Source organism: Ciconia boyciana, chromosome 3 (genome assembly GCF_034638445.1).
Source record: "Ciconia boyciana chromosome 3, ASM3463844v1, whole genome shotgun sequence".
In the NCBI taxonomy this organism is placed as follows: Eukaryota; Metazoa; Chordata; class Aves; order Ciconiiformes; family Ciconiidae; genus Ciconia; species Ciconia boyciana.
Window position 1 is genome coordinate 125916561 of NC_132936.1, and position 72089 is coordinate 125988649.

Here is a 72089-nt window from a genome sequence, read left to right on the forward strand (position 1 = left end):
CTTCCCCTCCCAGTCCTTAGCTTTTAGGATATCCTGCCTGGGGAAATAAATAGTGAAAGTGCTCCTGGTTTGTCCCAGAGAGGACTTTCTCAGCAACAGACCCAAGTTTATTGACATTTGATGGAAAAGATTGTCCCCCACACCTTCTCCTGGTGGATTTATCCAAGTCTGTGTTTGCCTCATCCATACAAGATCTGGGAGAAGCTAGACTGGGTGGACTTTCAGTATTTCTGATCTTTGTGTGATACAATCAGTTGTTTACCAGCGTTAACAAGAACCTAGCAAAAGCCAATACTAATTGCTTTTTCAGATTTTCAGGACCTTTATGATATTTCAGCCATTAAAAAGTGAAATGAGAGAAAGATCTTCGTCTCAAAAGCTGTTTCAGTTGCATCTAATAGATATATTTTACACAAGGCATTTATCAGCATTGCCATTGAAGCAGAACATACCCCTTTAAGGTACTGGTTAATCTGTTTTTGTTGTTTTTAATTTGGCAGCCAGACCAACTGTATTCACACTAACTCCTAGTTCTCCTGCACCAGCTGCTGCTCTTCCCTAATTCATTATTCAGAAGATAATTAGTGCTGTTTGTGGGAATTGACCTCAGAATGGCTCACCCTTCTCATACCCATCTTGTTTTGGGTATGTCTTTCAAATGGCATCTTAATTATCCTTTGGCCTTAAATACCCCGGCAGAGGCTTTAATGGGAGTACAGGGTGGTGTTGCTCACCCAATTAACAGATGGCTATAAAATTGTGCGGATAAAGATACTTGTCACCAGCAGAAAAGAGCAGGAGGCAGGACGTGGTCTGACACATGGATTAGTGCTGTGCTGGCAGGTGCTGCGTTGATGGCAAGGACTGATAAGCCAAGTCCAGGATTCCTCCTTTATGTGATCCTTCCCATTCCTCTTTCTTTTCCTGCTCCTTCAGTCACTGAAAGCCAAACTACCCCTGCAAGAAAGCCAGAATGGCTTTTCTTAGTAAGACTAAGATGGAAAAGGGTGAGTTTTCACTGAGGGGCATTTTAAAGAAAAAAAAATGTTTTGAAAATTTAGCTTCTTGATGACCCACAAGCTTATTTTGATTCCTTTAAAAGTATTAGTTCATTTGTTCATACTTGAAGAAGCAATCTTCTGCTATATTATGACTTTTGGTGGAGTTTAAACATCTGTAACACTCCTTTTCATGCTTTTCTCTGAAGAGAAGCAGTCACACAGAATTTTTGTCAAACGGTTGCCTTCCTTTTCTCACCTATTTGGCAAACGGTTTACTTTACTTTTTACAGTAGCAGTTGAAGATGTTAGTAGATTGAGATTAGCCAGGCTCCCAGTGCTGCTGGCACTGGGAAGGCGGTTCAGAGAGAACCATGCACTCGGCGCACAGGGAATAGTTCTTGCTCTTCTTGGTCTGACTGGCCTGAACCTTGCATAGACCATCAAATATTCTGCTGAGCCTTCATCTTTTTATTTCTCTGGAGGCAGTCAGCTTCATGATGTCATTCAAATTTGGAGTCAACATGACAACATAACACAGAGTAGATGATTGGCAGATGTTTTGAAAAATGTTTAGGGCAGTGTTTATTGTGTTTTTTTTCTCTCTAGTATTGCCTGTTGACCAAATCACAAATAGGAAATGGCTATGAAGGAAACAGCAACTACCTATAATGTTTTTTTCCTTTTCCCAAGTATGTGACTACCTGGTTTATCCAGTTTCTTCTTAGCAGGCTATTGTTTCTCAAGGCATTATAGATACAGTCTAAAAAAATATACTTTTTAAATATATATATACACACATACATGTCTACATACATTTTGATGTATATGATTTTACTTACAGCTATCTAATGCCTGTGGGGTTTTTTTTCCCTAGACACATCCTCTTGTTGGTATTTGGGCTGTATCTGTGATGCTATGGTCCAGATTAGGCTGCAGGCACACATAATAAAATGGGGCGGCAAAAAGCCACCCCTACAATGGTCTTTGGCATAAAATTCATGCCAGAAGCCTCAGATGGTCTCTCTTTTTCTTTCTCCGCCAGCTGCTTTATCAAGTGCCTTGCAGAAACTCAGAGGCCCAGTGTGAAGAACTCATGCCTCATAAGAGTAAAGAAATTGGAAGCAGAAACTCCCCTAGTACTTCCCCTGGGTGCAATAGAGCCTGTATTTTTAAAAAAAAAAAATCTTTCCGTGGAAGTCTTCCAAGGATAATTCTCTGTGCTTGCGTATTTTTCCCATTTTTACATATAATTGCATAGATGACATTTTGTATGCTACGTTAAATCATTTCAGGTTTTATAAGGCCAATTCTGGCAACGTGCTCCGTGTAGCATGAGATGTGAAAGGGTAGGATCAAGGGAGGGAAAGCACAAATAGAGAGGCAGCGTTAGGTCTTAGTGAATTCCTCCAGCGAGAACAAGTGTCCTGGGCGCTGCTGTTAACAAGCAGTCAGGCAAGAAAACAGATGTGGGAATCAAAGATCAAAAATCTGAATCAAAGTGTAAGATCAAAAGGCTGCAAGTACAGCTGAGCTGTGCAGAGCCATCATCCTGCTTCTGTTTCCATCTAACCAGGGGACAAAAAGAGAATTTAAAAATATTTATTCCATCTGAATAAAACTGAAGAGTTTGACAGCAGTGTGTTTCTAAACAGAAAAACAGCTAGGGGCAAAAGCATGTTTCAAATAGCATTGCCAGGATTCCTATTAAATATCAATTATGTATATCTCTTATTAATAGGAAGTGACCTGTAGGGTAGTCTTGATGATAAACAAGGTTTACAGTTGATTCTGCTCTGATGAAAGGTGTTTTTTTAAAATAAATTATTCTAGTTGAATTCTTTTTTCCTGTCAATGAATATTAACACTTCACACTGCTCTTGTATCATAGCACGTGTCAAAAGGCGGGCAGAGATCTGCATTTGGGTTTGGGCTTCAGATATTTAGAGATGCTTGGGGAAGTCCGACTGCTTTCTTGGCACCAACCTCACTGCAGCCAGGGTCAAGGCCATACTTGAAGGATAAATGAAGCAGCAAGGCAAAAGCATGCATTGTGTATTAATCCGTGGGTTAATATGGGCTGTGAAAACCCATACACGAGCCTTGCTAGAGAAGAGAGTAACCGTTATGGGGTGGTTTCTGCAAGCAAGGCCATTTTACTCTGCGTGGCCATTGTGGTGTAGTCAAGTAAAGTAACTGGTTTTATATGCTGTAACTCATATTTCCAAGGCATAATGAATAAAGGATAGTTTGAGGAGCAAAAACTCTGTCCTCTATTCTTCACAGATATGTATAACTTACAGTGATAAATACCAGAGGACATTTCTTAGATGTATTTGTTGCTACCTCTACCAAAGCTTGTTAAGCAGTAAGTAGTAAACAGGTCAGTTTGAAGGTCAGTTTTGTGGGAATGTCTGTATTTACCTAGTTTTTGGAAGATGTGCTCAGCTATCTGGAATAATTCTGACAACTGTTGAAGGTGGTAGCTACCACCCAAATGCATGATGTGAGCATTTAGCATTCAGCCCACTACTTCTTGTTAGTGCCATAAGGATTGGACCTTGAATACAGCATACTGGAGCCCATTTGCACGTAAAGTAAAACCACTGAATTTTTATTAGTGCCTCGTTAATTCAAATGTTCTATAAAACTCACTTTTATTGATTGAGTTTAAGGCATTTTGGTTGGGAGTTTTTCTGAGGCAGGTGAGGCTTTCACTTAGCAATAGAGGGATGATTATCAGCAAATAATGGAAAAATTAGGAAAGTGGAGAAATGAAGTTACACTGGAAATGAGAAAATATACTTAAATCTGTTAAAGAAATGTATAAAGATGTCTATAAGACCAAAATGCCTGGCTGAAGAGGGAGCTTTTGCTGGAACTCAGGAAAAAAAGGAGAATTTACCACTTTTGGAAGAAGGGGCGGGCAACTCAAGAAGAGTACAGGGGTCTCGTCAAGTCAAGCAGAGAGAAGATTAGAAAGGCAAAAGCCCAGCTAGAACTCAATCTGGCCACTGTTCTGAGAGATAATAAAAAATGTTTTTACAAATACATTAACAACAGAAAGAGAGCCAAGGAGAATCTCCCTCCTTTATTGGATGCGGGGGGGGAGAACGTTGCCACCAAGGATGAGGAAAAGGCTGAGGTACTAAATGCCTTCTTTGCCTCAGTCTTTAATAGTCAGACCAGTTATCCCCAGGGAATTCAGCCCCCTGAGCAGGAAGAGAGGGACAGGGAGCAGAATAAACCCCCCATAATCTAGGAGGAAGCAGTTAATGACCTGCTACACCACCTGGACACTCACAAGTCTATGGCACTGGATGGGATCCACCCAAGAGTACTGAGGGAGCTGGCGGAGGAGCTTGCCAAGCCATTCTCCATCATTTATCAGCAGTCCTGCTTAACAGGGGAGGTCCCAGACAACTGGAGGCTTGCCAATGTGACACCCATCTACAAGAAGGGCCGGAAAGAGGAGCCGGGGAACTACAGACCTGTCAGTCTGACCTCTGTACCAGGGAAGATTATGGAGCAGCTCATCTTAAGTGTGCTCAACAGGCATGTGCAGGCCAACTAGGGGATCAGGCCCAGCCAGCATGGGTTCATGAAAGGCAGGTCCTGCTTGACCAATCTGATCTCCTTCTACGACCAGGTGAGCCGCCTAGTGGATGAGGGAAAGGCTGTAGATGTTACCTACCTGGACTTCAGTAAAGCCTTTGACACTGTCTCCCACAGCATTCTCCTGGAGAAGCTGGCACCTCATGGCTTAGGCGGGTGTACTCTTTGCTCAGTAAAAAACTGGCTGGATGGCTGAGCCCAGAGAGTTGTGGTGAGTTAAATCCAGTTGGTGGCCGGTCACAAGCAGTGTCCCCCAGGGCTCAGTTTTGGGGCCAGTCTTGTTTAATATCTCTATCAATGATCTGAACGAGGGGATTGAGTGCGCCCTCAGTATGTTTATAGATGATACTAAATTGGGCAGGAGTGTCGATCTGCTTGAGGGTAGGCAGGCTCTACAGAGGGACCTGGACAGGCTGGATCGATGGGCCGAGGTCAACTGTATGAGGTTTAACAAGGCCAAGTGTTGGGTTCTGCACTTGGGTCAACCCCATGCAACGCTACAGGCTTGGGGAAGAGTGGCTGGAAAGCTGCCCGGCAGAAAAGGACCTGGGGGTGTTGGTCGACAGCTGGCTGAATATGAGCCAGCAGTGTGCCCAGGTGGCCAAGAAAGCCAACAGCACCCTGGCTTGTATCAGGAATAGTGTGGCCAGCAGGACTAGGGCAGTGATCGTCCCCCTGTACTTGGCACTGGTGAAGCCGCACCTCGAATACTGTGTTCCGTTTTGGGCCCCTTCCTACAAGAGAGACATTGAGGTGCTGGATTGTGTCCAGAGAAGGGCAATGAAGCTGGTGAAGGGTCTGGAGCACAAGGCTGATGAGGAGCGGCTGAGGGATCTGGGGTTGTTTAGTCTGGAGGAGCAGAGGCTGAGGGGAGACCTCATCGCTCTCTACAACTACCTGAAAGGAGGTTGTAGCGAGGTGGGTGTTGTTGGTCTCTTCTCCCAAGTAACCAATGATAAGGTGAGAGGAAATGGCCTCAAGTTGCACCAGGAGAGGTTTAGATTGGGTATTAGGAAAAATTTCTTTACTGAAGGGGTTATCAAGCATTGGAACAGGCTGCCCAGAGAGGTGGTGGAGTCACCATCCCTGGAGGAGTTCAAAAAACGTGTAGATGTGGCACTTCAGGACATGGTTTAGTGGGCATGGAGGTGTTGGGTTGATGGTTGGACTAGGTGATCCTAGAGGTCTTTTCCAACCTTAATGATTCTATGAAAATCATAGATTTCTCTTCTGTGCTTTTTGACTAATTGTAACAGGCAATCATTAGATGACTTGCCTTGCGCTTCTGCCATAAATATAATTTCTCTGTGTGTGTGTTCTTTATCAGGTTAAATGCAAATTACTTGCTGACTTGTGTAAAAGCAGAATGGAGCATATTTTCATGTTAAACTGGGGGGGCTTTAGTACAACTCAGGTGCCCCAGGGGAGAGGTGGGAGATCCAGAAGCCCCAGCCGAGATACCGATATGATACTTTACATGCAGGGTCTTCACTGGTTCTACTTGTGCTTATAGATAGGGTTTGAGCCTACCTTGGTTTTCAAAGATAGTATTGCGAGGTTTCACATTTGATAGATTTACAGTTTCCATATCACGTAAATTTAGTTTGAGATTAAAAAAAATAAAAAATATTACGTTAGTGATGGTCTGGACAGAAGCAAACTACGTAACAACTTTGAACCCTCTTTGTCCCTGTGTAACCAGGCAGCATTGAGGTCTGCCCAATACCAAATTGCTCAGAAATACAGATTTTGTCCAGTAGCTTGCCTCCTGTTTGTTCTACCTTTAACAGCTGTGTTAGCATGTGCAACCCCATTCCTTTTAGAGCTGGGGTTGCACCAGAGCTCCTATGAGCATCTAAGCAAATTGTTTTCATATCCAAGGGGAGCCAGGACAGCATTTTTATGGCAAGGAAGTTTAACCTGACTGTGTTAGTGGAGGATGAATAGGAATGTCTACTGGCCTTCAGTGTGCCCATTTTGTGACTCTGGAGTTGGAAAAAGGGAAAAACTGGATGGGTTTCTCCCTCACAGAACCCATAAAAGGACAATCCAGGGACATAGGAGTGTCATCAAAGCAAGTGATGGGATTCCATCAGCATCTGAATGACTGTTCATGGCTGATTTACATAGATACCGAAAAATTGCATGTCATCCCAGCCCCCTTTCTCTGTAAGTCTTCGAGTTAAGCGTGCTTTTTCTAAACGATATTGGAATTGTCTGTGTTCTCTTGGGGTGAAGTTAGGCTTAGATGGTAACGATACTAAGTTTTTTGCAATTGCAAGCACAGTTCAGCGGAATGATAAATAATAAAATATAGTTAATTTGTGTAATGATGTCTCATCAAATAATTAGGGTAAATGTGCAATCCAATTTTCTTATGTACTACAGCATGCTTATCATGTACAGCGACGTATTTATAATGTGTAATGATGTTATTAAGTTTTTGTGCACACAGAGTTAAAGATGAATAGGTGTTTGCATCCTAAATGCATCTACATTTAAAAGTTTAATATACTGACTGCTTTTAGTTAAAATGCCTAAACATAAGTAATTAAAAAATTATATATTAGTAAACACCACTAAGTGACAACACTTAGTTCACACACTACCTTCATAGAGGTCCATCATCATCACTTGGATATGATCATTTTGACCTCTATGAATCAGGAATAAAATACCACCATTCTGGTGTGATGGAGGTTTAAGTTAACCAATGTATTTTAGCTTATATATTCAGGGACACGTTTCTTCATGTTGCAAATAATGCCAGTTGTCTATCTGCTCACGTGGGCAGCCAGGGAGGATGAGGGTGAAACAATTGTCAGTGGGTCTGACTGATACCAGATTATCTGGAAATAAAAATAAGAGAGAAATGGGGTGTGACTCAAAATATTTAATGGATTTCTGATCTGTAAAACAGCCAAAAATGTTAGAAATCCAGCTTTTTTTCTGAGATCATATGCACTTACCCATTTTTATAAAGCATGCATTTCCATATCAGTGGAGACCTTTAAGTTATGCAGTTGGTTTTTTCTCATTGATTTTTCTCTTTCAATGTAATACACGTTTATTTCATGAACCTAATTTTCTGTGAAGGTAGTCACAAATACTTCTCCACGAAAACATGTGAAGAAACCATTAGTCTGAAGACCTAAAGAGCCATTAGTTAAAGTACATAGAACTGCACTAATAAATAGATACCAGATCAATCTTTAGTGTAAACCACAAGAGCATTCATAATGTAGGCTCAGTTTCAAAATTAATGGGTCTTGCATTGCTTTGTAAAAAAGCAATTAATGATCTGACTTTGATCAGCTTACCCTAGGCATAAAATGAACTCGCACTGAAAAGATGGAGAGCAGTAAAATCAGAACTTTTGTTGGTAAGCTCTAAATGTTTTAAGGATGAAAAATGACCCAAATGTGAAATCATAGTCACAATGAAATTAATGCTAAAACTTGCTTTGCATTCAGGGGAGCAGAGTTTAACAGTATTGTGGTGTTGGTAAACATGTCATTCCATAAAGCCCTATTAGGAAGATTATATGACAACCTTTTCCAATGAAATCAAACACAGAAAAACTGGATTTGTATGTATGCAGAGAGAAATTATTGTCTTGTAATATCCATTCTATTTAAGTCTACTCAGACAGAGCTATTCCATTTTTAGCCCTTAGTTCTGTGCAATGTAAAATGCTGGTGCTTTTGCTAACCTTATCTAAACTTCTTGTACCTAGACAGACTAGACTAGAAATCCAGACTAGAAGTTGTTAGCAGCTAACCTGTTCATGTGGCGTTCCCATACTTTGTGCTTTTGTGCAGGTCATACACAGTGTGCAAACAACTGGAGTGGTGGTTCTTTATTTGCAGTATCTCTGAGATAGGAACCGTAAAGTTCTGAGCACAGCAGCTCTGCTTGGCCCTCTTGAAACGTAAGAGCAAGCAGAAGGGAGCAAGGAATGAAGTCCACAGTGTCTGTTTCTATTTTGGGAGGCTTCATTTTTCCAAAGCATATGCCAGGCATGCTGTAATTAATCTTTTCTCTCCCCGACTCTCTGTAAAACAGTAGTTGCACACAGGCAATAAAAGATACTTATTTGAGCGCAACAAGAAGACAGTTATTTCTTTGAAAAAGATACTTGTAGACAGATTTAGTCGTTCCTTCAAGAAACACTTTCAGGGAGCAAGCCAGCTGAGCCCTTGATTGACAGTGGTCTGTTTTCTCTCATCCTGATGAGTCTGGGTCAGTGGGTAGTCTGACCATCAGGTTAAATATGTATTAAGGGTGAAAACTGACGAAGAATATGCTAGAAAAAGTGATTTACCAGCTGTGCGCAGTCATTTTAAGCACCCTGGCTTGATTGTTATTTGTGTCTAATGGTATAGCTGTGGACAGCAGGGCTGGGAAAACTGAGGGTCAGATTTGCTGTGCTGGTAAAACACCGGAACTATATTGAACAGGAGGAGTTGCCTCTCTTGGTTATTGTAGTGTTTTGTTTCACTCTATTTTATTTTTGGCCAGACAAATATCTAGTGCTATCTAACAACTTCTGAGTCTGATTCAGCTCTTTATCTTCCTTCCCCACTGTTAATAATTCTTGAAATCCCCATGGAGATCACATCCGCAGCCTTACCACGGCATCTCCTTAATAGCAGAGGCTATGAACCAATGTCTTAAAATCAGTTTATAGTAATATGGTTTCTTTTCATTCACTACCATTTGCTATTTCTTTTTGAGTGATTTTGGTACAACAGAAAGACATGATAAATGGGTAACTTTAACGTACTTCAGGAGGTGCTTCTTGGGCCATTGCAACCCTTCTTGTGAGGCACAGCTAAGGGATTCTGACTTCATGTCTAATAAAGTATCCAACATATGTCTTTAAATATATGGCCCCATTCTGATATCCCTTGTGAATCCTAATGCTTGTGAAGCATAAAGCAGTCTTCTGCGGAAATGGTTTGCTAAGTCTAAGTTTACCTTTTCCTTGCCAGCTTCATAGAGGAGGGCCTGGCCTGACATAAGTTTGCTTTGAAACTGAACATTGATGTTGGGAGGCTTTAAAGTACATGCATAACTCTGTGCAGCTTCACTTTCTCTCTTAACTCCAGTCTTATATTTCTATCAGAGGCTTTACAACAGACCAGTATGAGTAGTACCCTGCATAAACCACCGTTCCTTTGATGGCATGCACAGAATTAGCCAAAGATGGAGGGGATTACAGATTTCTTTGAAGACAAAATGCACCACTACTTAGACAAACAGTGCAATTTCAGCGAAAACAACACAATGTTTCATTTTTCATTCGTCCCAAATAACATTGCTGCTACTTGAAGTATTCCAGAAATCTTTCTCTCTACACTAAACCTTAGAAAGTTTTTCTATGTGCCACCAGCCAGCCTTAGCTTTTTTTTTTTGACAATTTGCAGATATCTGTTTTTCTTTTATCTTTTTGGTTCTTTAACATTCCTAACTCTGCCTTTTAGAGATGAAGTGGGACACTTTGTATAGCTATTACTTAAGAAAAAGTCTCTCTAGTGGTATAATTTAATATTATTTGAGATTAGTTATAAATAAAGACTAACATGTTAGCGAGAAGAAGAGTCACTGAAGCAAAGTCACAAGAGCTCCTGGTTGTTATCTCTAATGGGGTGTTTTCTTTACTTCTTGCAAGGGAGTAGCTGGAATCTATTAGCAACTGGGAGCACATGAGATATATTCAGGTAACATGCACCTTGGATAACTATTATCCTGTTTAAAGTAGAAATATGTTTTCAAATAGCCTGTGCAGAGTAAGGGGGTAAAGGCAGGAGCTATTGAACTAAAAGAAAGCTGTTGAGAGAAATAAAATAAAAAGGCTGTGTCTGAGATGGGAGACAGAGTGGCACTCTGTGTTTTGATGGAGAGAAACAAGGGGTAAATACCTGCATATTACTTGCGTAGACATATGACTTTGGCTGAAGTGAGCTGATCTGAGTTGGTTTCATAGGTAATTCATATGCTGCACAAGCGGAAAAATACAGTAGTGTACTTGGCAACAGCAAAATGAATGTCTGCCTTACACAGAGCAAAAGTATTAAATCCCTACCTCCTCTGATCATATTTCCTGTTGAACAAACACCACCAGAAAAAAGTTTGCATCACATCCTTTTACTGATTGTATATATTGCTTCAGTCCACTTTGCGTTTGCCATCACAATGGACTTTTTATTAATAGAGGATGTGTAACCCAGGACAAACCTGTAGACTTAAAATTACAGTACAGTTATCTCCAAAAAGTAAGTTTAAAATAGTACGATAGGAAAATTATGATCTGAAAATTATAATCTCTGATACATCTGTGTAAGAAAAGCTGGAATGTGGCTCAGGTTACTGAACTTTGAATATTGTGCTATATTTCTGGCTATGAATTCCAGATAAGCAAAGTTAGAAGCTGAACAATTGTCATATAGGAACTTCTGCCATGGCTGTGAAAGAAATGGACTACTTCTGAAGTAAAACTATTTATTTCTTCACTTATTGGCACATGCATGCACATACATATTAAAAACAAAACAAAAACAAAAACCCACAACCAAAAAAACCCCCAAGTATTGGCCTGCATACATACATATATAGATATATGTTCCTCTGGAACATGATTGATGATTTTCCACATGACTCATAATAATCCAAACAATCTTTGTTATGAGTTTAGAATCACAGTTTTAGATAAACACGGACAATTCAGCAGGAGATACGGTTGCAAGCGGTTCAAACTGAACACTGGAGGTGCATCAAGTCACTCTTTTGCTATCAGCATACCTCTGACTTTCAGAGAAGTTTAAGAAACAGAAAACTGGGACGAATTCAAGTTTTAGATCTGGGCTTCTTTACAGGGTAGGTCAGAAGCCAAAATAAAGGGAAAAAACCCGAAACTTTTCTGAACCTCTCTTGGGTTGACTTCTAAGCTTTGCCCTGACTTGCATGAGGCATCTGAGTGCATTGACTATATCAGGGATCATGAAAACAAATCATTCTTTAGCTTTCATACAAGAGGTCAGTGTTGCTAAGCAAAGAAAAAAAACCCCACAAAACAAAAGACATTGAATAAGAAAATATGTCCATAACAGCTTTCATACAGTTTTTAGTGTGTTCTTTTTTTATTTAAGAGATGAATTTTATTTCAGGCTTGTTGTTTTGACAGTTATGGTTTTATCTGTAGCCCTGGGGTACTTTTAGGACTTTTCCCCCTAGGTAATAACTTTTGATTTTGCCTGCGTGTCATTCACTCTTTGTAAATGATACAAGGTCCTGTCGGGGATGGTGCTTGGCTCTCATTCTGAGGTTCAGCCAGATACTGACTTGCTCTACCTTGGTTTTTGCTCACAGCAGAGCAAAAGAGGGAATCTTGCAAATATGCCTTGGTCACAGCAGAGTCATAGATAAATCAACACATTTTTATTGATTTTATGCAAGTGCAGTCACGTTTGTGGCCTTCATACCAGATCCAAAACCCCATTGTATTTGTACTTTTAGTTTTGCGTCTCTGTGGGCAATATTGTCCTTGGGGACTTGCAGAGAAAACCTAAAACATGATCTTAATGATGGCTCATTTCAGCTGCAGTGCAGAAATACGGCTGCTTCTGGTGACCGTGCGCATGACCTTCATGTACATATTGGCTTTCATTAGACTTCTGAAAACTCCTGAACTTTTTGGCTGCTAGGTAAGAAATAAACTTAGAAGGCTTAAGAATAAGAAAGAACGATCACTTTCTTTAGAGGAGAGGATATTCCATTACCTTCTGAGGAGTTAGTGATGTGAGGAAAAATACCTCGCTCCCAGAGATGATTGATATTTGTGTGCCAATGCAACTACCTTATGTCACATCAAGCAAACAGTGATGATGCAGGATATCTTGTAGGTATACCTTCTCACCTCTGTTTTTGGAATTGTATAGGCAGTTTAGGATAGAGGAAAGTATTTCCTAAGTGTGAAATCTGATAATGCACAAGACTATATCCTCATCACAGACCTCTGCGATGGAGGTCAGCCTGCAACAACCTCAGGCAGGTATGGACTGGCACACAACCCCAGAGAGGTGTTTCTGGACTCCAGTACTAGGGTTGTGTTCTCTGGCTTCGGTGGGAGTTAGGTGCTTGATACTTGTGAAAATGTCCTCTTCCTCTATTTGCAGCTTTACACAATTAGCACCTTTTAGAAGTCTGGCTCTCTGACACTTGCTGAGTCAGTTTATCTGGCAGGGTACTTTGGTTATTTTACGTGAGCCATGTCCGCAGTTGGAGCGGGAAGCAACGCCTGGACTGTGCAAGTGGAAAATTCGAAAGGAAAAGAAGCCCCCTATTTCAGCTTGGCACAGTTCATTGCTCAGATTGTCAGAGTTACTTACACCATCTCCTGCACGAGAGGAAGTGAATGAGTGACTTGTCTTTCTTCTGTCACTGGACTGCGCCTCACCGAGAGGCCTCTAAGGGCATTTCTGGAGCTACACCAATATACCCAATACCAGTGGCTGTGCTGTCATACTGCTTAGCGAAAAACCGGATGTGTTATTTTGCCCTGTACTTTACTGCTAAATGCTGTCTTCTCTCCTCAGTTGTGTATGATAATTAGAATATAGCTTTCCCTTGGCAACAGGGCAATGCTTACAGAGCTGGAGGGGGAGATAATTTGGTAACTTGTTAGGGTACAGGCTAAAAGAGAGCTACTTCTTTCATGCTTATACATCCAATCTTTCTTTCTTTCTTTTTTTTTTTTTTTAAAATGAGACAGTACATTCAGTGGTGTCATCACTACTAATTTGAATCTATCAAACCCTGTCATCAGTCAACACTCTAGTTCCTTTTCTTATTTATTAAGTTGAACACTTTAAAAACACAGAGAGTGAGATCAGACAACTCTTTATGTGATAGCTAGAATCTGTAATGAATGAAAAAAGAGTGTAGCTCATCTGTCATTGAAGTTAATAGGACATTGATTCAAGGACTTCAGTGGGAGTGTGACAAGACCGGATACATGAGGACAGAGGCATTGAGGTGAGGTTGATATAGGTTGTGTTGACTTTGCATGGATTAAATAGGGCTGGTTTTGTATTTTATGCTCCCTTAAATTCTGATTGTACAGATGTGTACTTAAGCCCGAACTGAGGCATGTGACCAGTCTCATGGATTTCAGTGGGCAGCTTTCTGTGAAGAAAGTCAAGTACATACATTTTGGTAGGATCCAGAGTCTTATTTAGGATTCTGTTTGGAAAACAAACAAGCAAGCAAGCAAACTGTTATTAAGTCGTCTGGTGCAATATTTCTAGCAAAATTTATTTGGGTACGCATAGAGTAAATATTTTGTTCACGATACCATTCAGGCTCAGATGTGCAAACACAGCCATCTTGCTGAGTTATGCTTTTGGGGCTGTAGACATAAATAATAACAATTCAGCAAAGGTTTCAAAGCTCTTTACAAAGGCAGGAAAGTATTATCTTAATTTGGAGATGGAAAGAACTTTAGATGAGGTGGCCGAGGTCACAAAATAACTGTATTAGATTTGAAACCTGAGCTTACTGTCAACCAAAATTGAAATGTAATTGTCCCTGTTCAATTGTAACTTGATTTTCATCTCCAGATTAATGTTCGGATTTAATGGTTAAGAAGGTCAAATCGTTCTAATGGAAACATTTTTAGTCAAATTCACCCTCTTCATCTAAGACTCATTTTTATTCACTTACCATCTATAGCTCCACTAATTGTGACTAATTGTGCCACTGTGTTATTAAGGTAACTTAATTTCTTTACAGATTTTTGATGTTCATAGTTTATAGCTTTACTGCTGTTAATTAAAGCACTGCTAATGTTTGGACAAAAGCAATGGTGTGGTAGTGGTCTCAAATATTCCCCTCCGCTAGGAAGCTTCTGGCATCTCAGGAGTGGTGTTTCTAGGCTACAGTGGCCTTGGCCAGAGTTTATAATGCTGTGTAGTACTTTATAATGCTGCTTTAGGTATCATTTTTAAATTGTCACCTTTTGTTCTCTCACCATCTCTTACTTCTTTGGAGCACCATGTACTCATTTAGAATAATAGCAAACACAACACTGACTCCAAACCAAACGTGGGGCTGGAAGGGAAATAATTTCATCTGATTACATTAATATTTTATTGGAAGCAGTATGACAAATTGGAGACTGATTGCAAACAGCAGACAATCACTGACTATAGACAATCCTGGCACTCCACTGGCACTTTAGATCCTTTAAGGAGCCATCCCAAATCTGCAGGAAAACAGTTCAAACATTTTAATTTTGTAATTGAAATTGCATTGCTCACTTAACCAGCTATTTAGCTGATTGTAATTACGAAAACATTGTGATATACTTAGTAAAGCCTTAGAAGACCTATGACAGTGTATATTATTAATAGACTTGTATGTTTTCCTTATCATTTTCACTACTAGTAATTTATATGAAACCAATGAGAATATAACAATTTCTCTCCAAATGCAAAAAATTGTTAGCTTGTCTGTCAGATTCTTTTCCCAGAATCACATGCAGTAAGAGACTATTAGTGGCTTTTTCTTTATTATACATTCCTCTGAAATGGTTACCTTAGTTATGGCATCTTGATTTAATATATGTAAATGCATTTTGTAATAGAAATCTTCACTATTTATAGAATGACTTTCACTGTTTTCTGAGATGGCTGCAGTCAGTTCTTATTAGCAAAGTACAGCCTAATCCTCCAAGCATCTACCCGCAGCTGTTCCCTGATTTAGCAACCCAAAAATGCTGGCAAATCAGGGTCCTGCAAATGCTTACAAAATTTCGAAGGGATTGTTTTGGATCAGTGTTACACCTTTGACATTTTCAAGTGAATTGCCATTTTTATTGAAATGTGAATGATGCAGCCAGAGCTTTCCTTTGACTTAGCACTGAGTTTTGAAACTTGACTTCGATCAGAGGAAGAACTGTGTGTCACTGTGCTGTGGAAATTTAGTTCAATGCGTAAGAAAAACCAACAAATGAGCCAAATATCCCCGATCCAACATTCTTGCTTAGGTGGAGAGTAACTAATATCAACCAGAGTTTATTAGCTATGTAAGTTTATAAGCTAGAGGTATATATTTCAGCTCTTGCAGACCCCAGGGTGGCCAAATGGTTTCTGCCAGGAGTGCAGTGTGTATGCAGCATTCCTCAAGCTAGAGCAGTGCTTCAGCCCACAGCTTATGCAGTATGACTGTCCTCTTCTGTCTTTTTCTAGAGATCAAAGAATGCCTCAAGATTAAGTCAGAAACTGTGTGCCAAAAGAATGTTTGAGCAGACATTTACAGTCCTAAAAATGAATTATTTTGACTTTCATAAGTAAATACTTAAACCAATGTGCTGCTCTTGCCTGAGTCTGGGATAGTTTAAAAATTCCTATTGTAGTGAAATTGTACTTTCTATGGCTCATAGGCTCTACAAGAGGGAAATTTGTATTGTTTGACCATAGTGGGTGGTAAAAATAAAAGGTTAGTCACAGGTAGAATATGAATTTTCACATGTTTCTTCTTGCAAAGTAAATACTAGTAACTTTGTGCTTCCCTCAGTAGGGTTGCTAATAATTTTTAGTGTGTCATTTTGGTGAAATTCTCCATCAGTGCCTATCCTCTGTTGCCTAAAAGAGCAAGTTTCTGGTTTGTTGTTAATACCCTCTTAAGGAAGTTTCAAGACTGTTGGAGTGTTTGCTATGTTCTCTGTATCAGATCCTTAAAGAATTTACTGGCAGGCCAGACTTTCTACTTGATATAATTCTTGGACATTTCAAAAGAAATTCTGGCTACATTTATATGAAAAATAAAGATAACCATTGAAAATGGGATAGGTAATAACTTTACACAAAAGATGAAAAAATGTTTTCTTTTTAAAATGCAAAGGTAAGATCAGACAGATTTTCTTTGCAACACAGGGACAGATAATCAAAACTCTAGCAGGAAATAAGTGGAAAATTTCTATGCTTATAAAGGGCCTAAAAGATATAAAGGGATAAGGAAGAGTAAAATTGCTTTGGATCAGATTTTAGATTTGACTCATTCACTAATGGGTCAAGAACCTAATCAGCTATGGAATCAGCCGTGGAGTAAATGCTTTACTGTCATATTAATATGAATACATCCCCCTCCACAAATCTGAAATTCTTTACTTAATATGTGTTTCTGAATGCACTTTATTGTGCCACACTAGTTCAAAAGCCCTCTACTAACAACAAAAGGAAAATAACAGACACACCAAACAGTATGAGGACCAACTGAGTAGCTAGGAATGATGTATACCAGATATACTGTCACTCTTATGTCTGTAGATACCAGTGCTATGTGTTGCAAAGTGTAGTAGTACTAAACCTAAATCTAAATATTACCCACAGGAAATGTACAATCATCTTAATCATTTGCCTGAATTATGCATATGGGACTATGGTATCTGCTAGCTCAACATAGATTATTGCTTAGGGACTAGTATAGATGTAACTGTATTATTAAGATGGATAAATTATACCCAGCAGTACAATTACATGCATCCCAGTTTGCCAGGTTCAGTCTTATCTTCACGTGGTAGGCTTAGGGTTTATGGAGACTGTACATTGCAGTTACAGTTAGTCAAAGTCCCCACATATCCTTGAAGTCTATTTAATAATAGATCTGAACAATAAGTGTCAGTGTAAAGCATGGTCATTCATTATTCTTTCATGAACTGCCCTGATTTCTTCTCTACATAAGTATTTCTTCTCATACAGCAAGAGACAAAAGCATTACATCTGCACACACAGACATACATGGAATACACACGGGGAACATATTTCACTAAGTATTCCTTCTGACTGCAAGAGCTCTGTGGGACAAAACGTGATGAATGATTGTGTAAGAGGCACAACTTTATTTATGAGATTCCACCAAACTGATTTCACCCCTCTCTATATATGCTCAATTCTTTCTTCCCTTGTCATTAATATGTCACCACTTCTTGGAAAGAAATAGCAGTTCTAGGTTTATCAGCCTAATGTGTCTAAACCGTCAAAAACACTGTCCCAGCTCACTAATGCAGGCACTGCCTAAGCTTCACAACATTACTGTGTTGGTGTGCTTATTATTTCTTATTTATCTGACGTGAAGACTTGGAAGAGGCTCACAAAGATCAAAGACCATCAGGTACGAGACTGTACCCAGTACTATACAAGGCTCCTGCCTTCCTTTACCATTTGGTTGCCTTTTTAGTATGAATCATCTTTTCGCTAAGTCAGGGGCAGAGGAGCATAGTAGACACAGTGAATGAATGTGGAAATGCCTTAACAGCCAAGCCATGGGATTCACAAACAGTGGGGGCGAAGGGGAGGAATGTTTGCTGCAGCAAGTATTCATAATAGCCACTGACCGCAAGCTGAGGCAGGACCCACAGGAGATGGGCTTTTAAATTACTGTGGATGAGCTACTAATAGTTTATCATCTACATAGGATCAACTGGTTGACTGTTTCAGTCTTCTTGGGTTGTACTTGACCTCTGGTATTTGGTTTTGTGGCTTTTTACTGTTTTAAGTTTCCCTGCTTCTCTCTCATAGGTTAAAAACTGTCTGGCATTAAACATGGCTGGCAGTTTTGTGTTGAAGTCATGCGAGTTGGGCAGTGTTGGGAAAAACAAAACAAAAAGCAAGCAAAAAATCATTTCAGGGTGGAATTGGATTGGACTGCCTGCTGTTCTCCCTGGGCTAGCTCTTAGCTGTGTGTTGCTCTCGACAGCAATGGCTAATCAAGCTCTGAGATGAGGAACCTGCACAAGAGACCACAGAGAATTGTTTTCATGGAAACTAAGTTTAATATCCTGTCAGTTTTGTTTATTATTTTAATGGAGTAGAACTTATTCCGTAGCCACAAACTTCACATTAGATTTGCAATTTTAATATTATTTGAAAGTGGTGCTCCACAAACTTGCCATTCAGGAAGTTAATGGGAGTTGTTCCAGCTGCCCCTTGGCAGAACACAGGAAGACTGCTGTTAAGTGCCAGTGCCCCCCACTTCCAACAAGGTCCTCAGCCTTGCTCTTTTTCCAGTCTAAAACCATCCTCACCGCAAAGTAGGGCAGTATATCTTCAAAACAGGTAGATTCTGTAGGTCATGTGATGCTAACCCAAAAACTGATCAGCAACAAATCCAAATGGAGAGTGGTAGAGACATGCATTGAAAAACTCCTCGGTGTCCCCTTTTAATTTACCCTGACAGAATGTGAAGTTGTTATGTTAAGTTGCTTTTGTCATTTTAATAGAGTTGAAGCTACCCCATATCTTTGAGCCCTTTCTTATGCCAGCAATTTCGTATCATTTAAAAGGAGTTGTCTGAAAAGCTGTATCATTCTCCAGGTCTGCTGTTGTACAGATGGGAAAGCATGTTTGCACCAAGAATGTGTGAATAAATAAGCAAAAATGCCCTGAGATAAGGATTTTCACTGCGATTGATGGTCAGTAGTTTTGTCATAAGTGATGTGAGACTTCTTGTGCGCTTTGTCTGGGGGGTTTTTTTTGTGAGTCTTCGATCAGGAGATAGAGTTCATACTATATAATTTATGTGATTGTTTACACTGTGAGACAGCAGTAGCAGTGTATAATTTGCAAGTGGTCTATAGATAAAAATGTCTTTGCATGAATTAGTGGTCAAATAAGTAGGATTTGTTCAAATCAGCTCATGAAGAACTAACAAAGAAAAACAAAGAGGCCAAATGAATCCATTAAATGCCCCATTGCGAGCAGTTCCCCCTATTCTAGTATTTACGATTTCAACCTTACGTTGCTGGTATCCTGTCACGTGAAAAGCCATAATACTTTTTGTGAAATCTGTGGTCTTAGTTCTGGGAAACTAATCTCCATTAGTAGGCACACAGATGTCTGGAGTTATTTGACTACATTTCTCTTGGCAGAAGGCAGCTTTCTGTTTTGCAGGGGGAGGAGGGAGGAGCAGCCAATGCTGGGAATGAAACTTACTTTCAACACTGCCTCTTTTCCTATAGGGTTGATAAAAATCATTAGTTATGGCATGTTAATGCAACATGATTGCATTCTAGCATCCTGTACTGCTCTAACTTATTTATTAAGCCACACCAAATTAGATAATGTGAAAACATTTCAGCCTGGTGGAAATGTTATCACGTTGCCTAATGCTGTGCAATGCGACGGAACCTCTGCTCTGCTGCGGCCTGAGGTGTTAGGGCCAGGAGATGACCGATGTGAGCGCTCGGCAGCCACCTCGCTCTCTCTTTCCTCCTGCCAGGAGGGTCTCCTGGCTTTCTGGCTCTGTCTCTGCTCCGGGAGGCTGGTGGGTGCCTGGTTATCCATCCCGGGCTCCCAGCTGGCAACTGCCCGTCAGTGCTGGGTGACCTCACTTGCAGCCATCAGGTTCAGTTCCCCATCAGGGGAGGAGGGCGGCGCATGGTGAAGGGTGCGTGAGGCTTTGTGGGCTTGTTGGAAGCCAGAGGAGGAAAGAGAGGGGATTCTGGATTCAGTCATCCTCAAGGACTTGTGGAAAGCCACAAGTTACTGCAAAACTCACTGGCAATAAGCAGCAGAGCCCTGGGGGAAAGATGTGGAGGAGGCAGTGACAGTGGTGAGTCTTTGATGGGCTTGTGAGCTAATCAGCCCTTTGGCTGCTCGAAAGATCATGTTGTTAAGCTGCTGAGGACAGCTGACACAAACCTCCACTGCCCTTCAAAGTTTTCTTATAAGAATGCTGTAAAACCCCAAATCAACCCGGTATTTTTTACTGCATGTAAAAGTAACAGATATTGTCACAACACATCCCATGAGAGGTTTCCCCTCCCTCCTGTACAAGTACACAGGGTCTTCCTTGTATGTTTGAGTTCACATCACTCCCTCCTAACGACGAGACGTGATGTGCTGCAGGAGGAACTGCCCCAGCTCAGGCATCCAGAAGAGCTCAGTTCTGCTGCCACGCAGGGGCCCGTGGAGCCAGCTGGAACCAGCCAGAATGGGCTGTGGGCAGCCCCAGCCTCTCCTCAGAGGTTCCCGTGGCTGCTGCCCAGGCACTGGCACCCTCCACAGTCCCATGGGTGAGCTGCTCAGGTGGCCTGCAGGGAAGGACCCTCAGCAGACAGCGCTGCCGCTTCTTTCCCTCCTGACCCCCCCCCAGCTGAGGGGGCCCCAGCTCCAGTCTGTCCCCCCCCTAGGGTGGCCCTCAGGATCTCTCCTTCCTCCCATGCCCACCTGTGGCATGAACCTGCTCTGCAGGAAGCCCAAGGGCTGCAGGAAGCCCAAGGGCTGCAGGCAGCGGCTCACCTGTACTTTCTCCTCCTCTTTGCTATCTCCGTGTGGGTACACGCGATGCAATTGTGCTTAACCTCTTCTAGCCAGAGAGCTGCTATGTGTTTATGTGGTTTTCTGGTTTTCTGGTAATACCATTCTAGAAATCATGTTACAAGAGATGTTAATAATCTGTTGTGTGAAACCGATGTTACATTTCTACTCTGTTTTCAACAGAAACCAAGTGCATCCTATTAAACTCAATGAAAACTGTAACCAGGTGCCTTGACAGGACGTTAGAAATACAGCTTCTTTTTCCCCTCCAGCCCTCCTCAAATACACATAAGGTTTATAGATAATATTTTCCGTTAGCCTAAAGCATCTTTTTTAGAAACGAGTGGCTCTCTTGTGGCTCTCTATCAGTGTCATGTCAAGCTGAAATGTGCACAGAGCAGACCAGGAGTGCGTTCTAAGCCCCTTTGTATAGGTTTAAATGTATATATTATGCAGGGCAATAGGGGATCAGACTCAGTGGAGTAACTTCAGAAATAATTGAGAGCAGGACTTGTTCCTGGTACTTTGTAAATAGTAACAATAACTCTTCACGTTTCACACGCTATTTGAGCTTTTCATATTGTGCTGTGCCATTCTGTGACCAGGACTGAAAAGCAAAATCCTTTCAGATCTCTTGTAACTTAGCAGAAAGCTTTAAGTGGTAAATCAGAGATGAAGAGGAATAATTAACTTTTTCAGAAGTCACTTTCAGCCAGGAGAATTTAAGTCTTGCTTTTGATCTTTCAAATTGACCATGAACCTTGCATTCATTTTATGTTGTATATTATAATTACATAAAATTATGTGTTGTAATATATAAGTAGAACTGCACTATAGACAAAATGAAGTGTGAAGAGCGTTTTGGAGGAGATACAAGCAAGTAAACATGAAGTGTACGAAATCTAGTGAATAAGATAACAATTTCAAAATAAAAACATTAGCTGCCAGAGAATCATGATAAATCACATCGGTTGTGTGGAGCAGTACTATTGGATTAAATTATATAGTGGTGAGAAGCAGAACACATCAAACACAAATAATGAATTCTCTCTCTTTCAGACATTTATTTTGGTTTATAGTTGTAGGTGTAGGAAGTAGTTTCCCCTACCAAGACTGAGAAAAGGAAGAAAGGAGCGTGTGCAGGTGGGAAACTGGACATACACTGCAGGAACTGGGCGCCCTACTTAACCTGCACAGGATCTGTCCATGTGCACTCAGTTAACTGAATATTGCACAGGAAGTATAGTAGTGAGATTACATTTCATGTGCCTGGAGGATGCAGCAAAGATAAGTCAGCATTTCCTCAATCCTCATGAGAGAGAAAATAATAATAAAAAAAAGGTGATGTATAGGGAACAGGGATGGGGAAGATTTACTGTTATTTACAGTTAGCTGCCAGCCCTTTTCCTTTCATCCCTAACCTTAGCTGAGATTGTCAGGCTACCTCTGCTCTATGTCATGTTTGAGATCTCCATGGTTAAAGCCGAGTGTGTGGTTCTGTTGGTGATGGTGTAGCTACTGGCCGTATCAGATTTAGACTGGTAGGGGAACTCTCATACTCTCACTATTTGGCTTTTTTCCTGCTCTTTCTCCCTGCCCCAAATCCCGCGGGGTCTATTATAATCATTTTAGGCCCTTAAATATTTGCCCTATTCAATAAATATGTTCCTAATGTCAATGACCAAGTGCATTAGCAGCTGACAGAGCCCTGTCTGTAGCAATTGCAATGCAAAACAATCAGAGCTATGTCACAGACTTACAAAATGTCACATCTGCCATTGCAAATGAGCCACTATCACACCTTTAAAATAGCTCTTTTGATCTATTCTAATGCACAAATTATGGTTGTTGTTACATCTTGCTACTCTTATCTTCGGGAAGATTGAAATGTTTTGCACTCTGATATCAAATTCCTAATAATTTACCTGCCTGAGACACAAAGAAAGAAAATGGGTAGAATGCTAGTTTTTTCTGGAGTTGCTCAATATGCCTTCAATGGTATTTAATACGCTTTGCTACAGTAATGCATTTTGAAAGAGTCAATATATATATTTCCAGGGCAAACTACATGGTGTAGTTCTCATCTAAAGCCCTCATGGCACCAGGGAGCAGTGAGCAACCTGATGGAGGGGACAGACAATACAGTTTTTTGTTATTTAGGTAAGCACAGATCAACAGGATGGCTGTGATATTTTCAGTGGGGTGGGTAAGGGCTGTGCTGTGTGGAAAATTAGGTGTTGGATACGATCCTGCTCAGCCAGTAGTAAAGGTGTCATGACAAAAATGGCAGCAAGTCCTGGCTCGTGGCAGTGGTGTGGTGTCACTCCCTGGAGGACAGAGCAGCCCGCACGTTGAATGTTGTGCTATGCTAGCAAAATGGTTTTTGCAACATTTTAAAACAAAACAAATATTAATCCCTTGGTTGTTTCAATCCTCCAGTCTGTCAAATGAATAGGAAAGAAAAAAAAATAATCCATAACGTGGAGCTGAAGCTCAGTCAGCAGGGGGGCAACTTTTACATGGCTCAAAAGCCGGATCTTTACGCCTACACCAGCTGTGAGCAGTCTGTCTAGGATTATCCAGACAAAAAGGCCTTGGAGGAAGCTGCTTGGTCATCCCATCCATATACTTGGAGGAAAATGCTTCATAAATGGCATGTTTGCTTGGATCCCTCCAGCAGCTGCAGGCAGGACATGGTCTTGTAACAGTGTGCAGAGGACACTGCATCTGCAGGGGAAAAAGTCCATTCAAGGGCAGGGAGTGGAAGGAAAACTACTGGCGTGCTGGGGACAGCGCAAAATATCAGTCAATGAGGATTTTTGTCTAGGCAACTATTTCTAGAGAGTATCTGAATATAAATTACACCGTCCAAAATTAAACTCCTCAACCACTTTAGTTTATTAACGTTCTTGGCGGTTCCCCAGAAGTTGAAGGAAGTTTGCTGAATTGCACCATGCTTATTAACTGGAGATAATACCTCCTAAGCATTTTTATTGTGCCTTTAATGTCTGAACCTGAGAATATTATGGCTGTAAAATGAATTATAATTATGTGCTAAACTGGAGTAATCTCAGTCATTTTATTAAGCACTTTGTGAATGAAATGGAGATTGCTAGTGCTGTATTTGCTTTGAATATACTCCCTGTGCCTCTGCAGAGCATGTGTGCAGCTCCTCAAGAAATGAGGGTGCAAGCCATATGGTATAGCCTGGGATGCCAGAGTAGATTTTTAACCTCCTATTGATAATATAGCCATGTTACAGCAGTGTTTCCCAAAACACTGAGAAAATCTTCTGTAGTTTTATTGCATGTTATTTCTCATATTAAAATGATCTGACAGTAACTCTAGTGATTAAGTTATTGTTGCTAAAGAACAGCGCTCTCTCTCTGCTGTCTTTATTCCCTGTCCACATATTCTTTTCTTGCAAGTCCACGTATTCCTTCCTATGGCTCCCCCAAAAAAGACTATTTCCTTTGAGGGGAAGTTTGATACTTTGGTTAAGCTTATGTGATTTTACTTCTGTATATTTTTATCTGTAATTCACTGTAGGACGGTTACTTTTAGCAAGTTTTTTACATACAGAAATATTAATATCTGAATGTGGGGAAGAGCAGTTTTTTTCTTTGAAATTCAGTTGAGGCTTTTCAGTTTTATTTTTCACAGTGTACCAAGAAGCCATGTTTTTAGGAATATGCAGTCCTGTGGTTCTACAGGATCTCTTATTTTTATTATTCATTAACTGAATTACAGGTTCTTTGGGGGAAGGTGCATATTTTGAGCAGTTATTTACTGAGTTTAGGTCACAAGGCACATCTGTAAGGTGTTGGGACACAGAGAGTGGAGCAGATGCAGTGACAGGTATTGAACTGAGAACAGGACATGGAGAACTGCCATTTCCTCTGCCATGGCAAAGGAAGGAAATTTGATGGCAGCTTTGCTCCATAGTTTCTCCACATAATACTGTGCATTTGATGGCAACCTGAAAATGTACTTGCTCAGGCCCAATGTCTGTTGATTCCCTTTAATGTAATAACTTGGTAATGCTCAACATTAAGGACATCTCTGTCAAATACGTACTTAGAATTTAGGGCAAAATCTTGTATTAGTACTGAATTCTCAAATGCAGTGGTTAGTATTGCTTCCTTTTTTTTTTTTCTTACAGGCATTTGAATACCGCTTTCTGTTTTCTCCTTACTTTTGAAATCTGATTGTAACCACAGGGATAAATGCATGTTTTGCATTACAGGCCAGTGTAGTACAGGCTGACACTGGGATAATTAGCATAGCATAAGGGATAATGTACAGATTTTTTCAGTTACCGTTGAATCTGTGAAAAGCTAGTTTTCTTCCATTGCTTTTCACAGTTTTGTAAACACTATTCAATCAGCTATAATTGTACGTAAAATCAAAGTGGAAACCACAGAATCAATACCTTAGAAACAAAAGGCATCTAAAAATCTCTGAGCCTGGAAGATCCTAAAGAGAAGTAAAAGACACTTCTACATATTCATGAGGTTTTACAGAAATGAATATCAGAGTGATGAAAAGTATATTTGAGTGTAAAATGCCCATGTTCATTAATCTCTTTTCAAAAATTCACAGGGCAGCACGTCAGCATATCAGCTTTTTGGGAACACGATTAAAGGGAGAAGATGTTCTGTCTCTGAGGCCATCCATGGTTGCTCTTTGGTGGGTGTGAGGCAGATGCTGCTCAGGTAGGATTCATCACACAATCATATTTAGAGCTCTCTCAAGTCCGTGATAACTACGAAAAATTGACAGGGTTTGGGTTTTTTTCTTCTCTCTCTCTGAGGGATGTATGTTCTGTTTTATTTCTTGATTAAAAACCTCCCACCCAAACTATCATCCCTATGAAGAGTTTAACTTTGGCGTAGACTTTTGGACCATATTGGAAGTTCCAGGACTGGAGGGTCATCTGGGTTTAAAAAAAAAAAAAGGCAATTCCCAGCAATCTGCTGAAATTTATTAGAGTTCTTGTGATAACAAGGCCTTCGGCTGCTGCTCTGGGTGCCATGGAAACAGGCATTGCTGCAAACAGGGGAGGCTGCTTTCAACTCATTCCTATTTCAGAAAAAGAAAAAAAGAAAAGAAAATAGGGTTTTGTGGGATGACTCGTTTAAAGGACTTTGCCCCTGTCCCTTAGCAGTGCATGTGGCTGTCACCCTGGCAGAGGGACTGAGAGGTGTCACAGGAGTGATCGGTGTCTGCAAGAGGTGGAATGCTGGCAGTGCTCTTTTGGGGGGATTCTTGAGCTTCTGGGCTCTTAATTTATGAGAGAGTTAAGTATCAAGTAGTAGCGGGTATTTTTAAATTAAGTGCTAATGTCATCACAGAATGCTCTCGTGATTGAAGCATTGCACTGGAGTTCTGGAAATCTGACGTAAATGCCTCATTTGGCAGAGAGCTATGCCAAGGCTGCTCAGCTCAGCTTTTCACCCACCCCAGCTCCCCTGAGCTGCTGGTGCCATGGCATGTCTGCGGCTCACAGGGCATGTTGCTTTGGTGGCAAGTGACCCATGTCACGCAGAGGTTACTGCTTCAAGCCTTCAGACTTCCTCTGTGGCCGCTCCTCCAGGGTTGCTTACAGCATGTGCAAACAGGGATATTTAAAATCTGTTTCAAAGTGATACTGTAAATACTGATAGACAGCTCTGAAGTGCTTTCAGACTCAAGACAGAAAAACGTAATAGCTATACAACGGCACCATTATTGTTAATCATAAATAAATGGGCAAATCAAACATGCTTAGAGAGAGGGGTTTAGCAGCTATTCATGCTTCTCTACTAGGGCAGACATTTCTGTATTCTCTTCCCGTTCACACTGTATGAACAAACTGAGCCGGTTAACGCATCTTGTGGCATGTCTGATCCTATTTCATAGCCTTTTTCACAATGCTGGCACATACAAAACTATACCTATTAGTGGTAGGGAATAATGCAGACATTATGAGTGGTTCATATATCCTTCACCTTCTTCATTGAAATTTTCAGCTGTGGGGACCTTGTTAAATAATACGGCTGTTTATGCAGCCCAGCTAGTACAGGGTGAAAGGCAAGGGAGATTTCTTTTCTTTAATTCTACCTTGGTACTTTCTCCATGATGCAGCTTGAAGTGCAGTTTGGGCTTCCTGGATCTACATATCTTGGGCCAAAACAGTCAATTCGTAATGGATCTTCTGTAAGGGATGAGGAGGAGGCAGGAGAGTGTTTCAATAGGCACCGATTAGTTGCGCTCCTGCAGAACTGATCGTTTTAAGAGGTAACAACCCTGAGCACAGGATTGGTGGTGCACCAGAAGATCTGAATGGAAGTTGCTTGTGCTATTATTATTATTATTTCTTAACTTAAAAATAAGTAAAACACACTGAGAAACTTCCAGAGAATGAAATCTTCTGAGTCCCAGTTGTTTGTGCTCTAGCTGATTTCTTAGCTGATGTAGCCAGGCTTATCCAGAAGGTCAGGAAGATGCCTATCACCCCAAAGGGGGAGGGACAGAAAAACACTGGCATCACCATGAACTCTTGCATTTGTTTTTGTGCTCAGGTATCCTAAATTTTAGATCTTTTTATGTGTTTCAGCGCTAGCCCCCTCTCCCTATTCTTAGTAAAATATCATAACAAGTAACCTCCCACTCCAAAAATAATTGATGGGAATCAGCATAATGGGTTTATCATTCGAAGCACGGTAAACGCGTTGTGCAGCACCAGTATTCAGAGAGCATTTGTTAGAATTGTTGTCATAGAGATCCTATGATTGCTGCAATAAACGTATCAGAGTGCATTAAACAATTTAAGTGGTAAGCTTTATACCTGAAATATAACAGCTGGAGATTTCCATTTTAAGTTTCCTCAGCTTTCTTTGCTGGGTAGGAGGCGAGGGTTTTCCTTCAAAGCTCAGAGAATGAAATTAGAGAGATTAACGTGAGATTTTTGTAAGACCTTACATGATAACAGTCATCTTAAAATATTGTGGAGTCGATAACGATCACATATTTATATAAGATCTACGAAAAATTCCAGATTTCTCTCCGAACTGCACATGTATTGTTTGTTCTTCATGTTATTCAGTAATACAGTAATTTGTTTTGCTTAAGCTGATGTTCTTCCAATTTCTTTACATTCAACTCATTGTTTCTGTGCTTACGTGAAGACGAAGGCAGAAGGAGACAAATAGTCTGGAGCAACACATCCTTGCACTCCATGCTTTATCCATTTATTTCTATTTTCTGTGATTTTCAAGGTATATTGGAAAATAATTTAAATAAATCGGGACATAGAGCTGTATTAGAAAACTTGAAGAAAACCTAAATAACTTTGGCAGATAATAGAAAAAATACTTTTAAAACTATTACATGTGTGTCAGGATGCACACTGTAGAGTCTTCAGCTGATTAGCAGCTTTCTGGCCCAGTGGAAATCAATTGCACAGAAAATCTTGAAAGCAAATCATTGGAGGTAATGTGGAACCTTATCCTTTTTAGAATACGGAGAAAGTTTCTGGAGCACAATAGTATTTATTTACTGATGACTGCCAAGGTTGGTTGCTTAATTACGTATTAGCCCTACCAAGTCTAGAAGATTGTAGGAATAAAGATGTGGGTTAACTGTGTTGTAATGGGAGACTGATTCTGTCTTCTTTGGTTTTCTATCAAATGCAATGCTTACTTATCCAAACAATTAAGGTAGGAAGCAACATGCCATACTTTGCTTAACCATGTACTTGGTACCTAATAAATGGAGCGCTAAAATACCTCTGGGGTAGAAGGAAAAGCTGTGATCACTTTTCTCTGGCTGCAAAGGCTAAAAAGGAAAAAAAGAAATCCCTGCAGTGAGTAAACTGCTTGCTGTAATATCCAGTTGACATGGTGTTTCTCAGCTGAGGCAGAAGTTAGGCTTTTATTATATGTTCCGTCAATGGCATGCATAGCACAGATGGACAGACAAAGAGAGATAGGCTCTTGTCAGCCTTAACTGGAAGGTAACACAGTCCACCACAAGATTTCTTTGTCCCACGATAGGAATACTAAAGCTGATTGCCACAACCAAGTCTGTCCCAGCACCTCTGTAAGTATGGAGTAGCCCCTTTCTGGATGCAGTGCTGCAGGTGGGAACTGAAGCTGGTGCGCAATATGCGTGGGCCTTTCCTACTTAGTGGACCACTGAGAAGAAAAAATCACAAGCTCTTGCTGTAACTTGCAGAGCTCTCTGCTGTCTGACACAAACAGTTTGTATCAATTTTAAATTTAAAATTGCAAGCGGCAATTCAGGCAATAAATGAGAGGAGGCTCATAAAGCCAAGGACGCTTGTTTCTTGTCAACACGTGATTACCAAACCCAGTGGGCTAAATCGTGCTTATGTGAGGGGGGAAAGAGCATGGATGGAAGACAGGGTACTGTGGCAACTAGTTTGTCCCTATCTCTTGGACAGCGTCTGTTGGTATGATGTGAATATCATATGAGGCAGCTGTAGCCACACAGCTCGTTACTACACATCTCTTTGTGTTAGAAAGGGGCAACATCTTCACTTAGGTGTAACTAAAAATTGAGTTTCACCTACTATATAATATGAATATGAAATAAAGAAACTCCTGGTTTTGTGGTCAGGAGATGTATTTTGTTGCAAGGAGTTTGAGGGAATTATTTCCTTGGCTCTTTCTTGTTTCTGTCTTTTCACTAGCAGGGACTGAGGCCATGGTTAATGGGATGGCCAGGAGGGAGGAGCACTGAGTCCTCAGTTTATTTCCATAGGAAATAAGAATTCCCCTAATTTGGCAGGGAAAACTGCTTTTCTCCGATTTCTTAGTGAGAGTAGTGTGCCAGAACGACAGCAACAGGGGGAAATGCTACAGGGTTTTCCTACTGTATACTACAATGCTATCAACCAAGAGATGCAGTCAGGCTCTGCTTTGGGGATTTCTGCTGCCACATGAAGTGTTTGCTTGATCTGTTTCAATTTTCTCCTTGTGCCAGGAGCTGTGTTACTCTACTGTGGTCTCTAAGACAAAGCAGAAGAAATACTAACTTCAGCACACGTACTCAAGGCAAACTCTTGAAGGAAGAGCAGAAGCAGCTGCAGCTCAGCCCTTGCCCGAGTGGTGCAGTTTAATGGGTTCTGGGTTAGTGCAGTTCCCCTGTATCGATATGCTTTCTTATAAAATGCTATTCAACTGCAGAATATTTTAGGAGGCTGACCAAATGACGTGATAAAAGCAGAAACTGGGATATCTGCACACACACCTGGCCATAAATTTAATCACACCACATGAAAGCTTTTTTTTTTTAAATTTATGAATAGTTGCCTTGTTTCTTCTTTTTGTCTTTCTTTTTGGCTTTTCTTGCATCAGAAAGTCTTGTTTTGGAAGTGATTTGTTTATCGTAGCCCAGAGGCTCTCTGGATACTTGATATCTTGGCACTTTTATGATATTCTGGAACTCCATTAAATTGTTTCATTTTATTCCTGGAAACCCAGAAGTGCAGTTACACAAAGAAGCAAAATACTTGCCTTTCTCTTTTGAAATATTTTTCTCCTAATTCACATCACAGGATGTTAACCTTCCAATAATCTCATTAAAGTTTGACATAACTTCTCCAGGTAGCATGTTGTCATCTCCTTTGACAATTTTAGCCACAGTGAATGACTTGGTTGAATTACTTCATTATATTTTTCAGTTGAAATTTACAGTGTCTCGGTTCCAAACTGTGATATAACAAGACCATTCAGATAAGTGCAAGTTTTCAAAAATGGCATCATTAGCAAGATTCAAAAAAATCCCTGTCATGGGTATGGTTCTTGTTCCCTTCCTTGGTTTCCTTAGGATTTGGCCAAATCCTAAGAAAAAAATCCGAAAGGAAAATTCAGTTCCTTCAAACTCCTAAGGTTTGATATATATGTTAATAAATTCTTGAAATAGTTCCATTTCACCTGACCTTTGCCCTAAGGTACATGTCCAAGAAAAGCAGGCTTTGGATCCAGTCACACTCGTGCTACCTTTTTTTGAGGCTCATACCTAACCAGCAGGTTGCTGACCAGTGCCATCCTCCCATCTCCTCTGATGCAGGGTTCCCACACAGCAAAGATGGCAACGAGCAGAGGGCTGGCAAGGGAGTGAGATGGAGCCTGATCCTACAGCCGCCCATGTGTTCGGAAAGCAGCTGGGATGGAGGGGCTTGGGGTTTGTTCCCCATTCTCACAGCTGTTTTGGTTTTTCTTCTCTGCTGACTGGTTAATACAAAATGCATAACTAGGCTCCGCATCTGCCAATTATTTAAAAATAAAATAGCAATTAAAGGGGGAGGAAAAAAAAAAACATGAGAAACCTTTGACATGTTATCATTCTTTACTGCTGGGAGACAATTAGCCAAAGTGAATGGGAGCTGTGGGAAGCCAACTAGCCATCTTTCAAAATGGCAATCATTGTCAGGCATTGCAGATGCCATTCCTTTCTTCAGTTGGGATGTTTCATTTATTTCAGTTAACAGACTCAGCTGAGCTGAGGAAGTATTTGCTTGTTTCTTTGTTTTTACATTTCTACTGTATTTTTAGTTTCTGATACTTGTCTCATCGTTAATATTTTTTACCACAATGTGTCTTCTATGACAAAGAAGGTCATTCCCTGTCAGCTTACACAAACAGCGATGCATCATCTATCTTTCTAGGACAGTGTGAGGTACTCAGCCATACCTGTCTGTCTTACTGCTGTTTGTCTTGCCATCTGTCTTGTTCCCATGTGTAACATCTAATTAACACCTGTGGTAATTAATAATGCTGTGGGGTCTCTTCTATTATCTATTATTGGTTTCAGTAGGGATAAATCAGCACATTGAACACTAAGGGAATTGTAGTATTTAATGATGAAGAACATAAAAAATGTACTTACAGTTTTTAAATATTCATAAAATAGAAGGCAGGAACCATAATTTTTAATAGAAGATTTTGTACGGTGAATAAAACTGATATTTTACTGTCTCTTTGTAGAGTACTAACAGGGCACTGCGTAGCTGGAGGCCCTCACACATACGGGAGACAGTTAAGTGATTAATTCATGGTAACTGCCTTGAAGAAATAGTTGATTTTTTTTTTTTTTTAAGTTTAATAGTTTGCAGGTTTTGACAGTGCTGTTTGGCCTTTTGAAATTGTCAGTTTGAAATTTATTGGTCTGTACAAAATTGCAGATTAAAGGTTGAATGCAATTATTCTCCATGGATAATCTCCATTAGAGCAAAATATTTGGTCATCTAAGTCATAGAGCATGGTTTCTGCAACAAACTCTTTGAATGATCATAAACGGGAGTATTTCTGTTTTAGAAATCAGATTGGTTTCTGCTTTCTTCCAAAATAAATTATTTTGATGATTAAACAGACCTTTGCTTTTAGGCCCCTAAAATTGGGGGGGGTGGGGGGAGAGGGGTGGGGTGGTGTAGAAAAGAAGAAAAAGGGGGAAAAAAAAAAAAGCAGTGCCACACTGGCACCAAAATCCATGCCTTGTGTATATAACATTCACGGAAGCTGGGCTATTGATATCAGCTTCTAAGGGATGTGCCCCGGAATTAGTAAAGAAATATACCCAGTATCTGAAAGAGGAAATTGTCCTTCACAGATGTTTCTTTGTGATCAGTAACATTCAAAGACATGTTGTTTCTTTTGTTATTCCAGACACATTTCAGCTAGAAGCAATAAGTGCTTTAATCGGTCAAATCTAAGAAATAACACAATACAGGAATAGGTTAGCTGCTTAAATTCTGTTGTTTCATCTAGGACGCTTTAATGAAACTTCAGGAAAACCTTGCCCTTCACTAGTGTGGTTAAGCTTTCCATGAGAATACTGCAGAAGGATTCCCAATTTTTAGCCCTTAAAAAGCTGAAAATATTGTACTAATTTAATTGCTATACTACTTATATTTTCATGAAGCATCAGGTTTCCTGTTGTCGAGACGTATTTCTTCTCAGTTTAGGTAATTTTTTTACAGAAAAAAAGGGCTTTCTTGTGCTGGGAGCTGTTTTATAAAAGAAGAATTACCTTTTTCCCATCAACTTTTCCAACTCTTTTGCAAAAGATGAATTAAATCTGAATCCATCTCAATTACTTGGAGACTGTATTTCATTTTAACTAATCACATTTCATTGCAGTTTTGCAGATTAAGCATAGGGACTGGCAGTATGACTTTGGACTTCACTGACAGTTATACCTGCAGCTAAGGGTTTCTGAAATAAAATTGTCTTGAGCAAAAAAGAGGAAAAGATTTTTCCTTTCCTGCCCTGTGTTGCTCTGAATGCAAAATCTTGACAGGGCAAGAAGCAATGGACATAAATTGATTTTTCAGGGAATTCCAATTAAGGGATTGTTGGCTTTTGGGGTGGGAGGGGGTTGGGTTTTTTGTTTTTGGCTTTTGGGGTTTTTTTCTTTACTTTGGGGATGATCAAACACTGGAACAGGTTGCCCAGAGATGTTTTGGAGTCTCCATCCTTGGAGATACTCAAAACCCAACTGGACGCAGTCCTGAGCAACCTGCTCTAATTGGCTGTGCTCGGAGCGGTGGTTGGGCTATATGATCACCAAAGATGCCTTCCTACCTCAACTTTTCTGTCTGTCTATGAAAATATCATCAGGAAGAAAGTATGGGACTGTGACTGTCCAAACTGTGTGTTCACCACATGTATCATCTGTACGCTGGCCTGATCAGCCAAAAATGATGAAAAACAAGGGGAGAAGTTGAGAAAATGTTTCCAAAATTACCATATGCTTTCTGCCCTGACGGAGTTCAGTGTTATTTAAATGTCACAAAAAGTAATGTGTAGAATATGATAAATATGAGAGAGGTGCCCCATTTCAATGAGCTTACACACCTAAAAGCAAATACTGCTGTCCATTCATTTCTTAAATGTGATTTGAAAGAATTGTATTGCTCTTCCTCAGAAATTACAATAAAGTTAAGTGCAGAAAAAATAGATAATCCAAAAAGGGGATGGTTGGGACATAGTATGACATTTATTTTTCAAATTTCATGCCTAACTGTTATGTTTTTATTCCATTCTCCTTTGTCATCTTTTAATGTTTGAGATAATTTTAACCCTGGCTGGAGCTTACTGATACTCCCCCCCTAGTTCTTTGTCTTTAATGTGTTACACACGTTCCTTCTCCCCACCTTTTCCATACCCTGTTGAAGCCTCTTACTGCAGCCTGAGTGAAAGGAATAGAGGTTATACAAATTTCCATCTATCTAAGAAAATCAATCATAGGCAAGAAGCAGAGTGCTACCAGAGGCAAAATGTAGATCCGGCCTGTTGCAATGGGCAGCTAAGTGTATTGCTGTGGGTTTTAAGCAGGGCTAACCTGGAGGCTGAAGGCTGTAGTACTAGAGCGAAGCCCAGTGCTGTGCTACGCTGGCAATTCTGGGTAAAATGTCTGTGAGGGACCCCTTGCAGAAACAGCTCTTTAGAGTCTTCCTCAGCAATTTCTCCTGGAGGAAATGAAGATAGCCTGGTCTGGGGCTTCCTTCCCATGGCACTTTTACTTGGAGGCAGAAGGAGCATGCTGGAGGCATTCAGGCATTCTCCTTTTATTAATAGCTGTCTCTCCTATTTTGTTCATTACCAGAATGATGAGCCCTGTTAAAGCACCAAGTATAAATCCTGAAAGAAAATGTTCCTTGCACAAAAATAGCTACAGCAGAAAAGATTGTTTAAGCTTTACCATCAGCAGTTTAAATATGGCTTTAGCTCTCCCTTCTCGGTGTACAGAGGCTGAGCAGAGCTGGAATTGCAGCAGGTGGGAGATACATTATCAGCTTTGGAGTTGGCTTAGACAGTAACAGCTCAATGTGTGATTGTGCTGGGTCTCACCGCTGACTGATAGGAGTGGGGATACTGAAAATGCCTGATGATTTGCCTCTTGTCTTTCTAAACTTCCTTGGCTGGTGTGTTGCTATAAACCCAGAGAAAGGGAAAATCCATGGTTCAGGGAGAAATTCAATTGTTATGTATACTGGTGGGTTGCCTGACCTAGAAATACTTCAATAACTAGCAGTGATTTATTTATTTTTAAAAGAAAAATGATCTCTTGTTTTAAGTCACATATGAAAGAAAAAGGAAAGATAAAATAGAAAGAGAAGGCAGCGCTTATTTTTGCTGATGATGCGTTTGATGGATGGCTCTCTGAGGATCTGATTGAACTCAGTGTTATACCCACCAAATGAAGATAAATCATTGGTGAAGGGTTTTTGGAGTACATGCCCAAAATCAATTATGCTCACATGGAGATCTATTAATCTATTTCTTCCTGTTCAGTCTACCCAGCCTCTTTTAATGGCTTTTTACAATTCCAAACACAGGTTATGTTTTTTAAGTAGTGGTACAGTTCCTGGTGGTTTGCATCAAAATCAGGGTTGCCTCTCATACGTGAGGAGTCCTTTCGCCCCTCCCCTATGCTCAGCCCAAGTACCTTAACTCGTTTCATACCGTTTCTCCCAACAAAATCTCTAAGAGTCTACAGCAGTAAAATGGTAATATGAATATTGACCCCCTTCTGCAGTGGTTTGGTGGTTGTTGTCATCTTTTCTTGTTGATGACACAGCAGCCTGACAAAGACTCCTGTATGAAAAAGAAAACAAAAAGTCATGTGTGTATAAGGCTGTACAGTTGAAAAAAACTGTAATGAAAAAGTGATATTCAGGAAACTGTCTCTTTCTATTGAACTATTTTCAGGGAAATCCAGTGGAGTTGAGAGCCAGACTGTATTAGATGCTCTCCCTATTCCCAGGGAAAGATAGTCCATTCTTGGTCAATGCCTAATCAAAGAAGATGAGGGAGGCAGACCAAGCATTGAAGGGAGGGTAAATCACAGTTGAAAATTGAGTCCACACCTTCTAAAATTTTGTCAGTTTTTAAGTTATGAAGTCACCTTATGCTTCTAAACCAGAAACGTTTTCATGGTCAGCAGCTAACTCCATTCCACCTCTTTCCATCTAATATTTCATCATGTTAACAGTGTAAAAGGTTGTCCACCGATTATGAATATTGTAAGTCAATCAAGCAGGTAGGCAAAGCATTCTGAATGAATAACAAATCCTAGCACAGATAAAAGTTAATTTTCATTATGTCAGTGAAATACTGGTATTAGAATGACCAACCAGTTCTGTCTCCAGAGTGAAATATTGGCAGTTAATGTATAGAAATCCTGCCAGTGGACTCCAACACGGAATGGAAGCATACATTGGTTGGACTCAATGATCTTAAGGGTCTTTTCCAACCTAAATGGTTCTATGGAATAGGTGGTATACTGAGACGCTGTATTTATGGGGCTAAAAACATTACCATGATTTGGCGCCGTGAACAATAGTACCAACACTTACTGTGATGACATAAAAAGCAGTCTGTCTTCAGATGATTTTTGTGGCTGTACTCATAAGTTCAAGGAGGGGTGTACTAAAGCCTCTGAATCCCACATGAACATAATTCCTGGGAGAATCCCCTGAAGGACAGGAGGCACTGAGGCATTATTATCTTTGCACTTGATTTTCCATATTTTGCTCCAGGGTTGGATTTCTAGCATGTATCTGGAAGAACAGCTCTTCAGAGGCTGAACTCTGCAGTCTTTAAAGACAGTGGCTGTGTTAAGCAGCCCCTAAGGACAGAGAGAAATCACCTTAATTTTAAAAGGTGATGCTTTACACCTCCGTAGGTGGGCTTTCACTCAGACATGTTCACAGGCATCTATCTGACAAAGACTTCTCTGGTTGTCCTATGAAGTGCTTGACATGGTAGGTTTTTTTTTCAGTAGCTGTGTAGAGAATATCAAAAAGAGCTAAGTGGAAACAGCTGTGATCCTTCTCCCCATAGAGAGTGCATCCAGCCCCATGGCACATCAGAGCTGCTGGCCCTTAGCAATTCTGCTGTGCATATCATGCAGTTGCATTTGTAAAATGTGGGACCCTCACAGACCCCTCTAATCTGTTGAAGTGAACTAGCATCCTCATTCATAGACCCTTACCAATTATTTCAGCCCTGGGCTTGAGCGCAGGGTTCCTGTCAATAAAGCTTGATATACAAATGCAATACTTGGAGTCTTTAAGAACAGGGCATCGGTTTCATGGCTGTGAATTTCATTGACTTTCTAAGCAGAATTGAACTTTTGTCAGTAATTCATTCAAAGCAACTAGCCAGTGTATAAATTCTTAGTTCTGTAGTAATGCCCGTGCATACAAAATTAAACTGGAAAATAAAATCTATAAGCCTGTGGGTGTTTTGGGTGAGTTTCCAGCTTTTATACTCAACCTTTCTTCTGATGGTATTAATAAATGTTTGGGATTGTTGCAGCTGCAGTCGACTTCTGTAACATATTGATTAGTAGTATATTGACAAAAATTGGTCTCTCTGTTAATAAGAAACAACATAGTGATTAAAAGGTTATGTAAATTATACTGAGTGTACAGCCAGATATTTCAAGAATAAGTGAAACATCCCACATGACCAATAATGATGGAAATCAGCAGAATTCTCCAGCTCAGTCTTGTTTATCTAGCAGAAAGTGATCCTAGTGTTTTAGGGAAGCACTAAATTATTTTCATTCTGTTGTTGTTGTTATTAGTATGATGATGATGATTATTATTATTATTATTGTTTTTATTACATGAATTTGCTGAGTGGATTTTCTAGCCTGTAAGCATCAGGGCAACCAGTGTTTGTACCAGATTGTACCATCAAGAATTTCTGATTCCAGATAAATGTAGTTTGGCAGAGCAAGCACTGAAACCGCCCCCCAGCTCTCTAATATGATTCAAGTCAAATCCGTGTTTGACATGACTTCAGCATGACACAGGAGAATGAAATCTGTTTTAAATATAGGAAAATGACTTCAGAATACATTCCATAAGGTAAACTTTATTTAGTATGAGATATAAGGATTTTTTTTTTAATATGAGTTCACATGGGAAAGGATGTTAGTGAGACAGGCTATTTTCACGCCTTTTTCAATCTGTCAGATAATACCACAAAGTTTATTTTGGTTAGATTTCCAGTTTGTTTTCTCAATTTGCGGATGTCATTCAGATAAAGAAAGTGTTTATGAATGTAGGAATTGAGCCCAACTATTAAACTTGCCAGCTCCACTCATCTTTTTTTACTTTCCTTAACGCAGGAGGAAAGAGGCAGTATCAACAGAAAGGAGTTAGAGCTCATACCAGAGAAGGAGAAATAAAATAATATTTTTTTTTAGCTGGAACCTGGCTTCATTGGAACATTTACTTTTGTAGCACTGGTTAGGGCTGAAAAGATCTATTCATAATAAATTTTGGCCCAGGAAAACTATTTTTGAGCTCATTTGGCTTTTAAGGCCTATTTTTCATTTTCATTTTCTTCTTCATATGCTATCATATGTGGCAACATATGTATTCAAACCTTTGCACAGAAGTTTCTCCTGTTCACGGTACCATCCCTGTTTATGGGTAAGGCACTGAATGGACTTTTTTCCCCAAAGACAGAATTAAAAAAGACTACAATACAGAGTTCAGCAACGATACTTGGCATTGCATTTCCAAAACCCTGTACCATTTTTGCTTTCACTGAGCATGTGGTTTCCCCCCTAAATCACTGAGAATGCAGCAGCCACAATACTACACATGAGTAATGGCAGAGAAAACTCATCTGAGATGGCTAAGTGAAGACAAGTTTATTTCTTCTGAGGCATACTGAAGGACTGACAAAACTCCCACTGACTTAAGCAGAGTAGATCAAGGTCTAAGGTTTGTGCTGTGTTCAGGAGCTGGTCAATGAAATATTTTCAAACTAAGGACAGGAAATATTAGCTGTACACTGAAGGAGCTTTCTGTATTGAAGGATGAAAGGGAACGATGACTTACACAGAGAATGGGTTTGCAACAATAGAAACCATCAAAGCCTGTAGATTTTATTTTGTGTGGTTTTCTACTAGAAATAACAGAAAATGCAGAGAAGGCATAAACCCTCCCGCCTGCAAATTCAGATGGTTTTATGGTTATTTGGCACATGTGGCTCTATGTGAATTTAATAAACCTATGCTTAGTTGTCTCACTTGGCCACAGTCCTGCCCAGTCCATTTGGGATATATGCATGAAGGACTCCATAAAATCCTTGCAGTGCTTCATTGATCTTTTCCCCATTTCTGTTTAATCACTTCTGTTAATTTACATGATGACAATCCTCAGATATGGACAATTGCTCCCTGCCTGCCGTTAGTCATTGCAAGAGTATTTGAATGTCTGATCAGCCTTGAGTGTATGGCTAAGAGGACAGAGCGGTCTTTGGGGCATTCTCATCTTTCTAGACTCGCTGCTTTTCGCAGGTACCTTCATCAGCCTGTGTTTCAGCTGCAGACAAGGGATTTTGTCCTGCATTTGATAAAGTCAGCTGGTAAGTCTTTTGTCTACAGTGATGTGAAAGACAAATAACACTTAAAAAGCTCTGTTAAGTCTAAGAGGATGCAGCAATGGGTGCATTGTTAGAGCTAATTTTAGTCCAGGCCAAACTGAATTGAAGTGGAAACGGGGAATAAAGCAATCCTTCATTCCTGCTCACTAATACTAGGCAACTCCTCTGACATTTGGTACAAGAATCATACTATAGGAAACAGAATATTATCTCCCTCATGTGCATAGAAAACATTCAGCATGACAGGACTTCCTCACATAGACTGGATTAGACCCAACATAATGGAAGATGGTACAAAGACTTTATAAAACTACAGTGTAAGAACAGGTGAACAAAACCAAGGGGCTGATGTTTTTTCTGGGTGACACCCAGCATTTCCAATCACGTAAATAACCTCAGCTGCAGTGTAACCCACTAAGAGCACTGCTAAGGGATCCCCTGGGGAGCCTCACCTGGGTGTGCTGATGAGGTTGTTGTCACCTGCAGCTGAGGGTCCTCCCCACCTCCAGCTTGCCCTTGCCTGGCTGCACTCACCCTTCAGCAGCCAAAGAGAGCTTTTCTTCTCTTCTGCCTGTGGGATAGTTGTGTTCTTGGTCTGCACGAGCTCTGCTCTGTCATGGCTGCAGGATGGCAATTGCTTCTCTGTTAGGGCAGGAGCCAGGTAGGAGCCTCTGGGCTGAGCCAGCCTTCGTGTATGTGGCTGGGTTTGGGGAGAGGGCAGGAAAATGGAGCCGTATCTTTGACTTAGACATGAGAAAAGTTACATTGACTGCATATGTTTATGCTTTATGAGGTTTAATTTAACATGCTGTGCGTTTGGATGTGCTGGTGGTTAGACCTATGCTATCAGGCTTGTAATTGTTTGATCTGTTAAAATATTTAAATCTCTTTAGAGCAGCTACAAAAGACTGCTTTCACCTGAGCTGCAGTGGTGGTGTCTTAAACCCCTAGCAGTATGCCCCAGTGAACAACTTGTGTGAAAAACTTGCTTTGTCTTGGAGTACCCCTGAGAAGAGTGGCTCTCTAACATGTATGGGGGTGGGTGGGGTGGGGGGTATTTGTTTGTTGGGGTTTTTTCCCCTAAATGTTGATAATGGAGGACTGAGGGAAAGAGATGTGTTTGCAATGTGAGTTAGCTGTGGTTTGGGCAGAACGGTCTCTTGTCGAATTGAATGAGCATGGAAGCACTATGGCCCCGAACCCAGTTGTCATTCTTACTATTCTTGGGTTCCATCTGAAGGTTTTTTCCTGCATAGTAACCATAAACAGAATTTAAAAGTGGCTTAACTTGCTTTCAAAACAAAATATGAACAGTTTGCATCTATCTATTGCTTGTATGCTCTACTTTGCAAAAGTACAAGGCGGTGGCAACTACAGTCTAACAAGCTGAGCTAGGTATGATGGTGGATGGGTCTCTAGAGGAAGTTTTTGAATTGTTTTAATGGCATTCTTGGCAAAATTTTTTAAATCTTCCTAAAACATATATCATATGTTGTTCGCAAATAAATAGTGAGTAAATATATACAAGATTTTGTTGATATCTTCTTCCTCTGTATGTTTTGCTTATGAAATGGACCATTACTGGCTTCTGTTTGTGTTCATTTTTAATATGAAAATCATGTCACTAGTTTGAAAATTAATAATAGCTTTAGTGAAGCTGTTTGAATGAACAGAACATGTGTTTAATGGCTTGTGGGGATCCAAGTCAGAACATCTAAAGCTTTGGTACAGAACCAGTGCTAATGAGGATTTGTATTAAAAGCTTATTTTAAGACACCTATCAAAAATAATGTTATGAAAGGGAACTGGTAGGTGCATGGTTAGGTAACATTTGAGTTTTAAACTTTAGTATTTAATTTATAAAATAGCTTTTTAAAATAATAAACTGAGGTTTCTTAACAACAGAGATCTCTTATAATAATAAAAATATTCCTCATTAGCACTTTAACCTCCCCCTCCTCCTATGCTACAGAAATCACCAATCTAAGTTACTTCTGTTTTGAAAAATAAACCACAAAAATAAACAAAGGTTAGACTTAAAATATACTCCTAGCACCTTGTGCTTGTTCAAGATCTGTCGTTCTGTTGTTTCCTATTCTTTCCTTTCTGTTGAGAATTATTGCAGAGCTTCCTTTTTGTCATTTTTCTTAACATAAATATCTACCATCTTATTTTTCCCCGGAGGAAAAGGCAAATGCCAAGCTGATACATAATTACAAATACGCCTTGCAGTATTCCATTAAGACTATATTTTATTAAAAAAAAATAAAAATCTTAAAATCCCAAAGCTATTACAGCTAATGATGTTTGACGCCTGCTGATTGAAATTATGACTAACAGAATAATAGCTGTTACATGTACTTATTTAGGTTGTCATCTCACATAATCAAGTATAAGATATGCGTTTATCTTTGACCACGGCAAATCAGTTTCTTGGTGATCAACTGTGTGTGTTAAAGTCTCGTGATGTTTTGGGAAAAACATTTGTAACAACAATCTTTTAAGATTAATTGCCCCATATCTAACCATTGATTCCTAAGCTTTTTTCCCTAGGACCCAGATTGAAGAGAAACATAATGGAAACACTAAGGAAAAGAAAATAATGTACATATAAGCAAAATAAGTAAAAACTAGTGCTATTTTTCACTTTCTTATCATGTAAGAACCAGTGTTGAGTTTCTCTGAACGGGTGTGTGTCAGAGAAGCTCCCTGCTGTCCCTCACATGCTCAGGGACTTCTCTCTGGCCCTTCTCAAACTCGACAGTATCCTTCTAATACCTTGTAGTTATTTTACTGTTGAGCCTCACTTAAACCAAAAATAGAGAGAGAAAGCTGAGATCAGGGGCAGATGGTGACTGTTTGAGCAGTACCCTGGGGGGAGACAAGGTGAGCTTTGTGTGGGACACAGCTGTAGGTATTTGCAGCACTTTCAAGAGATGGGGTAAGGTGCAGAGTCCAGAACTGAGATGTCCTCAACACTTAGTGATCCTGGAAATCCCTGTGATGCCATTTTAGACATCAGTGCTCAAATTCTGCTTAAAACTTACTTTAGTGATGTGTGTCCTACCTTCCTTTTGCTGCGTTATGTTGTAAGTGCCCTTTTGTGTTTTGGGGGGTTGATGAAGCTTTGGTGTAGTGTGTCTGTTTGTTTATTTCTCTGGTAGAATCGGGCTTCAGAGTGCCTACCAAAGCACAGAAGACTGTATCTAGATGCTGACAGCTGTGGTGCGAATCATAATAGTTTTGTTATCTCGTTAGCAGGGCACCAAATGTTTTGGCTTCTGCCCTAAAGTTTTTAATCCTTGTTCACACTTTCCTTTGGATGCCAGTAACATGCCAGCATGTTAATATAGCCAACTTGCTCTATTAAGGCTCGATGAAGGCTTTGGGACATACCTGGTATACGGTGCCAGTCCTACCTCCAGCAGCAGCCAGCCTGCTTGCGCCAGGAGGTATTTGTTTTAGGGAACCTGCCTGCGGGTCAGTGTTTGTATGTGCAGAGCAGGGATATGTGGGACTAAGCAGGGATCACCTGGATCACTGATCTCAGGCCCTAAAAGCTACACACAACCGAGCAGTTGATGTCTGTGATACAGATAGAAGGACAAATTAATGCTGTGCTTTTTCCTTGCTTTTACATAATTGCTCACAAAAATAGTTTCACCTTTGTCTTGATGACCTCTTATGATAGTGAAACAGGGTTAACTCACAAGATCCCACCACTGTGTAGGCACTGCCTAAAGAAGGATAAAAGAACATTGTAATGGATGGTGGAAAAAGCTGAAATGGGGGTTTGCTGGAGAATTATTTCAAAGGCTGAATTTATTCTGTTTGGCAGGAGACAAGAAACAGTCAAAATGGACAATGCAAAACAATGAAGGTCAGAGGAGAGCGTTTTGCTATATCAGCATCCTTTGATGCTTTAATGAGCATTTTTTGATTATTCATCCAATTATATAATATTTTAAACTGATTTTACTTGCAAATATAGTGCCCGTTCCTGAGTCAAATGTGCCAGAGGACTCTGCAGTTCTTCACTTCCACAATATTTCATGACTCTTACTAAAGTCATTATAATAGTGGCCTTTACTTTTACAATAAATCTCAGGCATCAGTTATATACTTAGAAATGTAAGAGACATTATTTGTGAATATGGAGATGATAATACAGACATATTTTCCCCCAAAAAAAGAACTTTGTATGCAGGTATGAGCAGTGACTTTCAGGGACTGAGTTAATGAAGTACTTGAATCTGTACTGGATCAGGATCTGGTCTGGTGTTGTCCGCTACTTACACAAGAGATTTAAGGTGTACAAGAGGCTTACTTTTCTTCAGTACCCTGACACTGCTGGTAGTCAAGCCCAGCATTTCCCAAAGGGGAGCTTGCTTCTCAGCTCACCTGAATTTGCTCTACTACCCCCTACCCCAGACTCAAGGACTTAACTCACTTCACCCAATGTAAAATGCTGTTCTGCAGGAGCTTGGCTCAGCCTTGGGTTTGAACTTCCACCTCAGCAATTAAAGAGCAATCGGCACTTGATCGCAGGAATATGCCTGTCTTAAGGGAGGATAAAATGTGCTTCTATCTGGTGTTGATGGTGCTCTGTTTTAACTAGATCTGGCAGCTGAAGTTTAGCCATCTCTAAGCTCTTTCTTGCAAATTAATTCTGGGCTATCGTCCTTGCTGGTATTTTTTTTTCTTTTCTTCTTTTTTAAAATCCAGACTAATTACCTTGGCTAACATTCTCTTCCAGGTTAGAAAAATCTTAACTAGCCTGATTATCTAGTTGTGTTAATTGTGGGCAGTTTCCTTTGTGCACAGCCAGTAAGAGGGTTGTACCAAAGCTCTTTACCTGCAACCCAAAACAAGTCAGTGATTAAAAGCCAGTATCCTTGAAATCAGCCTTTCTGCTCCCTGAAATTGCAGTTTCCATGTCATATGCTGAGATCCAGGGGGCCAGGCCGCTTCAGCATCAATCACGCCAGTGATTTGAGACATGGACTTGCAAGTGTAGCTAGTGATCTACATAATCTTTCTTTCTGAAATCATTACTGCTATGTTAGCTTTCTTTGATGGAAGGCCAATATTTCTGCTTTCTCTCAGAAATTATTATCAGATGGAAGGAATAAATCACAAGAGAAATTTTTGCATCAAAGCTGCTGAAGCCAGCTGTTATGTGGAATTCAGAGAATATCTACTTCTGTGGCACGGCAGCAAAAGCTGTTTGATCCAAATACAGTGGCAGTTTGGAAGGACAATTACAGAATCATTAGCTCAGATTTTCAGCTGTTTGACTGATTTCTTTTCTAGTAGGCAGTTAGTGGATTAATGAAGTAGCAAGCAGCTTGTAAATCCCTGGCCTTGTGGAATTTCTCTCTGATTCACATAACCATGACTGTAACTTAGAGAAACTATGCTTGGATTGACAGTTTTCACACGTGGATCATCTTTGCCCAGTCTCACAGCTTATTCCTTGATTTTGTTACCCCATTTGAATAGTTTGAGTAGCTAGGTTTAAATTTAAATACTTCATATTCTGTAAAACTGTTTGAGTTTGGTTGCTTTGTTGCCAAATCATTGAATATAGGTTAGTATCAACTTTGTAACAATAATAGCAGTATTTCCTCTTGGATCCATAATTATACCATGGGACCTTGTAGGGTTTATTTCCTCAAAGCTTTTAGTTAGATCAGAAGAGTTCTGTGCAGAGAATTGCTGTCCAGGTTTTACAACTATGGTGAGCTTCTTCAGTCTCTCCAGCAATGCAAAAGGGCTGTGAAGTCACTTTAATCGTGCTCCTGAGGATTTCTAAAGAGCAGTTACAACAAGGTCTATTCCATCCTCTTCTCTCTGGGGAGGGAAGCGTTCCCAGCTCCAGCTGAGCTGAAGCATTGGTGTTTTATAGCTCTGGGATCAGGGAGGACTGGGGCTCTGGCTGGCTGAACAGGGCCTTGCAATCCTGGAGGGAGGAGGAATGGCTTGGCGAAGCCTTTCTCCCCCAAAATGATGGTACATCCACTGAAAAAGGTGGAGACAAGTATGCAGTATGTGGCATCACCCTTTTCCTCCTGCATCACAGGGATGGTGGATTGATCTAGCCTTTATTTTTCCATGTATAGCAAAATCTTTTCAGGTGAAATCATTTTAGGATCCTTAAGGTATTAGCTCCTAGACTGCAGTCTGCTGTTAACAGTAGCTGCAGCATCTCTTCTCCAAGGAGCCACAATTGTGTATGCAGTGCAAGTTACCTTTGTAAGTAAAAGAGTTCTGCCAATTTGAGTTTATCCTTGGGATTTAATAGACATCCCCAAAACAAAGTAGATGTCTTGGGCCTTGCACAGAATCATGCCATTGTTAATAACAGTAGTCTTAGGCTCTTTAAAGACCTTCTTGTAACCCTACAGAGCAAAACTGATATTGTACGTCCTTTGTACGGATTGCTTTCTTTCACTGTGCTCCAAGGCTGCAGCCAACAGGTTTCAAGATGGCACCCTGCTGACATTTTTCCAATTACATGTGGTACAAATACAGACTTCCAGATGTAGTAGTATAGGAGGAGGTATAAAAAAACCTGTCAGATTCCTGAAATCTCCAAACTAAAGGAGTTAAATATTTCAGAATGGGGACTAAGAATGTTTTTCTTGATTAAACTGTATCCATTGTTCTTCTGTGGTGTAAATCATATTCCTGCATTTCAGTGTGTTTGCATGCTACTAACGTTTACTTTTGTCCCATTTCCCAAGTAAGAGCAGCTACAATCTGAAAACTTGAAATATCCTCCCTGTCATCTTTAGCTAGTAGCACACTTTGCAGCATAGGGGATTTATTGGTTATGAGCTTAAAATCAATTATCTGGGTGAGTAGTATTAACCTGAGGATTGTGTTCAAGGTAAAAGTGTGTGTAAAATAGTGTTTTTGGAGATAAAGCAGTTGGTACATGGCTTCAAGTAATTCACTTTAAAATGATACATGAGTGTTTTTGTGGATTCTGTTGAGTGTTTTGTGTCCTATTTGGGGATCTATATTCTCAGAAGAGTTGCACTGCGTGGTTGATGTAGAATCAAATTATATCCACTTTTATGGTGGAAACTACCAGCAATGAGAGTGACCCCTTTCCTCCAGCTGATATTAAAAATGTTCTTTGATATGATGGGGATTACGCAAATACTGTGATTTTTTTTTTTTTATAAAAGCTTGAAAGTAGGTGAGATGTTCTGCTGCTGTGGCTGAGAAAATATATTATTTAACATAAGAAACTATGCCTGGCACCATTAAGAGGGTTGGTTGGCTTGAATGCATTTGAATTCTTTATCATGACAGTTTGTGCTACTAATGAGGTGCTATGGGGAGTGAAAGCCATTTTGAAGACTTGCTTCATCAGCCATTTTGCATGGTAATGAATCCCCTTAAAGCTTGGGGCCATAGGATTTGCCTTTCCCTCTCTTTCATTGAGTGAGGCCCCTCACTCCGGCAGAAGCTGCAATTACAGAGCTTTGCTTGAAGGGACTCTACTATACTGTATACTTATCTTGCGGGTGGGGAGTGGGAAGAAAGCCACTTTTGGGAGGAAAATGTATACATTCTTTCATTCTAAAGTTGCTCAGAAGTGTTTTTCAACCACTTAACTTTAAAGCAAATGCAGGAGAAAATGCTTTAATATGAATTATATATATATATATCTCATGCAGTATCATCCGTGCCATGCCATCTTTTCTCCCAAACCCATACTTCTCCCAGCTTGTACTCTTATATGGCACATCCGTCACGTGTGGATTCATATCCAAATAAGCTGGGTTCATTTCCCTTCTGAGTAATACCTGCCTTTCTCAGCTGTTTCCCTGAGGAGGGTTGCACAATCCAATGTGGCAGAACAGGGTCCTAAAAGAAAAGCGTTTTCCCTGTACTTCCAGTCAGAACACCATGCGAAGAACAGCTAGACACTTAATCATTTGTCAAGCTTGTCTGATAGGCTGTCATGTTTCAATCTTAAATCAAAATGGTTTTGGGGGTTTGTGTTTGCATTCTTTTTTTTTTTTTCTTTTTTCCCCCAACACTAACAAGTCTCAGGCTTTGCAAGGCAAGGGATATGTGACAGCTCTTTATAGCACTAACACTAGCAAGAACAGCTCCCATGAATGTGAAAGGAAAAGATCTTTGGCATTGGATTACTGCAGCACCATCACAGTGATCTGTATTGCTCGTTGCCTGTTTTAATATTCCCTCTGAATGCACCAGACATGATAACTGAAAAGCAAAATGAGCAGAAAGCATCTCGCCTGACAACAGCACTACACTGTGGCTGCAAGCACCAGCCTAAGCCTGCAAGCTGTTATCTTTCCTTCCTGAGATATGAACACAAACCACAATGAGCATCAGGTCACTCAGCAGCTGGTCAGAGGCAGGCCGCCTTCCCCCATGTCCCACCAAAAGCCAGTGAATGAATGATGATGCTTGCTTTTTTTTTTTTTTTTTTTAGGACATAGACAGGACACAGTTTTCAGTGCATTTTTGTCGAAGAGTGGGGCAAATACTTGTTGAGCTTACATTCTGATGTGATTTGCAGGCTGATGCACTTAAGTCTATTTCTACATAAAAGATGTGAATGAACTACCTGGTATAATTAAGGCCTGGAGCATGGATGTCCAGACTAAAGAGGCGTTCAGGGTTATTGCAGCCGAGCTGTAGCATTCAGAGGGTGTATTGTGCTGTGTCAGCACCTGAGATTTTATCATCAGCTAGTATCATTTGATTCAGCTACATTTATTTCACCAGGACTTTACAGATGTCTGAAAACCGATACCTGGCCTTAGATGTTAAACAAACAAGTATCTGTCTTCTGATCAAGATATGCTGCTGAAGTATCTATTTTTTTAACCTCCTATTTCCAGTTTCAAGGGTTTTTTTCCTCACAAAAATCTTATCATAAATTCTCTCTCAACCCTTCTGCCTTTCAATAGAGAGCAGGAGCTTTATTTATTTTTTATTTTTAAAGGCAGCTATCGCATTGTCTATATAGAATTGAATTGATTAAAGAATGTTTTTAAAAGAATCACTGTTTTCCTCTAAACAGGAAGCAGATCAAAGAACATGCAAGCATTTTTCATAAAAATCATTTTTTATGATTTTTGAAAAAATTGAAAAAATTTGAAAAATTTGAAAAAAAATTTTCATAAAAATCATTCAACTGAAGTTAGTTAATGTGATTTCCCCTGCCCCCCAATCAGCCACGTACAGTAAATGATACAGAAAGGAATCATGCAGGAACTCGCAACAACTTTCAACTCAAATGGCTGAGCAAAGTCAAACCATAACTTAGCCCCCAAATCTTACCAGATGTTGGTAGAGATAAAAGTTCAACCAAACACTTCTATATAATCTGTGCTTGAGTGGAATAAGGTTTACAGCCAAAAATACAGTTTTGAGGTGGGTTGCAGGGAGGATCAAAAAAAACCCCCAAACCTTCAGCTTTTCTGTAGAAACCTTGTCAATGCAAACCCAGTATCTGTTGAGCTGGAAACCTGAAACTTCTGAGGGCTGGTTGGTTTATTTTCTCTAGTTAGAAACATCTTCTAATGTTCCTAAATCATGGAAAAAATTAATGCAATTTTCCATGGAGTGGAGGGGATTGTGATTAACTCTAGCAGAGACCTGCTTTCCCCTAACCCAAAAGCATTTGGCTTTTGTTTTTGTTTTCCAAACGGTTGCTCTAAAATGAAATGCCAGGTTTGGGTTGGTTTTGGTTTGTGTGTGGGTTTTGGCTTTTTTTTTTTTTTTCGGTGGCGGTAAAATTACTTTGATTTGCTTTGTGAATTGCTTTTGAATTCCTGCTGTTCACATTTTGTCCACATAGTACTAGATTTGAATGAGTATGTGTCCCTTGATCACAACAATAAGGGAAATATTTATTCCTGGCTGCAAGTCCCTTCATTCAGAAGTGCTTTTTAATTGTGAGGGGCTTCCACTAAATGGAGGATAGCTGGTATTAATTTCTATGTGGAACAGCTAATCATGTTTAATATTCAACCTTGCCTACCATTGAACTGCCAGAACCATCAGGGAGAAGCATGAAGTCTGGCTGGAGCAGCTGAGCTCATCCTGGCAACCATTAGAAAACTTAAAAAAAACCAGCAACCAAAAAAAAACCCCAACAACATCTTCCCCCCCCCAAAAAAAAACCCCAAACAACCAACCCCAAACTAAACAAAAAAACCCACAAAACAAAAAAGAAAATCACCAAAAGTTAGGGGGGCCCGAGAGCATTGCCGTCTCCACAGCCTCTTCCTCAAAAGTCTATATGAAATTTGTCTGTGGTACAAGAACAACAATGCAGGGTGTAATCAAACATTGTGAAGCCATGGCTGATTTTCTTCCTAATTGAGGAACAGCAGGACTACAGCAATTTTTCCTAGTCCTGCTTGCCTCAGGCTGGAGGGGTAAAGTGGCAACTTGTTTCCATGGAGATGCTTTTTTAGCAGGAGGACTTGGCCTCACATGTCTCTGAAATGGCAAAGAGGCCGATTTCCTTCACCACTCTTAGAAGGACATAGCAGGTAAAGGGGTAGCTTTCATCCTAAAGCTTGAGGGGGTTTGGGGTGTTAAAAAGAAGTCATTAGCAGGTTGGGATTTTACAGTTTAACTCGCAGAAGTCATAAAAAGCCCTTCACATTTGGAGCTGCAAAAAATCTAAGCATGAATCTTCATAACAATTCTGTGGCTTTATAAAACAGGGGAAATGCAGCAGATGGGGGAAAGCCTTACTTGTAAGTGCGTAATGAAAGCAGCTTGTTGGCTTGGGATTTCTGGGAATGTGTAGTCTTGAGCTCAAGACCCTTTGCAGAAGAGAGGGAGACAGCAACGTAAAGGTTGGGTAGATTGTAGCAGCTTTCGATAAAGGCATTGTTGATCTTAAGGTTCTCTTAAAACTTCTGGTCCTTGCATCTTACAAAACTAACAGGGCAGTCTTAGCTTGTTAAAATGCATTGAAACAAAAGGAAGAAGATTTCCCTTGTCTTCAGTATGAAATATCTGTGGCTGCGATCTTTTTACAGTAAATTATTGCAAATGAAAGACTATTCTGGATGTGAGATGAGAGTATCGATGAAGCTTGAGAGTCTGCTCCCATGGAAATGAATGGAAGTCTTTCTGTTGGCATAAGTAAGAGTAAGATCAGGCAAATGAAACTAATAATTTGTCCTTATGTTTGCAAAATGAAAAAAAAGTCAAAATCAAAGGCGAAATTTGGATGGCTTTTTCAAGGGAATAGCATTTTGGATATCCCCTGATCCTCCATGCTAAACTTGAAGTTCTTTCCCCAAAATAGGTATAAGAGAAGTAAGAGAAAAAAATCCAAGTTTATTTTGGGAGAGAAGCTAGGGCAGGGGTTGGAAGAAGCTTATAGTCACTGAGCTCTTTCATTGGCAACAGCTGCTTCCCTCTTGCCTAAATATTTCTAACTGATTGAGCTTGAGGCAGAAACTCCACGTGAGAATTTTCAGCCCAAATGGCTTAAATGAGGAGAATAGCAAACATAGACAAATCTGATACAGCACTTTATCATGCCCGACAGCATTAATAACTGGCAGAGACATCTAGGCAGGGTTCTGCCTAAATATAGCAGCTCTTTAGTGCATGGCATTCAGGTTTTCCATGTCAGGAAAAAAACAAACAAAAACAGCCCCCAAAGAAATAGGTTCAATTTCTAAATACTTATTTTCCATCTTGTACTAATTTATGTGGCCATATTTGTGCTGCCTTAAACAAAAGTTCAATTTCAACCATCTTTCAGCTCCTAAGTAACTTTCAAAATCCTTAGGTAGCATCTTTTTAAGGAAATTGTAGCAAGAATGAGTACTTTACAATACTTCAGACTCCATCCAGTGTCATTTATTCTCTAGTAAGGCAAGCATGCTTTCAAGGACTACACTTCCAAGTCTTCCATTTTTTTAAAAGTAATTACCAACAGAGAAACTATATCAGAGACCCATTTTTCATCTTTAATTATTTAGGAGAGAGACTACCATCAGCAGGAGCCTAAGCACAGGCCTCGCAAATCACATAGCAGTTGCTAGGTCCAGTATCTACTGTGGTTTTTCACAGTAAACAAGGCTTGAATAGTCTCAATTACAGATGCATCTGCAGGGAGTTCAGGACACCTTTTAATAGGATGTGACCCCTTCTGCCTAGGCAATGAAGTCATTTCAGTTGGCAGTAAAAAGAAAGCCACTCTTGGAATAAGGTATAATTTCAATTTTTCAGATGCAGGAAGAGTTTATTCTTGGTAGCTCCCTTGCCTTCTCCTTAACTTCTCGCTAAACTTGTTACCTTCTTTGCAAACTATCTCATCCTGAATCTCTGATCCCAATGAGGACCTGACTTTGCAGCTGTGATTTACATACCTACAAAGCTGCAGTCAGTTCAGGAGATGCTTACTCATAGCCTCTGTGTGGACTAGAGGCCCCAGGAAAAGGAGGGGGTTTAGTCAAATCATGGCAGAGTTTGTATTTGGAAAACAGGTCAGAAATTTGTGATAAACACCTCTGAATATAAACTATCAGAAAGCCCTAATCTGAACAGGGGGAGCGGGTCTAAATTTTGTGGTACAAACCAGTATCTCATCACTGCAGGGTTAATAGTGTCAAGATTATATTTGCATTAGCTAGCTAATTATTTCATTAATCTACATGTTAAATGTCTGATTTTTATGTAAATTGGGCATATTTCTGGCAAGGAAATAAATAACATCTGACAGTGACATTTAGTGTCATTTGAATCTGGCTAATGTTGAAGTAATAATTTCCATTCTTGTACTAGGACAGGCTGAAAATAGAATTATTCAGACTCTTTGCAGTTTGGTAGCGATTGACCCTTCTTCATTCATGTCCCACAACTGCAGGGCAGAGAGAGGCAGAACTCGCTCTGCTTTGACAGCTACCGCTATCCTTTCATTCTCTTCTAATGCTGAAATTAGAAGTATACACTCTTTCTCCTCATCTTCCCCTGCCCTCCATTTTGCTCTCATCAGCTAGAATGGAAGGATTAAAAACAAACAAACAAAAAGCTGTGTAATTTGCCAAAACCCGTAACTTAATGATTGTGTTTTGTTTGGGTAACTAGACTTGGGTTTTGCATCACATTATTTTAAAGCAATTCCTCAGCATTTGCTAAAATGTTAAACTTGGTGGAGATGTCAGGAAATAGAGCTCCCTCATTTTAATAATTAAATGGCAACAAACCAAACAAAACCATTGCTTTTGCTGTCACTTTCATAAGAAGAAAATAGCACGAGGTGGCTAGCACGTAGGTTGGTTTGTTTGCAGGACATGAGCTGCAGAGAAAGATTAGTTGATCTGAAAGCCTGAGACAGGTAAATGATGGATGATTTTCATCTCTGATGCTTTGGTTCAGCAAGGCACTTAAACACGTGAGTAACCTTAAACACCTTGGACAAAATCATTACTCCACAGAAGTCAATATAATTGAGCTCTGGTTCCTTCAGCACAGGCAGTATATCATCCATTGCATGCACTAGCGTTCCTCGCCAAACAGCAGCCTAAATGTTTCACATTGGAAGAAGTGCACTTTGTGTTGTAAATTGGCGTGTATGTGGAGAGATGTGTCTACGTGTCTGAACTGTTGGGAGGGAAGAGAATTTTTGTAGTTTATCATGTCTTAGAAGGTTACGAATATTCATTCATCAAACAGTAGGTAAGAGCCTTTGGTGCTGTAAATGAGCTTTGTTTCATTAATTTCAATGGGTCTGTGCCAGTTTGCTGAAGGACAAGATAATCTTTTGAATTTTCCCCGCCTCTTTGCATCTTATTGTGCCCAAAAGCTTCTCGGAGCAACCAATGGGAACAGCAGAGGCCAAGTTATGCCTCTGCAATAGACAGCAGCCCGTGACCTGCTGACAGCATGGACCTCAGCCCCAGTGCTGAGTAGGAGGGTGGTGCTGTCCAAGAACCAAGCAGGGTCCTGGGAGATCTGTAGTCCACTTCTTTCTGTATCAAACAGTGCTACTGACTCAGCCCTTGGTACCTTAGTCGCAATACCAAGTTGGGCACCTATGTTTCCTGACTTAGAAAAGTTGTGTTTGGTGGCAATAAGTCTCATAAATGTGTTTGAAATCCAGAGGCATGAGGTGTGTCCTGAGCATATGCAGGATAATGCAAATACCAGCATTCTTTCATTAACCAAAATAAAGTACTCCAGAAAGAGGATATATGAAGTCTTACCTCTCTCCTAGATAGAAGTACTTACCTACAGCTTGACTTAGATGTGTTGGAGAATTACAGTCTAGAGCTATCGCTTCTTAACACCTCATTTGTCTTTCTGGTTACGGGCAATTGGATTACGCTGTCTTAAAGCAGACAATGGCATTGTCTACTTTTATATAATGACCTAAAGGACGCACCTTTAGAGAAAGTGGGAGACTTGAAGCTATCTCTCTTTTTTTGCATCTCCAGTATTGTGACTTACAGGCATCATAATAAATCACCTCTTGCCACCATGCTGCAAGGAGTACAAGAGTAAAGAGGACAAATGAGAGAGGTGGACTAAGAATACAGGCATATAACTCTGTATTCCTGTGACAAAGCTACTTGCCAGGAAGGAAGCGGTCCTGGGTTCTGGACTCATAACAGCTAGCATTGGCCTAAGCGTACTTACAGAGAAACCTGTGTTAAAATTGGAACGACAGGAGTGGAGGTAAAGTTATGTTGATGCTAGCAACTCTGGAAAACCCACCCAAAAAGGACATTTGCATTACATACAAAATATGCATAGTTTGAGACAGTGATTTAGACAACTAAGAAGCTTCGTTTTTGAGCTAGCATTTACTGATGAGTTATTGACTGTATCTGTACCTCACTGAATAGAGCTCCAGCTAGAATAATTTGTTTGCTATTGACAAGTACTGAGGTTGAAGTAAATTAATTTAGTCAAGCTCATTGATTTTTCACCACTTATGAAGAAGAGAGGTAACATTATCTAGATACTGCAATCACAAGCCTTCTCTCAAAGGGTCATACTCTACTTTCTCTGAAGTAATTCAAGAAAGATAGCTGTAAGTGTATTTGCTGGATTTTCCCAAAGAGGAGCCAGTTCTGACACTGCACTTAAATTACGGGTGACTTTTTTCAAAGGCTTAAACCTTTTTGAAAATCAGTGAGATGTAGTCAAGGAAGTCATAGAGATTACACAATCGCAACGGAATGAACGGTAAGTCTGTCAGTAAAACACCAGGAGCAGGTATTTTACAGCTTCAAAGGGTATTTGTGTTCCCTCTCTTGCCTAGAAATATGGTGTAATCAGAGCTACAGGATGGAATTAATCTCAACGTGTCTAGGAGAAACACTGCTCATAAATTATGACTTGCGAGCCTGCAATACCTTTCTAGTTAGGACATGCCTCGGGGCTGTAGGAGGTTAGATAAGGTACCCGTGGGTAGACAGGGGTCCAGCAGATAAGGGAAATGGCTGGTGCTTCACTGAGTGTTTCTTCCTACGGGGCACTTAGCCTTAATTCTAAGGAGATCATGTTGCCATCACTATCTTCTGTTGAATGATGCCACTAGATTGATCCTTCTCCTGCAGTTCATTTTGATATGCCAGAATAAGTGTCTTTCTACTGTGACGGTGAAATGCAGTGTTTTGTGTAAGGGCAGTCGAATTCTCTGAGCAGAGTTCAGTAAATTGGCTTCCCCCTTTATTTATACCCCAGTGCTGCATAGCTGTTGCTCTCAAAAAGTCAGCCTCTTTCCTTACTTCTACCCTGAAATCCCCTCTGGTCAGCCAGTCATGCTATTGTACTGATAAAATAGATCTGTTATTTAGCTATAGGTATCTCAATTATTGTTGTTCTTGATTGGTCTAGTTCTTTTTGTTATTACTCTTCTGAGGAGGATTAAAATTAGCCAGATACTGAATGGTTCCTGTATCAATAAAGGTGGAGAAGTATTTATGTACAGAATAAATGCAGCTTTGCCCAAATAATAAATCAGTGGAACAGTCAGTACATGCGAGCTAAGCATGTGTGAGTGGTTAATGCCAAGGACTTAGGGAGCCATTAGGACTATGAGTGCTAACCCTAGGTGACTTTCTGATTGACATTCGCTAATCATATATGGTCAGTTTAATATCTACACTATTTATTCAAGCTGATTACAAAAAATGATGTAAAGCAGTTAGTTATCTTGTTTGTGTGGAACTTTCTTAAGAAAAGTTGAAGAGCCGTAATGTAGATTGTATAGAGTATACTGGAAATGGTCGTGTTAATTATTTCATTTTATATTGGAGAAATTATCAAAAATGTATGTTGCATCTTGAGTTATTTGAAAGGCCAGTCTCTTCTGCATCAGCCCCATTCATATAAAGTGTTTAGTACTTTATTTGTGTTACTTTGTAAGCATTTTTATAGTGCTATATGGTTTCATATTTTTATCACTGCCTATGCCATAGCTTTTTGGCACACTCTTTAGTCCTCGTCTGTCAATAAAATGGCTAATCTAGGCAGCATGGTCATACTTCAATCAAGGTCATTAATTACTCCAAAAAAACCCTTTTGTGATAAGGGTGACGTAACTGCAATTACCTCAATTAACTGTGGAAAAGGTGTGACAACTACTCATTCATGTATCTAAAGAGTTTAACGTGTAGCTGAGAATTATTATAATGTATGGTGTAATTGCAATGTCGTTAAGATGCATGGATTTCTAATATGAAAAGTACTTTATATATCAAGTGGCAATAATAGGTGAATCAGTCATATTAGCTTTCCAATTTTATTCCTCATACTGTATCAAACCTTACAGTTTCCAATGTTGTCACTGCTCAGTGCATAACGCAGAGCTTCTCTCTGTGCTCACCTGTTTACACACAGAACTCCTGTAGAACAAACAAATGTACAAGGATGCAGGGTGCATTAATAGTTTCAGTGATATTTATGCATTTGAAGTGAGTCGGGTGCTTCTGATAAAATGGTTATATATGAGTTTAGGAGTAAAAAATCCCAGCTTCTTTTTTGAAAGTATCTACCAAAGAGTATGTACATTGTAAATGTACTTGCTTTGCAGTTGCTTTCATCTTATGATAAAAGTGTGATCATCTAAAGAAAAAAAAGCCAGTCGGCGCTCAGATTTCTTCAGGGATGTTGTATTTGTATGTATAAAGACACAACTTCTACACGTAGCTTTTATGGGAGATACTAAGAAATGGTTTCCATCATAGCTGGGTTCAAAATGTTGTATAAGCTTAACTTTTGTATCTAGCAAACACACTTTGTTTTCATGAGCAAAACCAATTTTCTGGAAGTGTGAAGGCAAAAGAATCCTGTCCTCCTTTGGTGCCAAGTGCTGAGGCTGGAAAGGAAATTAAAACGTTCTCCCTTTGCACGAGACAGTAAGCTCTGGGTTATTGCCTGGTCTCATTGCTGGTAGGGAATCTCTTCTCTCAGCTGTCTTTGCAGGCTGCCAGTATTGCTGCTGCAGTAGAGAGGTATGGCCGAATTTATCCTGAAGGCAATTCTCTCGGGTTGAACTTGTCTCTAAGTCGAACAGTATTGAAAGTTTCATCCTGAAAGCTTGCAGGGTTAGGTCATGTGTAAATTAAGGCAGAGTTGCAACGCTTGGGGCAGGGGTCTGACTGCAAGGGAGCACACAAATAATTTCTAGCTTTCCCTGAATTGTAACTATCTAGGAAGATATCCCTTTCTATTTGTAATAATGTAGAAGCACCCTCCAGCCACTCTTTCTTCAGGGTGTTGGAGGCATTTTATAAACAAGTGATATCTGTTTGGCTGCCAGCAGTTGTCTTTGAGTGATACAAAAATAATCAATTTTTGCCAAGTTGAATTTGACCGTGTTGAATTTAGAGTACAAGGGCTGCAAATAATCAAGCAAATTAGAACAAAGACTGATTAGAAAGCGGACATGTGCAATCAGATCCAAATGCTCTCTGCTCAATGGGCAAAGAGATCAGATCAATAATACTGTGCTGCAGGAAAAAAAGGAGTTTGAATCATAAAGTAACTGAAAACTTGCCAGACTAATCTTCCTTCACCACTTTTTGTCTCTGTAGAGAACAGCACAGAGCTCCCATACCACAAACACGGATGTGCAGAGACAGATTCGGAGGTGCACTGGATGGAAACATATGTACAGAAGGGGAGTTACCTAAATGTGGATATCTCCCAGACTGGCATCTAAATTGTGTCTACCAGAAGCCGTGTGGTGTAGAGAGAGAGAATTCGTATGGCGTCAGGAATAAGCTCTTTACCATTTTATTTAGAAAATGGCATGAACTGCTCCGTTTTCACACTTGTCTTTGAATATACAAAAGTAGTTATCTTAATCTGCTCCAGAGATTTTTCTGAAGCTTATTCATACTGTTGGCTTTCTGGACAACACCACCACATTCCTTCCATATCTGATGCATATAAATCTTCAAGAGCTCTTAGTGGACCAGTATACTGATTCAGTAGCTGCTGAAAGAAAGACGGAATGCGAATAGTATAGCTCCCTGCTACTCTAACGGGATGTGAGCAGATACATTCCTTTCCCTTGAAATCCTCATTAATTTCTTGATTTGTTTGGGTACAACAGTGTCTTTTAGTCTCCAGACATCAGAAGCACTGACCTTTATATACAAAATAGGCACTTCAGTAATTTTTCCCCCTATTTTTCATGGCATGTTGTCATTTGTTGTTCAAAGTCCTTTAAACTTATCTTATTATTTGAAAACTTTAGAGCGTTCTTCAGTGCAAGAAATTATTAAGAAAATGTTTGAGACCATAGTTCTCTTATTTAGAGATGGGATTTAAGAGGTGAGAGGTCAGCTCTCAGTTAACGATTCCTTGATAGATTGTTGTTGTTTGTCTGTTTAAAAAAAAAAAAAAGGTGAGGGGTGGCTAGCATATACTTTTGATTCCTTTCGATTAAAATACTACAGTATATTTATTTTCAAAGGTGCATTATGAGCTCTGTGTTCTGGGGACTACTGGAGGAATTTTTTGCAGCTTGTTCATGTGAGTCCTGTGACCACAAAACTGTAACAAATTGTCAGCACAGCCGAGGGCCGGTGTAGTACTAAGTCTCCTTTTTTTTTTTTTACTGGCTAAATTTTAGATTAGTGTCATCTTGTTTAGTTGTCTGATTACTAGATGAAGCCAATTTTAAACAGGGTCTGATTTTATAGTCTAATTATCCAAATGGAGATCACATTTTTTTAGAATAACCTTAGCATTGTAGAATATTGTAATTTGAGTTTTATCTGCTGTTATGCTTGGAAGAGAAACAAAAGCCATCTGCTTTTTAGCTCTTCAGTAGATATCCATCACCTCACTGGCAATTTTGTTCTATATGCTCCCAGCTGATGTGTTTCATCTCACTAAATTCTCTGGAAAAGCACAAAATCAGTGTGTTTTCTTGTTGCAGAAATAGCAATGAGAAGCACAACATAATAAAGCAAAATAAATAAATTTAAGGCAATTAAGATGGAAAAACAAAGAAAAAACTGCAAGGAATCTAGTCAAATTAATATGGCAACTTGAAAAAGCGTAACTGTGCAATTCGGAGTTATATATGGCCTACAGTAAGATATTTGCAAACTAAGATTCATTAGGTAGCAGGATTTGGTATTTTCTTACTGAAAATCCTGCAAAATAACAAGTAAGATCTGTTCCTATACATATCTCCTCAGAACTACTGAAGGCACTTTCTGCTCCGCTTATTTTGCTGTCAGGTCTAACTATTCAAAGTGCCACCATTTTGCCAGGTTTGTAATAACACTTCATTTTTAGGAAGTGTTTCTTGCCTTTTATTTCAGCTGTTCAGTTATCACTAGTTTTGATGACCTTTTTTGGAGGTGGCAGCACCAGTGTTCACTTAGATGCAGTTTAATACACTTCAAAATAAGTGATAATCGGCTTTAAAGGGTGCTGTTATAATCACCCCCCACACACCTTTCCCCTCCTTTTCTTCCTGCAGGTCCCCAAGGCTGATTTCTTGTAAGCTTACCTGGAAACTGAGTATATGCACTTCTCAAATGAGTACTGTAGGGTCTTGCCTTCTAACAGCCTTGGGGGGTGGGGATGGAGGTAAAAACTTGATTTCCATGACATTCACCACTCAACTTCAGTGCCACGTTGTCCACAAAACCTTGGGTGCTTGTCCATCCTCCCTGCTGATGTTTAACTGACTTGGAGCCCTCTCTCTGCACCACAGGGATAAAGCCATGTGCCCCTCCAGCCTCAGCATGGGAAGGCCTCTGCAGGGCTGTGCTCATGCTGAGGTTCACTTGCCAACTTCAGATCTGTGTCTGCACAATCAAATAGCTCTGCAGTCAATGGATTGGGAGGGCAGTCAATCTTCCTGTCCAGTGAGAGGTTGTGGTGGTTGTTTTGGGTTTTTTTTCCCTGGTTCCCCATATTTTCTTCTGTCCTGAATTCCAACAAAAAGCTGGCATGTCCAATACTGTCGTAAACTGAAGACAAAAATGAAAAATGCAGACAGGATCAGTCATTCATTGCTTGCCTTTTGTGTCTTTAATATCACTTTTAATGGAGTATTTCCAAACAACATTAATTTCAGATGTCAGAATAAAACATTCTAATTTCAAAGCTCTTTTTTTAAACAAGGCTGAAATGTTTCTCATTCACCTTTTCCTAGAAAAGGTTTCTATTTCAGTAAATTAACCTTTCTTGACAAAACCAACAACAACAAAAAGCAAACCTGAAAAAATTTCTGGCCGCTTCTGATGGTGTATTTATCACACACATGCAAAAACAGGACTGTGGGCACACATGAATGTGCTGCTGTGAACTGGCAGATTGTATTCAGTATAAATCAATACATGTTTACATGCTTTCTGTGTCTTCAAACAGTCTGTTTCTGAACTCTAATATGTACAAAAGAGTAAATATCAGGATCTGACCATGTGGTTGCTGGTGAGGATTGTGGCCAGGACCAGGCAAGCAATGCACGTTGCAGAGCCAGTTGCTTGACAGTTGCTGACAAAGCTTTAAATGTCCCTTTTTGGCATCTCCCTTCTTTCCTGGAGAGGAATTAAAATTCCCCTTCTCATCCCTCTGTTGTGAAAGAATAAGTTGCTGCTGTCCCTTGTACAAAGCTGTGTCTCAGGCCAGCCTGGTCCTGGCAAGCAGGAGGCACAGCCCGGGCACCTCTCCCTCCCGCTTCTCCTTGCAGTACAGTGGAGAAGAGTTCATCCATGGTCGGACTTGAAACATAAGTCTCTTATTTTTCTTTCCTCCCACCCCCCACTGACTATAGCGTGAGTCAAACTCATTATATTGGCTATCTAAAACTGGGTGAACCACTGCCTCTGGGCCCAATTCTCTTTCACTCTGCATAAAGTAATTTATATTTTTTTGCTGGGGTTTTTGGTTTGTTTGGGTTTGGTTTTTTTTTTTTTGTGGTGGTGGTTGGTTGGTTTGTTTGTTTGTTTTAACATGACCTGGAAATAAAATGGTATCAGGTTAGAGTGACACAGATGTGAACCCAATCTGCATGGTTGGAAGCAACCACGTAAGGTAGCAGGCAGTGGATTTTAAATGTTTTGATACTTGTATGAATTTTTACACCTTATGTGATATTTTAATACAGCAGTAATTTAAGACGAATGTATTTTAATGAATGCCTCGTAGCAACAGTTGAAGTCACAAAACGGTTTCTATTAAACTCTTCTGTTTTCAAACACTCAAAACTTTCACTGTCAGCATAGAGTTTTCTGGTTTTGATCTATGCCCAAAGCTTCTTGGGATTTCTTGGGTTTTGTTACTTAGTTTTATGCCCTTTTTTTTAAAATTTTTTTCTTTGTCATTTTTTTGTCTTTTTTTTTTTTAAAAAAAGTGCCTTGGCTTCTTTTGAGTCATGACCATCGTAAAAATTGCACTTTGTATTGTACTTTATAAGGTAAAATTGCAGATTTCGACCTCTCAGCTCTCACAGAGAGACCAGTTAACTTTGAACTTCCAGATCTGACATGGAGCCGTGTACTGTCTCTATAGTCATAAGTTTTAAGCCAACACGTGCTAGCAGAGGTCCTGAGAGCCATGGGCCATCTCCTCCAGCATCTACACTTGTTACTGATAGTCCTAAGCAGTGGGTAAGGCTCCCATGATGTTTGTTTTCTCACAGGATTTATCATCCCACTCTATGGAAAGATGGGGGTTTGCTTCTGGAAAACTTTTCAGGGGATGAATTTTTTTTTACTGCATTTCTTGTCTATATATTTACTGTTGTTAACTTTTTGTGGAAAGGCAGCTTCATGTTAGTGAGAAGCCTGCCAGTAGGATGAGGATTTGAAGGTCTCACTGCATTTCAGACTCTCTCGTATAGCAATTTTCTATTTTAACAGCTAGGAAGAATGATACAATCTTGCATATTCCATGTTTTGAGAGCTGATCCAATGCTTTTGAACAAATAAAGGTGGCTGATTGTCTTTTTTTTTTTTTTTTTTAAAACCAAATCAGATGGGATGTCTTTTTGAATAACTTCAGTGGTAGGCTCAAATTAATTGTAGTTGGTTTATGCTTTTCTTTACAGTGACTGAAGAGCAGATTTCTCTTGTAGCTGTTTCTGGCAAGTTTGTTCCGCTTAATAGTAAAAAGATCTATTGCATGAGAATGAAAAGAAAAAAAAGTATCTTAAATGGCACCTTTGAATTAGACAGACAGTAAAATTAGAATTCAAAATGGTAGATATGAGGCTTGAAATGTCCCTTGAATAGAAGACTAGAGACAGTCACATCCTTTATGGAAGAAGCTTTTCTTGTAGGTTGGCCTTTCTACTTTTTTGCTTAAATTTCCTTGCAGTGATTTTATTGTCTAATTGCTGCCAGTAAAAGTTATTTCTTTTGTCTAACAGCCATTTTTCCAAGTTCCTTGCCCTTCTCTACCACAAAAAAACCCCTCTTTATTTCATTACCTATATTTTAAGCAGACTTAGTGTCTAATCTTTGTTTCCTTTACCCCTTAATTTTCATAGTAAGTATTGCCTTAAAGTTTAGATCTAATTACTTAAATCCCTTGGGAATGTCCAACATACATAAAGGTGATCAAAACTGCAATGCTCAGTCTAATGCACAGAGAAAACAGTACGTGGGATGGAGGTATCTTGAGAGTCCCTATAGTGAGATACAAAGGCTGAACAGTGATAGTGATGTTGTGTGCTTATACTGCAGCACTCCTTGAGCACTTACTTCTGGCAAAAGCATTCTTCAGCTTTTACAGTGGCCCAAAATAATGTTTCATGGCTGTCATTCTCTTTGTAGTCACTGCCTTGCTGTCTCTCATTGCTCTGGGATTCCCCTGAGCTGAAATGCTGTGTGTTTTCCTGCTGCACTGCACATTGGGAAGCTCATCAGCTGAGCAGACTACCAAATTGGCAAAAATTTGGAGGCAGGTATCTCTCTTTGAGTTCTCTTCACCATTAAGTATAACATCACTTGACTCCCAAAATCAGCAAATACTGGAATATTAGGTCTGCTACTTTGCCAGCAACCATGTAGCGTGCTGGGGGAGAGTCTGGGGGTACAATCTGAAAAGCCGTCTTGCATAGTGCAGTAGAATTGCTTTTACGGTCCCTCTTCACCATGTTTCCAGCATCTGTGTAAGGTATAAATGTAACTTACCTCAGGGCAGTTACCTGTATTTTGGTCAGTATTTTAGCAATAGGTCTGACGAGGAAGTTCTTCCTCTTAAGACACTAATTCTTGCCTATAGTCTCAGCTCTACTTAATGCACATCTTTATTTTTTTTTGTTTGAGTGATTATCCACTTTCTGATCAATTTTTCCATGCTTTGTAGTTTGGGGTCATTTGTATGTTTCATCAATATACAATTTGATTTATTCTCCAGTTCATTATTAAAGATATTAAATTGTATCAGTCAACATGACAACAAACATTATTGTATTTATTCTTCCCACTTAAAGTTTATACCCTTTTTTCCTGTTTAATTAAAAATTTCCAAATGTTTTTCTACAACATACTAATACATTGATCAGGTATTGTCTTGCCAGATTTCTTACCTTAAAATTTCATAGTTATAAGCAGCTTCTTAAATTTTAGTCAAATTAAGAGCATCTTTCTCCTTCTCCCTCTTTCCCCTCTGCCCTATCAAGCAATTTTTTCCTTGTTTGGTTTGTTGGGGGGTTTTTTTGTTCCAAATAAAGCAATTTGGGTTGTTGCTACAGTCGCTTCTCTTTGAGCTTATATTACTCAGGATTGAGCATTGCAAATATCTCCTGCTATTGATTTATTTTTATAAAAATGTTCCGCTAGGAATATCACAGTTAGGAATATCATAGATGGGATTAGATGGACAAATATATGAGAAGGAAGCAAAATTCAACTGCTCAACACACTTCTCATAATCCATCCCTCTTAGAAATTCAGGGAGAATTACTTAAGAGATATCTAAAAGATTGTTGTATGGGGTTTTTAACCTTTTTTTTCCCCTCTCTAGTTTTATTCAGGCACTTGGCATCTAAGCCAATTTGTAAAGGTCTAACTGCTTACCAGGTGCCTCTCAATGCACACTCGCCTGCAGTGAACTTGCCAGCGTACAGTTTCAAGCTTGAGCTTGCAAATCCAAGTCTGCTGTCCCTCTTGAATCTGTCCCTGAGTACAGGGTCTCGCTGGTTTCATGCTGTCATTTTTAGGCAATTTATGATTCCTAGGAGGAGACAATTTTTTTTAATCTGGTCAAAAACTAAACTCTTAATCTAACTTTTGGTTATTTTCTGTGTTGCTCTTCAAGATAAACCTAACCCGGAGATCAGGTAGAGACTTCTCAAGTTGATAGAAGTTGGAAAAGGGAAATGTGAGCAGACAGTAGAATTGTTGGCCTGGTGTCCACCCCTTCATCCCGTTCTCTGGTTCATTCTTCTGGTTTTGTTGCCAAAATAACTGACTATTTGTGAAGTAGATTCTTATTAAAATAAGTATTAACAGGCAATGTGTAGCTACAGATACAGGAGCAGAAAATAATATATTCTGTACTGAGGAGTATCAGCATAACTCATGGATCTTAAAACTGCAGTTACTTCTTTTTATAAAGACATCAAATATGCTAAAGGCTTCTCGGATGAGTCAGGGTTTTTTTCCCCAATTCCCATCTTGTTTGCATCCCTCCTTAGTTTGGTTTTGTGCACAAGTCTATATGATACGCATTTGTTATATGGTGCTTGTCATAAGCTGAGTGAAGGATTCACCAATGAGACTCCCGTAGTGTCACCAGTGATTGGTTTTGGACCTCCTTAATTGCTTATGGGTTGAGTCCCAAGAGCCATGTTAGACTCCGTTGCTTTCTAGCCGTGCATTCTTCCAGAATATAACAAGAGGGGTTCTTGCTAATTATAGTTGTTCTCTGCAAATGGGATAGTGAAAATTAATGGGATTTGCCTGACAACAGGTCAAAGATCTTTTTAACTTCGTTCTTTTTGTTTAACCTATTGGCTTGATAATGCTGGAAATAAATTCTTTAGAGATGTGTTCTGCGTTGTGTCTTAATCTATGGCAATTAGATCACATAGTCTGAAATAACTATAAAGAAATGAAGCTTTATTTGTTGTTTACTGAGTAAATCTTTATGGTGTCATATTAGAGAAACACTCAGCACCAATCTGAGGAAACTGAATTCGGTATTCACAATTTAACCCTTTGCGTGATGTTTAAAAACAAAACAATTTTTTACAAAAAAAAAAAGTCTAGACCCTGTTAATATGAGTTTAAGGGTTTTTTCACTCAAAAAAGTGTTCTTAAAATGTAAGCACAGGCTCTTCATGCCAAAACTAAACAATTATTTTTCTAATCAAAGAAGTCTGTCTCCCCCTCAAAATTATTTTCATTTCACTTTGGAAGTAAAATTGGTTTGGAGATGATCAATTATGACTCTTTAATATTACTCTGAGACTACTGTTATCTTGTAATTGTCTTCAGTAATGGTGTTCCTGTAGGCCCTGATCATTCAACTGGTAAAACAAATGTGCTCATTTTGACGTTAGGCATGAAATACATTCCTGGGATTTCAGTGAGATTAAAAAAACGTCAGCTGTGAGCAACCAGGGAGTACTGCACCTTCCTAACCACTTACAGTGGAAAACAAGTGGTATTCCCTCCAGGCATGAACCAGACTGGTGTGAGTATTATGAGCAGGAGTGATGTGAGCTGTATGGATTTACGTTAGAGCATATAGTGGATTGGCACTTGGTGGAACCCAATACATTGGGGAGGGGGGGAGTGATTGCAGAGCATTACAAATGCATGATAAATGTAATGAATAATTAGATGCATCCCACAAGGACTGATTTAGACAGCTAGAGAAATTGTTCCTAGATAATTCACAACAATGCTAGTTTTGTTGGTTTTCCCATAATCTGGTGGGATTGTGAGCAAGCAATTTACATTATAAAGGACTGAGAAATGTAGTCACTTGAGTCAGCATAATGATTAGTAATTATTACAGTAATTAATAATGGTAATTTTTTCTACTAATGGATCCCACCCTTTCAGTTAGCTGCACATGGAATGAGGGTCTCTTGGCAGAAAAGAAGGAAGAACAAGTGCTCTTTGGTTTCGTTTGCTCATAACCATCCTTAGAAAGGATAGGGAATTACGACAGAAAGTAAGCCTGTGACAGCCAGTGGTTGCTATCAGTCATTTGTAACTGGTATTGTTGTTGCTGTCTTTTTTTTTTTAAGTAGCAGTTGTATAATCTGTTGACATCATTAGCTAGGAGTAACTGTCTAACCTGCATTTTGCTTGAAGTCTGCTATTGCTTTATCAGATGGAAGAAAGACTTGTGTGCCTGAAAGCTGTATTTGCTAGTCTAATAGGGCCTCACCCTCTGCCTGCAAGCATGTTCGTAAGAGGAGAAAATTGATTACAGAGATTTGTTCATGGGAAAATCCATTCTGCTCCTTTGGAAAGCAAGTACAAAGATGCATGTTTAATTTGTGTGAGCTAACACCTGAGGCCAAAGGAAAGGACAGCCAAATTGGATATTGGGCACTTTGACCTGGGAGGATAGTGCCTGAAGTGACCTCAGGAACGGTAGTTTTATGGAAAATAATGCTCAAAAACCTTAAAAAGATAGACAAGGGGATGTTGAAGATAGTAACTGCTAAGGTGGGCACAAAGAAGTGCCTGCGAATGCCTTTATAAAACTTACACATTAGACCGTCTTCAGCCTCATCTACTAGCGTTTTCATGGCTTTTCTAGTGTCAGTAAAAAATTAATGTCATGTCCTGCAAGGGGTTTCTCGTGGACACATGCTTAACACCAACTACAAACGCTATGTGTCTTGCACAACACCCACCTCGAGACCTCCTGCTTCATGAGCAACTGTTGCGTGCAAGTGCCTGCGCAGCCTCACCACTTGCATGCTCTGTGGTGTGCTTTCTTTATCAATATCTTACCGACTTAGTTACTACTTCAGGAGCGCATCTACTCTTTTAGATAAGTCAAAACCCATGAATTCATTTCATTGATCTTGACTTGTTACTTTTGTATTCATCCTACCAAAAAAGAGCCTCTTCTCAATGCATCTCTGAACTGTGATGGCACATATACGGAATGGGTTTTCTGAAGAGCTATACTGTGCAGCAGGTAGGAGGATGCTGACTTCTGAATCATTTATCAGAGCGTTAATCAACCATGCAATAGTTTCCTATTGCAAGCTCAGCCTTTGTCATCCTGAAATATTGAAACTGGGGAGATTTAAATACTCTGCAAATATATGCCCGGTCATGGGGAAAAATGAAAAATGCCAACCTCTGATTAATGACATTGAAGGCTTTTTGACAGTGTAGAGCTGAGTGTCTGATGCTCTCACCCTGAACTTCGTGTGTTCCAGTTGTGCTTCCTGGGAATGAGCTGGGAGCTGTTAGCAATATGCTGCATTCGAGGGACTTGGTGGATCAGCACATTCAATTTCCTGCTGCTGCAGCTAGCATCCCATTTAAGTGGATGGCTTTTTAAAAGCAGTTAATGGGAGGAGGTTGTGTTTTGGGGTGGGATCGGGATGATTGGGGTTTTTCTTCTTCTTTTTCCTTTTTTTCCTTCTTTCTTCCTCTGTAGCCTCTCCGGGAGGCCATTTCACAATCTGATTGCTGTAATAGTGGTTAGGAGCATTCACTCTTGCGAAGTTTTGTAGCTCTCATACTTTAACTTATGGAACTGTTTTCTCTCCTTGGGGCTTACCTCGGTCACACTTCCGGCAGCAATCCCATTCACTTTTTATTTTGGCTAATCAAGCCAAAGTCTCTCAGTTCCCAATTTCCTTTTGTTCCAAAATTACCCTGGTAGTCCTTTTCAAACCAGTTTTAGTTTCTGACTTTTATACAGCTCTGGTAGCCTTTGTTCAGAGTTTCAAATGAGGTAATTAGGCCCTTGTACAGCAGCTTGAATACTGAAAATAATTCTCATAGATTCAACTTTTCCTTTTTGTCACTGCGTGGCAGCTTAAAGTCAGTCTGAGATCCCCTTGATTGTTCTTCAGCTAGTTTTCCATTTGACAAGCTTACATCAGAAAACTTTGCTACTACGTGAGCCTGAGTTCGCATCCTGTACTGCTGAGTTTTACCCCGTTCTGGTTTCCTTTGTCATTCATAAGCTTGGGTTTGCATAAAGAAAATTGGAAGTTGACAAATATCGCTAATAAAAGCGTGTTGAGAGCAGCTCAGAAAAGAGCACTCTTTCAATAATTCAGGGTAACAAAAATAGATGAAGCAGATACATCTGAGAGTAGATTTTTATATTTTATTTTGAAAAATATTTTCCATTATTATTTTACACTTATTTTCTACTGGGGGGGGGGGGGGGGGAACCCAAGCTCCTGGACTATATTAACCACATATAAAAAGCCACCTTTCCAAACTGATTTAGGAATAATAACACTTTGGCTTCCACCCTGCAAATCAACTAAACCTTAAACACAGTAAAGGTCCCAGCAGTTTCTCTAGTAGTGAAGTCAATTACTTGGCATACAGTTATTTATTGCCTTGAATAGATTCTTTAGGACCAGCTATTTGCTCAAACATTGACAGGTATAAAATGAATTATTCTAGGTGAGACTGCATAAGGTGTGTATCAAGAGAGGAGAATTGCTGGGGTGTTTGGGGTGGGTGGTGGGGGTTAGTTTGTTTTTTTTTCCTTTGGTTGTTTGGGGTGAGGTGTTTTTGTGTGGGTGTGTCTTGGTTTGGGGGTTTTTTTGTTTCCTTGTTTGTTTTTGGTTGGGTGGTTTGGTTTTCGGTTGGTGGTTTTGAGTTTTTTGGGTTGGTTTTTTTGCTGTTGGGTGGTTTGGGTTTTTTTTTGTGGGTTGGGTTGGTTTGCTCGAAGAAAATCCAGAATGTTTTCTCACACTTCAGCACTCTGGTTGAAATTTGGTATTAGACTTTAATCATCTACGTAGTTAAATCCCATAGGCGTTTTTTTAAAACCTCAGTGATAACGCGGAATTCTGTAACTACACTTAATCAAGTAATACTTTTGAGATTTGTCTCACAAGCTTGGAGTTTTTTCATGTTCAGGGTTTGGCTTTGCCCCTTTTCTGCCAGCTTTACTTGAGCTCCCTGTGGAATTCGCTCTGAGACAGAATTCATCCCAGAATATAGCCTGTAGATTGAAATCCAAAATTTGGTAGTTACTGCTACAACTCAGACAAGGCCCCCAAAGCAAAATACTCAAACTCAGGTCCTGCTGAGAAGACATCAGACACTTTTACTGTGGCATATACCAGGAAAGCTGCATGTCATTGTTTTTTAATAAAGCCCACTTTTTTTTTTTTAAAGTAAATAATCTCCAAACTTCATTTCTTGTCAGAAAGCTATGGGAATGAGCAGGGTATGTGCAGAAGAAAATCCTGGTATTTATAAGCTACTTAAGCAATATACAGATTGTGATAAGTCTGCTGAGACCTTGATTCTTCTTGCATGTCAGCCAAATAAAATTAATATTGGACGAAATAATTCTGCTGAGAAAAGTGAGTGAATTTAATAGGGGGAGCTGAACTTGTACTCACCACATTGTCCAGCAGTTGAAGTTCTGTTTACATAAACTAGCTTTAGATAAAATAGCGGTAAACCATATACTCCTGTTTTGTGTTCTGCACAGCATAGATGTTGCAGGAGATAACTTCAAATTTAATTTCCAGATGTGCTGTACAGCCAACAGAGTGCAAAAGGGATAAGAAGAACTTTGCACTTGAGCAAAAGCCTTTTGGACTATCTGATTTAATAATGCAGAAGAGAAAATAAAATTTCCTCCTAGGTTCTGGGTCGGTATAAGTAGACATAACTTTGACTTCTGTAGGCTATTCTTATTTAGAGTAGCTGAGACTCTGTCTCAAAGATAGTTTTTTTGTGAACTTTTTTTCTGTCACAGGTACTTCTTAATTCAAAGTGTGGCTCTATTTAAAGGGAAAGGGGAAAAAAGGCAAGGGGAGGGAGGAATGTTTCCATTGTGCAGGGTGGGGGGGGGGAACCAAACAGCAAACCTTTTCTCTTCCAAAACTCCCTCTACTCATTTTAGGGGTAACTAACTTTATTTTTTAGGAAAAAAAATTTGTTGAAAAACTTCAGCATTTAAAATTGCTCTTAACTTTTTCTGGGGGAGGGTGAGGAAATACTATTGCAGATATCCCCTAAAGCCGCCTCCTGGCCTCATCCCAAAAGTCTCCCACAGGCTACATATTATGTAATACCATTGTCTTTTTCTCCTCAATTATCTATTGTTCTGATCTTCACTTCTCCATTTCTCATCCCCCTTCCACCCCAGGAGTTCACCAGTTACCTGACTGCTGACATGAGCAATGTCAGAATTAGAAAACATGGCCCTGAGGTTGCCGATACAAGCTCAGAGCTAAGGAGGAGCCATCTGCCCATCAGAGACGGGCTCTAGCCATGCTTTCCCACAGCACCATTACAGCTCTGAATAAATTGGATGTGTGATGCCTAAAGTCACTTTAAGAAAGAAGGTCCTCGTAGATGATGGCACTGCAAAGGCTTATTACTTAGCTGGTTACAAGTGACATGATCTGGATCACAAAGCCCAGTATAATTTACAACCTGCCATTATCATAAGTGGTTATTAATTTTGGATTACTTTAGACCAAGTTCTCAATGAGCACTTGGTGTGTTAATTGCAATGGGACTCTCTGGGGGAGAAAGTCCTCTTTGCATCCATGAGTATGCGTGAAGTCTCAGCTGTAGCTTTTTAAACAAGAAATACAAAAAATAGGAGCCAGGTCCTCAACTAGGGTTGGAAAAATAGGTATTTCAGAGCAATTGTTGTAAGCCAGATTTTTTTTATCAATTTTCTTAATGGCCAAAGATGTTTCCTGACATGTGAAAAGTCTGTTGTCAAGAGGTGTGCATAACACATTTCACTGTAAAGAGAAATTAATATCTTTGTGCTAACAGTAAGTCTTAAGCATAATTCAGCTTCATTAATACAGCAAATTTGTTGTGCATCCCACTTCCATCATGCTCAAGCACATAAATGGTGCCCTTGATATTCTGTAACGACTGCTTGTTTCCTGGCAGAGGAAGATGTGTTGCATTAACAGGAAGAAATGAATCCTTTATAATTAATTATTTATTTTTACCATAGTCAACATAGGCAGGATAATTAGCATGCAGCGGGGTATGGTCTAGATGACCAATTAATTTCAAATAAACGTGTTCTGGTAATTACTCCCCATACAGCAATGCAAATACTAGATTAACTTTTAGGAGTGAATTTTATGGATCTTTGAGTAATTTAAGATTAAATAAATTGACTGAACTTTACCTGAAGTGTTTTTGTAAAACCTCCAGACCGTTTTCTCTCCCTTCTGCCCGTGCACGGAACTGCACGAGTCAGTGCCGCCTGTACGTAATCTGAAATTCCCAAACAGTACCTTTTGCTATTGAATTGCATACAAACCAGGATGGATGTTCAGATAGACCCATGTGCCTTTCTGAAGACAGTAGGTTGTTTGCTTTGTATTATTTTCACGTTGCGTATATATCCAGACAAATACTTCTGAAAATCATTCAAGGCCATTGAATTAATACCAGAATCAAACAACCTTTAAATTAATAGCGAGTAATTGGATGCATTGCAGACGCTAATTCAATCTTTAAACAAAGCTGCACACACCTGCCTGCTGGTATCTGTCACCCAGAGACCACTTTCCATATGCGTATGGCTGACTTGCTGACAGCACTGTCTCCGAGACCAAAATTTTGTATGAGGCATCCTCGTTTCTCCAGACATCCCTCTGAATTTCTCATGGCCTTTTCTTCTTGGGAACCACCTTTGCCCATGCAAACCAATTAGCTAGACTATAAGATTTCTGCTCATACGTCATCAGTTTATAAATGAGAAGAGCAGGTTGATACATTTTACAATCCAGTCTGAGGAATAATATAATAATAGTAAAAGCAATTGTGATTGTGCATTCTCAAAGCTCTTTACAATCATGATCTACAAAAGAGTCAGCTCTGTGGCTCAGGAAGTAGGTAACCATTTTGTAACTGGTCAGATTAATACGAAGGAAGAATGAAGAGCTTAATTATACCCTTGCAGAGAGACCAGGTTCCCAAAGTGCTGTCATGACAGACTGTACACCTCCAGTAGAGAGAAAGAGATCTGGAAACCCTGTTTAATAGGGCCCCTAATTCACGTAGTTCAGCCATATGTTTACACTTCCGAGCGACTTCTCTTTAGCTCTGTGTTCA